This window comes from Trichomycterus rosablanca, chromosome 27 (assembly GCF_030014385.1).
Source record: "Trichomycterus rosablanca isolate fTriRos1 chromosome 27, fTriRos1.hap1, whole genome shotgun sequence".
Classification (NCBI taxonomy): domain Eukaryota; kingdom Metazoa; phylum Chordata; class Actinopteri; order Siluriformes; family Trichomycteridae; genus Trichomycterus; species Trichomycterus rosablanca.
In genome coordinates this window covers 7618080-7690168 of record NC_086014.1, presented here as the reverse complement: position 1 = coordinate 7690168, position 72089 = coordinate 7618080, and the positions used below count along the sequence as shown (strand labels likewise).

General features: G+C 38.7%; 2 protein-coding genes across 7 annotated transcripts in view; both read left to right on the top strand.

Moving 5' to 3' along the window:
* hoga1 (4-hydroxy-2-oxoglutarate aldolase 1) overlaps positions 1–3298 on the top strand; it is a 19888-nt gene extending 16590 nt beyond the window's left edge. The window contains exon 7 of the mRNA XM_062989683.1: positions 3004–3298. Coding sequence (XP_062845753.1) covers positions 3004–3153 — 150 coding nt within the window. The 3' untranslated portion in view covers positions 3154–3298. The remainder of the gene's footprint in view (positions 1–3003) is intronic.
* A 30356-nt stretch (positions 3299–33654) lies between these two features.
* On the top strand, positions 33655–66140 carry lcor (ligand dependent nuclear receptor corepressor). Of its 6 annotated transcripts, none has more exons than XM_062989869.1 (5): positions 33655–33758; positions 47517–47661; positions 58381–58627; positions 62571–62658; positions 64903–66140. In XM_062989869.1, the coding sequence occupies exons 3-5, from the start codon at positions 58429–58431 to the stop codon at positions 66071–66073; spliced, it is 1458 nt and encodes a 485-aa protein (XP_062845939.1). In that variant the 5' UTR covers positions 33655–33758; positions 47517–47661; positions 58381–58428; the 3' UTR covers positions 66074–66140. The 6 variants fall into 6 exon arrangements, with proteins under 6 accessions (XP_062845939.1, XP_062845937.1, XP_062845938.1 ...); XM_062989867.1 differs by having other exon boundaries at positions 58378–58627; XM_062989868.1 differs by having other exon boundaries at positions 33655–33762; positions 58378–58627.
* The last annotated feature ends 5949 nt before the right edge of the window (positions 66141–72089 follow it).

Below are 72089 nucleotides of genomic sequence, written 5' to 3'. Positions count from 1 at the left end.
CTAAGCTACAACTGCCCTACACAACAGGCAAAGATGGACTGTGTCAACATTTACAAAATGTCATGCTGAAAGCTGCTAAGGAAACAGAAAAACTGCAAGAAATGCAAAAACTGGATTCCCAGTGACACCTGTGAGTGGACAAGAAAAAAGCGCTAAGCAAAAAAAGTCCCCCAGTGAATACAGAAAGCCAGTGTCCAAACTTTGAGACAGTGTCCAAACTGAATCAAATATACCATAATCAAATATTGACTGTACCAGTGATGATTTTAAAAAAGTTTTAATGATAAGATCAAAGTCAGAATGTGTCACTTGGCAATATTAAGCATCAATTCACTTTAAGCAGCGTGGGTGATAATAGTGACCTAATCAACAAGGTAATCCAACTAAATTCCTTTAATCCAATCTCCCAAACTGAACCAACTGCGTTGATTAAATCATCAAAGTCATCATCATGTATACTTCACCATGTTCCAGCTTGTTTACTTCCAGCCATTGTAGAGCCCCTGCTTACTTTAATAAATGCATCCCTTAGCCTTGGGTATGTACCCAAAGTGTTTAAAAGTACTGTTATTAAACCCCTGATTAAAAAACCTCATCTCAATCCAGACGTTCTGTCTAATAATAGGCCGATTTCAAACCTTCCTTTTGTCTCCAAGATTCTAGAAAAAGCAGTTTCTAAACAGTTATGTTCTTATTAACATGAAAACAGTATTCATAAAATTTCAGTCAGGATTTAGACCCAACCATAGTACCAAAACTGCATAAATTAGGGTAGTTAATGATTTATTAATGTCCTCTGATAATGGATGCGTCGCTTTTCTTGTTCTATTAGATCTTAGTGCAGCGTTTGATAGTGTAGATCATAACATTTTACTGGATAGGCTAGAAAAAACAGTATGTGTTAAAGGACTCGCACTCTCTTGGTTTGAAATATATTTGACTGACCGCTCTCAATTTGTCTATGTAAAGAAAAAAAACTCGGAAAACTACAAAAGTATGGTGTTCCACAGGGGTCAGAATTGGGACCTCTATTATTTACACTCTAATCTAAACTCTGGATCTTAGGCTGCAAGAGACAAGTTGTCTAACCTGGTGCTAAACCTTAACGCTTTATCCACAAAGTTGAATCAGTTCATCTGGACATAAGTTTGTTGTAGAGATACGTTTCGTCACTCAATCCGAATGACTTCTTCAGTCTGAGCTGGTGTTGAATACCCCAACCTTATATGCAGTTGATTTGCATAACGACTGATCACTACCCATTGCATAACAATGGAACTGGTGATCAGGTCCATATGAAATTCACAATGACCATTAATTACAATGGTCATGTGTGTCTTTCACACATGATTGGGGTAAAGCTCCAATTACGGCGTTGTATGATGGTGAGAGATGTACTCTCAGGCCCCCTCCCCGGTTCAGAGATGGTCGTTCCCTCTTCACGTAAATGGCCTCTTTGACTCCACGTTCAAACCAGCGTTTCTCCTTGTCAAGGATCTGCACATCTTCATCATTAAATGAGTGGCCGCTGGCTTGCAGGTGGGTGTAAACCGCAGAGTCCTGGCCAGAAGAGGTTGATCTTCTATGTTGGGCCATCCGTTTCGGATGGCCCAACATAGAAGATCAACCTCTTCTGGCCAGGACTCTGTGGTATGGTGGCATAAACCTTAACGCCAGTGGCTGTTTAGTTTCCCCGATGTACAGTTCCCGGCAATCCTCCCGGCACCTAACAGCATACACTACGTTACTCTGTTTGTGTGGAGGAACCCGGTCCTTAGGGTGAACTAATTTCTGGCGTAGCGTGTTCTGGGGTTTGAAAGCAATTTACCTTAGCTTAACTTAACGCTTTATCTGTAACTCCTAGCTCGGATACGAAAAACTTGGGTGTTACAATGGATTCAGATCTCTCCTTTGATGCCCATGTTAATAATATTACTAGAGTTGCGTTCTTTCATTTGCGAGATATCTCTAAAATAAGAAATATACTGTTAATGACGCTGATGCATGCGTTTATAACTTCTTGGTTAGATTATTGTAATGCTGTTCTCACTGGATGCTCTGGCAGATCCATCAACAAACTCCAGTTGGTTAAAAATGCAGCAGCTCGAGTGCTAACCAGAACTAGAAAGTTTGGTTATATTAGTCCTATTTTATCATCTCTACACTGGCTGAAAATTAAATTCCACATTAATTACAAAATACTTTTACTAACCTACAAAGCGCTACATGGTCTGGCTCCACAGCATCTGAGTGAACTTATTGAGCACTACAACCCAGCACGTTCACTTCGTTCACAAGGTGCAGGGTTACTTATAGTTACTAGAATCACAGCTGGTGAAAGAGCATTTTCTTAACGAAGCTCCACAACTTTGGAATAATCTCCCTGCCTCTGTTCGGGATTCAGACACAATCTCAATGTTCAATCTAGATTGAAAACATATTTATTTTCTCAGGCTTTTGATTAGTCTTTCCAAACTAGGGGTGTGTGGCTCCGGTCCTGGGGGTCTGAGGTCTGGGCAGTCTAGATATACTGTACATTAGAAATTCACTGAAGCAAAGTGCAATGCTGCCTGGCTTTGTGATGAACTCACTTCATGTGATTTTCACTATTCTCAGATTTTTGGCCCCAACTGTAGTCTTTCACATTGCTGAGATGAAATTCCTGCCCACTCTTTCATGCCATTTTAACCTAGACACATTGGAGAACTTTTGACAGTGAAGGTTTTACAACAGTATCTTTGAAGTTAGGCCAATTCAAAACCTTAATCATCTCTTGTTTGAGCCAATGCTGTGTTCCCTTTCTGCTAGATGTAACAGGACCCAAGTATTCCAAAAAGTTTCATAACTTTTAAAAGAATTAGCAAAGTCTGCATATAATTAAACGTGGGTATTTTTTTAGTATGTGTGAACTGAATGTACCACAGTATGTTATTCTGTTATGTACTAAATATGTTATTTTTAAAGAATCAAATTACATATTTTGCCTGTATTCTTGTTTTGTAGGTGACTAGGAAGTTTGGTGTTCCTGGTCTAAAGAAGGCAATGGAGTGGTTTGGGTATAATGGTGGTGTGTGTCGCTCGCCTTTGCAGCCTCTGTCCGAAGTACAGATAAAACAGCTTCGAGCAGACTTCTCCTCTAATGGTTGGTTGTAAAAATCCAAAAAGTTGGAACAGTATAGAAAATTTAATTAAGCATTTCTTTTATTTCATTGCAGACAGTATGAACCCAAGATATTTTAAGTTAAACTTTATTTTGGGAGCACCTGATCTAATGAAATAAAATGTATTTTAAATTAAATCTGCTTTCACTTTGAACCCTTTTTTGTATCTCTAATAAGACTCAGAAGTGTGAAACAAAATTGTTATTATTGTGCCTGATCAGCATTTTGAGAAAGTATTTTTGGGCAAGTAGGGGAGCATTAAACAGATTAAAGCTCACTCCCAGATGCCCTGCGCATTCATATAGTACTGTAATCTATTTTACTATCCTTAAACTGAGGAACAGGTTTCTATCCTTGGTAAAAAGCATCATGCAACTTTTGTCCTAAACACAACTGTTTGTTTTAAATAGCACAGTGTTGAATGGTAAGTCCACCATTTACACTTTTTATGGCAAACCCTAGTCTGCAACATTTGTTGTAAATTTGTATGTGTATGCCGTCATGATACCTGCAGAATAAATTACATTAAATTTGATTACAGACCAATTTCAAATGCTCTATGTGGACTAACTTAAAGAATGATTTTGCCTGAGCCAGGAGGTAAAATCTCATGCCACCGAAAGGGTTTCACAAGTAAATGTTATTAAATAAAAAAACATGCACATAATTACAGTGCATCCGGAAAGTATTCACAGTATTTCCCCCTCAGAATTCTATACACAATACCCCATGATGACAAAGTGAAATTTTTTTTTTTTTTAATTTAAAATTTTTAAGTAAATGTAAATAAGTATTCACAGCCTTTGCTATGACACTCAAAATTGAGCTAAGGTGCATCCTGTTTCCACTGATCATCCTTCAGATGTTTCTAAAATGTGATTGGAGTCCACCTTTGGTGACCAAGAATCCGATGGTCACTCTGGCAGAGCTCCAGCGTTGCTCTGTGGAGAGAGGAGAACCTTCCAGAAGGACAACCATTTCTGCAGCACTCCACCAATCAGGCCTGTATGGTAGAGTGGCCAGATGGAAGCCACTCCTCAGTAAAATGCACATGACAGCCCACCTGGAGTTTGCCAAAAGGCACCTGAAGGACTCTCAGACAAAATTCTCTGGTCTGATAAAACAAAGATTGAACTTTTTGGCCTGAATGCCAAGCGTCATGTCTGGAGGAAACTAGGCACAGCTCATCACCTGTCCAATACCATTCCTACAGCGCGGCATGGTGGTGGCAGCCTCATGCTGTGAGGATGTTTTTCGGCAGCAGGAACTGGGAGACTAGTCAGGGAAGAGGGAAAGATGACTGCAGCAATGTATCCTTGATGATAACCTGCTCTGGACCTCAGACTGGGGCGAAGGTTGATCTTCCAACAGGACAACGGCCCTTAGCACACAGCCAAGATAACAAAGGAGTGGCTTCATGACAACTCTGTGAATGTCCTTGAGTGGCCCAGCCAGAGCCCAGACTTGAACCTGATTGAACATCTCTGGAGAGATCTGAAAATGGCTGTGCACCAACGCTCCATATCCAACCTGATGGAGCTTGAGAGGTTCTGCAAAGAAGAATGGAAGAAACTGCCCAAAAATCGGTGTGCGAAGCTTGTAGCATCATACTCAAAAATACTTGAGGCTGTAATTGCTGACAACAAAGTATTGAGCGAAGGCTGTGAATACTTATGTACATATTTTTGTGTTTTATTTTTAATAAATATGCAAAAAATTTTAAACTTTTTTCACTTCATCATGGGGTATTGTGTGTAGAATTTTGTCATGTCATCAACATGAACACTTAAATGTTTTTAGTATCGGACATACATTCCATGGAAATCACTATTGTTTTTTAACAAATAGTGCTTGTTTTTGTCACCACATCTATGCAAACATCCGTCAATCTCTTGTACAGGCTAAACAATTAATAAATAAGCATTCAATATTAACAGCATGGATAGTGTTAAAATATAAAACGGAAATAATTAATATGCGAAAAATGCTCACGTTCCGATGCTCACGTACCCCATTGTTGGCGCTTTTGGCGGTGGACAGGGGTCAGCATGGGCACCCATGCTGGTCTGCGGCTATGCAGCCCCCATACGCAACAAACTGCGATGCAATGTGTATTCTGACACAATTCTATCAGAACCAGCATTAACTTCTTCAGCAATTTGAGCTACAGTAGCTCATCTGTTGGATCGGATCACACAGGCGAGCATTCGCTTCCCATGTGAATCAGTGAGCCTTGGTTGCCAATGACCCTGTTGCCGGTTTACCACTGTTCCTTTCTTGGACCACTTTTGATAGATACTAACCACTGCAGACCGGGAACACCCCACAAGAGCTGCAGTTTTGGAGATTCTCTGACCCTTTGTCAAACTCGCTCAAATCCTTACGCTTGCCCATTTTTCCTGCTTCTAACACATCAACTTTTAGGATAAAATGTTAATTTGCTGCCTAATATATCCCACCCACTAACAGGCGCCGTGATGAAGAGATAATTATTGTGTTACAGTGTTATTCACTTCACCTGTCAGTGGTCATAATGATATGCCTAGTCGGTGTAGTTTTAGAGTGGTTTTATCAGTTAATAAAGCCTATGCTAAAGAAATACTGCATAAAGCAAGCAAGAATTGTTGTGGTTTAGTCCCCCTGGATTGTTTTTTGAACACTTTGTGCACTGTCCCTTCAAAATTATGAATGTGTCATGTCAATCTAGTATGTCCATTGTCTATAAAATGTTTTGAATAAGTCAGCTTGTTTTGTGAATATTGGCATCCTATGCAGGCATGGGAAGGGGGGGGGGGGTGCAAACTCCACACAGAAAAGACCTGGCTTGCTTTATCTGGAAGCCGATCCCAGGACCCTCTGGCTGTGAGGTAGCACTGCTACCCACCGAACCAATTTGCTACTTCATTTTGCACAAGTAAGCATTTATTACTGTATGACTCATGCAAACTTTTTTTTGTAAAGTATGAATTAAATCCATTTTCTGGGGATAATATACACAGTTTCTTGCGTTGGGCTAGGCAGGTTAAAGTGGCAATAAAAGTTTTCACAGTGGGAGATAATGGCAACTCCTACCACTAGTGACAATTCTGCCCAATCTTTATGCAAATCAGCATTTCTTTCTATGGGATGGTCTCCCTGCTACAGTTCAGGCTGATAACCATGCATAAAAAAGAGACTAAAGGATGCATTTGGAAACAAACAATAATGAACTGCTTTAGAGCTAACCTCTTGGCCTGACCACATGCACTTGAAATATTAGAGGTATATGCTGCTGAAATTAGCAGGTTGTTGCAAAAGGCTTTTCCTAATTTGCTTTTCATTTCAAATTGGGATCCCAGTTCAAAAGCAAAATGCCATGAGTTAGGTGCAACTGACATGTAGGTGGTGTTGACAATTGCGTGTCGATAAGAAAATGCAAGGGAGGCAATAAAAAATGGATAGGCTGACAGAGGAAATGAGAGACATGAAAACTAAAATAAGAGGAGAACCTGAATTAAGACCAATTAAGACCAAAAAAGGGATTCAGGGAATAAGTGGGTGGCAGGGACTGGTTATATAGATGTTCATGTGGAGGATTTGCATGCCTTTGGCACTTACCACAAGAAGTCACTATCTTCTTTACCCTAGATATTTCATGTTTTGTCTGGTCAACATAATTTCATTATGCATCCATTCCTGCATTTCAGGCTTACAGCACATTCCAAATGAAGTTGGGATGGGACAATTTAGGGCTAGTAAGTAAGTAAAATGGGCAAGGGATTACTTTGGCAAACTTTTGTCAAGCACTACAATACAGAGTTACATTCACAAATATCACATAAAACTTAACCATGTCTAGAAGCAGCGTCAAGTTTTCTGGGCTCAGAGGTATCTGGGATGGACCATCACACAGTAGAAACAAAAAGAACTATCCAGATTGTTATCAGCAAGTCCAAAAGCCATGGTATCCTTATTTATTTAAAGTATCCTCGAGACCACCCAAGAAGGAGTCTGGTTCCTCTCAAGGTTTCTTCCTGTAATTCTCAGGGAGTTTTTCCTTGCCACAGTCGCCCTCGGCTTGCTCAACAGGGTTTTTTTGTATCTGTTGGTCCTGGATTTTGTAAAGTTGCTTTGAGACAATGTTGCTTTGGATTGAAGACTAGGATTATAGGACCAGAAAACCTTCCAAATCGCCCAAACAGGGTTACAAACAATGTTACATGCATCTCATGTCCATATAGAAAGAAGACGCAAAGGATTTTACTCGCACACTGTGGGATACATTCAGAAACAGCGTTAAACATTGACTTGGATTGCAGGGTGAGAGCCAGAGGATAGCACAAACATATAAGGGTGATTCTTCAATTGGGGGAACTTTTACGTCCCTAAGTTATAAATTTGTGTTAAAAATACTTTATTACAAAACAAATATTTTAGGTATTAAAAAGATCATTCATTGCATCACTAAAAAAAATTACATACCAAAATAATTATGATTTTCATTTTTTTATGATGATTTAAACATCAATATTTTGCTACTTTGGCCTTGTCCCCAACCCAGACTTTAAAACTTCTCTGCTCTAATAAAATGCTAAAAAGTGATCAATTCATTTAAAAAAAAAACCCAATATGAGTTTTATAATAACTTAAAAAGAAACAAAATTGTTTTTTTTTTTTCCATATTTGTACAACCTATGCATATTTTTGAGCAATATATTACTGTCCCCAGCATTATCGTCATTACCGCAACAGTGTATGGTTTCTGTAGGGAATCATTTGAAGGTAACACTTGTTTATGTTGTAACCATGGAAACAAAGACTTGCAAGGAAGCACATGCCAGCCATGAGAGAAGATTAACATTTTAATGTCTGGAAATGTGAGTAATTTAATCATGTATTCCTCCTGATCATAGAGTATATTTATTCAGCGTCATTACCATTTACATCAGTATGGCAGTACTTTACCCAAAAAAAAAGAAATTTACACATTATTTATATGTATTTAAAATGCATCTTGTACTAGCTGTTGACTAGCAAAGCCATGGCCTATCTAGTTTTTTTCCTAAAAAAAGTAAAAATTGTCATTACCGCAACACGTCATTACCAACACATAATGACATTTTGCTATGCCACTTTGCAAATAAATATGAAATATTAAAATTCTATATAAGCTCAATTGTAGCCATCATTAAGTCTTTGCTCTAGCATTATCTTGACATAATTAAAACTAAATTATTCCTAATTTTATTTTTCAAAAGTTAAGATTTGAAAAATTGAAGAATCACCCATAAACATTGTATAGAAATCGAATATGAGGATATTCCAGAAGATGCTGGATTTCACCTTACTTACTACAGGCGTTTTATAGACATAAAGCGCTTATATGCTGCCGAGAATCGCATCACACTGGGTCCTGAAGCTCGAGATAGTAATGTGGGAGACGAGTCCTAGTAGTACCTCAACAAGTGATTGCACAACGAAGAAAAAGGAGAAGTACATAACTGTTGCAGGCAAACGACAGAAGGACCATCTGTCACAGGCAGAAACATTTTTAGCAGGTAAGAAAAAAATACACACACGTTTGAACCTAAATATACAGTATATATACAGTGTATCACAAAAGTGAGTACACCCCTCACATTTCTGCAGATATTTAAGTATATCTTTTCATGGGACAACACTGACAAAATGACACTTTGACACAAGGAAAAGTAGTCTGTGTGCAGCTTATATAACAGTGTAAATTTATTCTTCCCTCAAAATAACTCAATATACAGCCATTAATGTCTAAACCACGGGCAACAAAAGTGAGTACACCCCTTAGTGAAAGTTCCTAAAGTGTCAATATTTTGTGTGGCCACCATTATTTCCCAGAACTGCCTTAACTCTCCTGGGCATGGAGTTTACCAGAGCTTCACAGGTTGCCACTGGAATGCTTTTCCACTCCTCCATGACGACATCACGAAGCTGGCGGATATTCGAGACTTTGCGCTCCTCCACCTTCCGCTTGAGGATGCCCCAAAGATGTTCTATTGGGTTTAGGTCTGGAGACATGCTTGGCCAGTCCATCACCTTTACCCTCAGCCTCTTCAATAAAGCAGTGGTCGTCTTAGAGGTGTGTTTGGGGTCATTATCATGCTGGAACACTGCCCTGCGACCCAGTTTCCGGAGGGAGGGGATCATGCTCTGCTTCAGTATTTCACAGTACATATTGGAGTTCATGTGTCCCTCAATGAAATGTAATTCCCAACACCTGCTGCACTCATGCAGCCCCAGACCATGGCATTCCCACCACCATGCTTGACTGTAGGCATGACACACTTATCTTTGTACTCCTCACCTGATTGCTGCCACACATGCTTGAGACCATCTGAACCAAACAAATTAATCTTGGTCTCATCAGACCATAGGACATGGTTCCAGTAATCCATGTCCTTTGTTGCCATGTCTTCAGCAAACTGTTTGCGGGCTTTCTTGTGTAGAGACTTCAGAAGAGGCTTCCTTCTGGGGTGACAGCCATGCAGACCAATTTGATGTAGTGTGCGGCGTATGGTCTGAGCACTGACAGGCTGACCCCCCACCTTTTCAATCTCTGCAGCAATGCTGACAGCACTCCTGCGCCTATCTTTCAAAGACAGCAGTTGGATGTGACGCTGAGCACGTGCACTCAGCTTCTTTGGACGACCAACGCGAGGTCTGTTCTGAGTGGACCCTGCTCTTTTAAAACGCTGGATGATCTTGGCCACTGTGCTGCAGCTCACTTTCAGGGTGTTGGCAATCTTCTTGTAGCCTTGGCCATCTTCATGTAGTGCAACAATTCGTCTTTTAAGATCCTCAGAGAGTTCTTTGCCATGAGGTGCCATGTTGGAACTTTCAGTGACCAGTATGAGAGAGTGTGAGAGCTGTACTACTAAATTGAACACACCTGCTCCCTATGCACACCTGAGACCTAGTAACACTAACAAATCACATGACATTTTGGAGGGAAAATGACAAGCAGTGCTCAATTTGGACATTTAGGGGTGTAGTCTCTTAGGGGTGTACTCACTTTTGTTGCCGGTGGTTTAGACATTAATGGCTGTATATTGAGTTAGTTTGAGGGAAGAATAAATTTACACTGTTATATAAGCTGCACACAGACTACTTTTCATTGTGTCAAAGTGTCATTTTGTCAGTGTTGTCCCATGAAAAGATATACTTAAATATCTGCAGAAATGTGAGGGGTGTACTCACTTTTGTGATACACTGTATATATCAAGTTTCATTATATATATCAAGTTTCATTATATATATATCTAGTTTCATTATATATATATCGAGTTTCATTATATATATATCAAGTTTCATTATACATATATCGAGTTTCATGAAACTGGATCTATATGGAATGAAACCTGATATATATATAATGAAACTTGAATTAAACGGGGCAGGCGCTAGGACCCCCCGATTTCCTCATTGCTCCTCCAAACGCAAAGCAAGCGCTTTGATCATCAGTTTTATACTTCACATTCCAGGTTTCAGTTTTCAATTTGTTTTCAAATAACAGCAAACACACATTGAAAACAAACGGCTCGTATTTTAATTTTCCGAAATCAGCATTTATATCAGTTCAATTGGAAATAAACGCGCACGCGTTTATCAGTGTGTGATTGTTTATTATTTGAAAAGAAAAACTAAAAACTGAAACCTTTTTAATTTTGGGATTTGAAGTGAAGGTACCCTTTGCATTGCGCTTGGGGGGTAGTTTTCGTTAAATATATATATATATATATATATATATAAGAACGTGCGTGATGCGCTCTGCCCACTGCGCTACTCAAACAGTGTATTTATAGTGGCGGTAAATTCGGTTCATTTTATGGACTCGGGTTAATCTGAGTCACTCAGTAATGTGATCCGGTTCACTTGGGTCACTTGAGTCAGTTGAGTCACTTGTACTGACATTCAGATTGCGATTGATTTATTGCATTAAAATGCATCCAAATATCACTTGTCTTCCATGCACTCATCTTCTGTAAATAAATCCTTCTCTCTTAATTCTATTGGCACCTCACACTTCTCCTGTCAGTGACAAGTTGACACTTTTTTTAAGTGAAATCTTGACCATGCGGGAGAGGAGGGTGGACTCACCTACCAATCTGATGGGTATATTAATGGGTCAGGGGTTTAAAATTACCATGGGGGCTGTGATACTTCTTAAGCAGTACAGTACTAAAGTAGCCTGTAAGCATTTGCATTTTAATAATAATATAACTATATTATGTTCTTTTGCTTACAAGAAAATATGCTGCATTACTAATCTATACCACTACTACTGATTAATAATAATAACAACAACAACAATAATAATAATAATAATAATAATAATAATAGCAGAATGTGCATAAAATCAGCCACATAACGAACACCAGTGTGTTTAATCGCTGTTTATTGGAATATTTAACTTATTACTTAGATTCATAGACTGGAGTGAAGTCGGTTCAGCCAAATCATCTGAGTCAGAGGTGTTTCCAGTGAGTCGGCTCACTCGCCTTGTATACTTATGCCTAGTTCACACTACACGATTTTTGCCCTGATTTTCGCTCGGCGACTGGTCGGCGATTGATTTTCCGGGTCGGGAGCAACTCAGCGTTCACTCGGCGATCAAAACTCGGCTCTCAGTCGCTAAGTGTGAACTACCCAACAACTCGACCCGACCGGCTCGCCGACCGCTCGGCGACTGGATTGAGTTTTCTAGCAGGTCAGATATCTGATCTCAGATGTGCGACTGGAAATGAGTGACATGTCGAACAGCCAATGAAAACGCAGGATACAGCGTGAAGGGAAACGCAGGAGAGGATATAGTTTATATCAGGATACACCGGCACACACACGTAGTATTTCTGATTTGATCGTCCTCTACAAAACATAATACCCACGCTGCATTACAAAATTATTAATTAACCTCAAACTTACTACAGAACAAGCCATATACTGTTCGTGTTGCCAAATCCACTCAGATTCATTTATTTTTCATCAGACCACAAACACTTTGATCTCTCGCTACTTGTTGACGTGCATTTTTGGACGTGGTATCGTTAAACTTCTCGTCACTTCTCACGTGTGTTTTTGTAAAGAAAAAAAAAGCGAGACCAGAGAAGCTCGCCAGTGATTCCAGTTGGTGATAGATCGTGTAGTGTGAAACCCCCTATCGCCGATCAGTCGTGTAGTGTGAAATATACACTGACTGAAAGATTCCCGAGTGCAAGAGATTCAGTCGTGTAGTGTGAACTGTACAGCGACCTGACGACTTGGAAAGTCGTGTAGTGTGAACTTGGCATTAGCAGCAGTAACCAGTCAGAGGGCTCGTAGGATCCCGGTTAATTGAGTTTTCGGACTCGTGATTCCTGATTCAGTACAAAGATTCGAATCATTAACCCGGGTGATTCAGGAACCGCCCAGCTTTAGTATTGAACAGTCTAATCTGCAGCATTTCTCTCCCATTGATAAAAATACGGAACAAAGCGCGTCCCGTATCAGTTCAATACGGAACGCGACATTTAGTTTCCAAATACGGAACGATTCCGTATTTTACGGGACGGTTGGCAACCCTAGCTGCACTACTGCCGTTTTAGTGCATGGTTGTGATGAATGAAAATGGATTTGGGTAACCTAACATTAGCTGGTTAGCTTGCTGGTTTTAGACAACTTCTGAGGAAAAACGAGTGAGGACACAGTGAGAGAAGCTGCTCTGAGACAAGTGCTAATTGTATTTTATTTAGTTAGCGTAAATATTAATATAATTAATTAATATAATTTGCACACTTCACCATTTTGTCTTGTCCTGTTGTTTCCTCTTACATTGTCAACATTAAAATCCTTCAATAAATCCCTATATTTAAAACCTAAATTTGTCAGTCTCCCTTTTTGGGTCAAAGACGAGACGTAACTTTTTAGTGTCCCCACTTGATAAATAATATACAGTACAATTAAATTAATATAAGTGGATATACCTTCAATCTACTCCATTTGTACATGTTTAATGAAACTTAAAGTAATTTTTACAGAAAATGTATGATTTTTTAAAAAATAACCCTTGAAACCCCCAAAATGTCATTCAGTGCAACGGTCCTCCTACCTCTTTAAGGAATAAAACATTAAGAAAAAACTAATTAATCTTAAGTAAAACTTAAAATGTACTGCTTTGGCATAATTGTACTAATGTCATGTGTGACATATTAAATAATATTCAATCAGATGTGTTTTTTAATATTAATAATATTCAGGACACTTTCAGTCCCCATTTTCCCAATCTTCAGTTGTCATTCAGTACAACGTTAATAAAGAGCCTTATTTTAATATGCGATCAAGTTACTGCAGTCATGTGACCAATTATAACAACAAAAGAAGACTCCTGGGGACCCTTCAGCACACACACAAGGTCAATGTGTTTTAACATTATTTGATAAAAATGTCTTTTTACTGACATAGTACATTAAAGAACAAACCTGAGTGTCATTCAGTACAACACAGAAAACCTAATATTACGGTTACTCTTGTAAACAAACAAGGTTATTAACATTTAAATGTGAATATGTGTAGAAATGTCTTTGAGCTAAGGTCAATGTTAGCTTTGGCTAACCACTGGGATAACTGTCAAATGTGCTAAAGTAAAATTTCTGTCATTCAGTACAACAACAGTCATTCAGTGCAACAGAATTTCGCTGTTGCACTAAATTGACAATGACATTGTTATACTGACTTTTTAATGTTTTAAAATTATTTTTAAATATTAAAACCACTTTTTTCCATTCTAGGTTTCCTTAATAAGAGCAGTAATTACAATGAATATTAGTAATTATGTTTTTGATGAAGTATGATGAAGCGGTCCCTGATATTTTGTTATTGTCAAGTACGATGACCTGCCATTCGTTGGGCAGGTACTGCTGTCTGTAGGAGATGAGGTGCAAGTTAGCTGCATGCTACAAAATTGAAACAGAAATTCCTTTGTGTGGCCAAATCCACCTGATGAAATTTACTACCTTAAGTCTGATGTCAAAATCATAATCGCAGAACCAAAGCCATGTACAGCAAGAACCTCAAGGTTAACAACAAAAGACTGGAAAACATTTGTTCAGTTCATGAAATAAAATGTGACTTCAAATGGTTTTTACTGCTGAATGAATTTAGATTTACTGCAGCAACTTTTTCACGTGTTATGACAGAAATTCCACACTTCCACACTGTTCTGGTGCCTTACAAGTTGTTATGATGGCTTCATTAGCTATGTTTTAATATTAAAATGCTTTATGAATATATTGAAATGCTTTAACAGCAACCATTTTTTCATGCTATGACTGAGGACTTCAAATGATCTCATGTTACATCACTTTTATGCAAGTTTCTTGTTTTATTTCAGAATAAAGTTTACGTTTTTGATTGCCTTACTTTTTTCATGATGTAGTAATATTATAACACATACTTGCCATTGGTGTGGCATATTTTCATTCTACTACTGCTACTTTAATCAATAAATCAAGAACTTAAAAACAAAATAAGTCATGAATATTCTGATGTAACAGGATAACTTGGAGTATGTCATTCAGTGCAACATAAAATCATCATACAGTGCAACAAAAACATTTGCTTAAAATAACTGTAACAAGTAATTATTATATATTTTTTTCATGTGAATGCAAGAGAATCCAGGCCTGCTTCATAGAAAACGGAGTTTGATTGGGTTTCAAATAGAATAGAATGTGTAGCAAAAACGTCTTGTATACAAATAAACAAAATTCCAAGAAGCATTAGAGTAAAAACAATGCACAGAAAATTCAAAACAGAGTAAGTACAGGTTTTAATCTTTTGTAAGAGATATACTAAACTTATAAATTTGAAATGGCTAAGTTTGTTCCTTGTGTGTGTATTTTTTCATAAATTAGTCGTTGCACTGAATGACATTTTTGTGCCCTTGTTGTGTGTCAACAACACTAAAACTATCAAATAAGCAAAATGCTGAGAAAAAAAATACATATTTACATAGGTGACACATTTGTGCACAATATTAAATGAAAAAACTATACAATTTAACCATTTTATTTTTTTGGTACTTGGAACACCCTATTCGTCTTTCACCCTTTTATGTTGTGATCTCATCAACCAGGCAGAACATTTGTTGATATTGTCATGATACATGCTTTTGTTGTACTGTATGTCAGAATCTTAAAATATCAAGGCTGTGTGGTTGAGCAAGGTTTTTTTTTTCACTGAACAGATTTTACATTAGACCATGTTACATAGAGAAATCCTGCTTTGTGAACACAGAAAATACTGAGAATTAAAAAAAATAGTGTCAGATTAATTAATGCCACTAGAGTCTTTTCACCTAAAATTAGTTGATTAATCAAGAGTCTTGTTACAGAAATGATAATAAAACATTAGAGCCATAATAAATCATGCTACTTTTACTTTCATACTTAAGTACATTTGAAGGTAAATACTTTAGTACTTTTACTCAAGTGGAGGTAAAGAGTAATTTTAGTTTTACTACTACTTTTACTGGAGTAATTTTTTTACCTTGGATATCTCTACTTTAACATAACTACATGGTTTGTGTACCTTGTCCACCACTTACATTAGACAAAATGAACTTGTGCATATTCATAATGAATTCATTAATGCATTACATGTACGAATCAATTATTAATCACTCATGAAATAAGACAAGAATTAATGCTATTTCATGTACCCTTACTATAATGTTTTCGTTACGGTAGTGTGTTTCTGAATCTGTTCATTCAGTGCAGGCAAACTATGAATCCAGCCACATGGCTTAGTGTTTAACCAAAATTATTATTATTATGAATCCTCAGGAAAGTGAAGGGAGATTAGTTCATGCAAAAAAAAAAATTGTATTATGTAATGTAGGCTAATATAATGTACTGTGTGTTAACAAGAACGACCTATCAACAAGTCAGTATAAACACTTCATATACCAAATTGACATTAAAGCAGATGCAGTAAATGTAAAGACAGTTGAAAATACCCAGAAATTGTACACATTTTTATTATTTACTCGTCACAGTCTGGTTATGCCAGTGCCCCCTCAATTTTTCAGTGTCTTCATAAATGCTGATTATTCAAATGCTGATCTTCTATTTATTGGGGAGGTAAAAGCATCAAAAACTTGCCCAAATAATCTTTTTCCTTGTGTATTCTATTCCCAAAAGTTACATTTTGCAGAACTAAATTATCATGTTGGGAGTTATACATTTCTGGACATGAAATAATGAAAGAATAAAGACACTGGCTTGAGGGTGCTAAATACCTTTCTTAATCCTTACAAACCATCACAACCCTTTATATGTTAAACTACTGTACAAATGACACTAGTTATGTGGAGAACGTGTTGTCTTTATGCTTAATCCACAACTTGGAGCATCACACTTAAACATAACATGTTACCCGCTGGTCACCTGATACACATATCAGCTCAGTGATGTACAACACACAGTGGTAAAGTGATACGCAGATCACGTAAATTATATATATCACACGCATGATAATAATAAGCTTTTCTCTCTCTTAATTTTCCCTGACAAGTGAAAAACCAAAATATAGCAACCTTAACATTATGAGGAAGAATTTCAAAGATATTCCTTTGCAATACTTTATCATTTCAAGAATATGATACAGACTGACCAACACTATTAAGCCAAATCAGCATTGAAAATGGACTGTACTTTTAATAGCCTTCTACAATGCTGGTGCTTCTTAAAACTGAATATTTTCTTTTAAACAGAAGTGTTATTTAAATGCTATTAAATTGTTTTCCAACAAAATCCGCCCAATTTGGCGGATAACCGCCCAATCTGGCGGATAACCGCCCAATCTGGCAACACTGGAACGCGTTATTATCATTGCGTTAACTTCGACAGCCCTAATAAAAACGTATTCTGATATCCAGGTAGAATAAGGTGAGAATAAGGTGCAAAAACAATGCAATATTGTGCAAAGATGCAAGTAATATAGTCACTAGTATGAGTTGTCAGAACCCAGGGAACAAGACTGTGTTGATTGTGAATGAGTTTTTGTGTATGTTAGTGTATGTACACCGATCAGCCGTAACATTAAAACCACCTCCTTTAAAAAAAAAAAAATGCCATAAATCGCGATTAACTATATGAAATTCTGAGATTCTAATTTTAGACATTTTAAATAGTATTAAATGTGGGGGTGTCCTAACTTCTTCCTCACAATAAATTTCCATTTTTGTTCATTACATTATACAACTTGTGTTTAAAAGTAATTAAAAAATTTTTTGTTTAGTTATATACAGTGGGGCCAAAAAGTATTTAGTCAGCCACTGATTGTGCAGGTTCTCCTACTTAGAAAGATGAGAGAGGTCTGTAATTTTCATCATAGGTACACTTCAACTATGAGAGACAAAATGAGGGGAAAAAAATCCAGGAAATCACATTGTAGGATTTTTAAAGAATGTATTTGTAAATTATGGTGCAAAATAAGTATTTGGTCAATAACAAAAGTTCAACTCAATACTTTGTAACATAACCTTTGTTGGCAATGACAGAGGTCAAACGTTTCCTGTAAGTCTTCACCAGGTTTGCACACACTGTAGCTGGTATTTTGGCCCATTCCTCCATGCAGATCTCCTCTAGAGCAGTGATGTTTTGGGGCTGTTGCTGGGCAACACGGACTTTCAACTCCCTCCACAAATTTTCTATGGGGTTGAGGTCTGGAGACTGGCTAGGCCACTCCAGGACCTTAAAATGCTTTTTACGGAGCCACTCCTTCGTTGCCCGAGCGGAGTGTTTGGGATCATTGTCATGCTGGAAGACCCAGCCACGTTCCATCTTCCATGCTCTCATTAATGGAAGGAGGTTTTTAGGAGAACTTGCACAATCAGTGGCTGACTAAATACTTTTTGGCCCCACTGTAAGCTCCATCTCTCAGTACTGTTCAAATGAAGCTCCATGTTCAAAAAAGACAAAGGTTTTCATGGGGTGTCCTAACTTTTTCACATTACTGTATGTATATACTGTATATATATACAGTGGGGGAAATAAGTATTTGATTCCCTGCTGATTTTGTAAGTTTACCCCCTTACAAAGACTTCAACAGTCTATAATTTTTATGGAAGGTTTATTTTAACAGAGAGAGACAGAATATCAACAAAAAAATCCAGAAAAAAAACATTAAATAAAAGTTATAAATTAATTTGTATTTAATTAAGGGAAATAAGTATTTGATCCCCTACCAACCAGCAAGAATTCTGACCCCCACAGACCGGTTATGTGCCCATGAGGCACACAAATTAGTCCTGTCCCTGTATAAAAGACTCCTGTCACAGAATCAGTTTCTTCCGTTCAAATCTCTCGACCACCATGGGCAAGACCAAAGAGCTATCAAAGGACGTCAGGGACAAGATTGTAGACCTGCACAAGGCTGGAATGGGCTACAAGACCATCAGCAAGAAGCTTGGTGAGAAAGATACCACTGTTGGTGCGATAATTAGAAAATGGAAGAAATACAAGATCACAGTCAATCACCCTCACTCTGGAGCTCCATGCAAGATCTCACCTGGTGGGGTAAGAATGATTCTGAGAAAGGTGAGGTCAGTCCAGAATTACATGGGAGGAGCTTGTCAATGATCTCAAGGGAGCTCGGAGCTGGGAGCAGAGAAATGCTGGATATGACTCCAAGAACACCATCCCCACCGGGCATTTCTTTGCCTCCAAACACGGCGAGTGGAGTTGATGCCAAAGAGCTAAATTTTGGTCTCATCTGACCATATCACATTCTCCCAAGCTTTCTCTGAATCATTCAGGTGTTCATTGGCAAACTTCAGACGGGCCTGTACATGAGCCTTCTTGAGTAAAGGGACTTTGCGGGCACTGCAGGATCTCAATCCATTACGGCGAAGTGTGTTACTAATGGTTTTCTTGGTGACTGTGCTCCCTGCTCCCTTGAGATCATTGACAAGCTCCTCCCATGTAATTCTGGACTGACCTCACCTTTCTCAGAATCATTCTTACCCCACCAGATGAGATCTTGCATGGAGCTCCAGAGTGAGGTTGATTGACTGTGATCTTGTATTTCTTCCAGTGGTCTCTTTCTCGCCAAGCTTCTTGCTGATGGTCTTGTAGCCCATTCCAGCCTTGTGCAGGTCTACAATCTTGTCCCTGACGTCCTTTGATAGCTCTTTGGTCTTGCCCATGGTGGTCGAGAGATTTGAACGGAAGAAACTGATTCTGTGACAGGAGTCTTTTATACAGGGACAGGACTAATTTGTGTGCCTCATGGGCACATAACCGGTCTGTGGGGGTCAGAATTCTTGCTGGTTGGTAGGGGATCAAATACTTATTTCCCTTAATTAAATACAAATTAATTTATAACTTTTATTTAATGTTTTTTTTCTGGATTTTTTGTTGATATTCTGTCTCTCTCTGTTAAAATAAACCTTCCATAAAATTATAGACTGTTCAAGTCTTTGTAAGGGGTAAACTTACAAAATCAGCAAGGGAACAAATACTTATTTCCCCCACTGTATATATATATATATATATATATATATATATATATATATATATATATATATGTATATATATATAATATATACCGCCTGGCCAAAAAAAAAGGTCACACACTCTAATATTTGGTTGGACCGCCTTTAGCTTTGATTACGGCACGCATTCGCTGTGGCATCGTTTCCACAAGCTTCTGCAATGTTACAACATTTATTTCCCCCCAAGATCTTGTATTGATGATGGGAGATTTGGACCACTGCGCAAAATCTTCTCCAGCACATCCCAAAGATTCTCAATGGGGTTCAGGTCTGGACTCTGTGGTGGCCAATGGTGAAAATGATGTCTCATGCTCCCTGAACCACTCTTTCACAATTTGAGCCCGATGAATCCTGCCATTGTCATCTTGGAATATGCCCGTGCCATCAGGGAAGAAAAAATCCATTGATGGAATAACCTGGTGGTTCAGGTAGTCAGCTGACCTCATTCTTTGGGCACATAACGTTGCTGAACCTAGACCTGACCAACTGCAGCAACCCCAGATCATAGCACTGCCCCCACAGGTTTGTACGGTAGGCACTAGGCATGATGGGTGCATCACTTCAGCCGCCTCTCTTCTTACCCTGATGCGCTCATCACTCTGGAACAAGGTAAATCTGGACTCATCAGATCACATGACCTTCTTCCATTGCTCCAGAGTCCAATCTTTATGATCCCTAGCAAATTGAAGTCGTTTTTGCCGGTTAGCCTCACTGACAAAAGGTTTTCTAAAGGCTACACAGCTGTTTAGTCCCAATCCCTTGAGTTCCCTTCGCATTGTGCATGTGGAAATGCTCTTACTTTCACTATTTAACATCTCCCTCAGTTCTACTGGAGTTTTTCTACCATGCGATTTCACCAAACGTTTAAGTGATCGCCGATCACGATCATTCAAGATTTTTTTCCAACCACATTCCTTCCTCGAAGATGAAGTTTCCCCACTGTCCTTCCACTTTTTAATAATGAGTTGAACAGTTCTTAACCCGATTTTAGTAGTTCCAGCAATGTCCTTAGATGTTTTCTCTGCTTGATGCATGCCAATAATTTGACCCTTCTGAAACAGATTAACATCTTTTCCACAACCACAGGATGTGTCTTTCGACATGGATGTTTAACAAATGAGAAGCTACTCACAGCATTAGTTAGGGTTAAATATATATATACAGTGTATCACAAAAGTGAGTACACCCCTCACATTTCTGCAAATATTTCATTATATCTTTTCATGGGACAACACTATAGAAATAAAACTTGGATATAACTTAGAGTAGTCAGTGTACAACTTGTATAGCAGTGTAGATTTACTGTCTTCTGAAAATAACTCAACACACAGCCATTAATGTCTAAATGGCTGGCAACATAAGTGAGTACACCCCACAGTGAACATGTCCAAATTGTGCCCAAAGTGTCAATATTTTGTGTGACCACCATTATTATCCAGCACTGCCTTAACCCTCCTGGGCATGGAATTCACCAGAGCTGCACAGGTTGCTACTGGAATCCTCTTCCACTCCTCCATGATGACATCACGGAGCTGGTGGATGTTAGACACCTTGAACTCCTCCACCTTCCACTTGAGGGTGCGCCACAGGTGCTCAATTGGGTTTAGTCCATCACCTTTACCTTCAGCTTCCTCAGCAAGGCAGTTGTCATCTTGGAGGTTGTGTTTGGGGTCGTTATCCTGTTGGAAAACTGCCATGAGGCCCAGTTTTCGAAGGGAGGGGATCATGCTCTGTTTCAGAATGTCACAGTACATGTTGGAATTCATGTTTCCCTCAATGAACTGCAGCTCCCCAGTGCCAGCAACACTCATGCAGCCCAAGACCATGATGCTACCACCACCATGCTTGACTGTAGGCAAGATACAGTTGTCTTGGTACTCCTCACCAGGGCGCCGCCACACATGCTGGACACCATCTGAGCCAAACAAGTTTATCTTGGTCTCGTCAGACCACAGGGCATTCCAGTAATCCATGTTCTTGGACTGCTTGTCTTCAGCAAACTGTTTGCTGGCTTTCTTGTGCGTCAGCTTCCTTCTGGGATGACGACCATGCAGACCGAGTTGATGCAGTGTGCGGCGTATGGTCTGAGCACTGACAGGCTGACCTCCCATGTCTTCAACCTCTGCAGCAATGCTGGCAGCACTCATGTGTCTATTTTTTAAAGCCAACCTCTGGATATGACGCCGAACACGTGGACTCAACTTCTTTGGTCGACCCTGGCAAAGCCTGTTCCGAGTGGAACCTGTCCTGGAAAACCGCTGTATGACCTTGGCCACCATGCTGTAGCTCAGTTTCAGGGTATTAGCAATCTTCTTATAGCCCAGGCCATCTTTGTGGAGAGCAACAATTCTATTTCTCACATCCTCAGAGAGTTCTTTGCCATGAGGTGCCATGTTGAATATCCAGTGGCCAGTATGAGAGAATCGTACCCAAAACACCAAATTTAACAGCCCTGCTCCCCATTTACACCTGGGACCTTGACACATGACACCAGGGAGGGACAACGACACATTTGGGCACAATTTGGACACAATTTGGACATGTTCACTGTGGGGTGTACTCACTTATGTTGCCAGCTATTTAGACATTAATGGCTGTGTGTTGAGTTATTTTCAGAAGACAGTAAATCTACACTGCTATACAAGCTGTACACTGACTACTCTAAGTTATATCCAAGTTTCATGTCTATAGTGTTGTCCCATGAAAAGATATAATGAAATATTTGCAGAAATGTGAGGGGTGTACTCACTTTTGTGATATACTGTATATATATATATATATATATATATATATATATATATATATATATATACAGTGTATCACAAAAGTGAGTACACCCCTCACATTTCTGCAGATATTTAAGTATATCTTTTCAAGGGACAACACTGACAAAATGACACTTTGACACAATGAAAAGTAGTCTGTGTGCAGCTTATATAACAGTGTAAATGACGACATCACGCAGCTGGCAGATATTCGAGACTTTGCGCTCCTCCACCTTCCGCTTGAGGATGCCCCAAAGATGTTCTATTGGGTTTAGGTCTGGAGACATGCTTGGCCAGTCCATCACCTTTACCCTCAGCCTCTTCAATAAAGCAGTGGTCGTCTTAGAGGTGTGTTTGGGGTCATTATCATGCTGGAACACTGCCCTGCGACCCAGTTTCCAGAGGGAGGGGATCATGCTCTGCTTCAGTATTTCACAGTACATATTGGAGTTCATGTGTCCCTCAATGAAATGTAACTCCCCAACACCTGCTGCACTCATGCAGCCCCAGACCATGGCATTCCCACCACCATGCTTGACTGTAGGCATGACACACTTATCTTTGTACTCCTCACCTGATTGCCGCCACACATGCTTGAGACCATCTGAACCAAACAAATTAATCTTGGTCTCATCAGACCATAGGACATGGTTCCAGTAATCCATGTCCTTTGTTGACATGTCTTCAGCAAACTGTTTGCGGGCTTTCTTGTGTAGAGACTTCAGAAGAGGCTTCCTTCTGGGGTGACAGCCATGCAGACCAATTTGATGTAGTGTGCGGCGTATGGTCTGAGCACTGACAGGCTGACCCCCCACCTTTTCAATCTCTGCAGCAATGCTGACAGCACTCCTGCGCCTATCTTTCAAAGACAGCAGTTGGATGTGACGCTGAGCACGTGCACTCAGCTTCTTTGGACGACCAACTGTTCTGAGTGGACCCTGCTCTTTTAAAACGCTGGATGATCTTGGCCACTGTGCTGCAGCTCAGTTTCAGGGTGTTGGCAATCTTCTTGTAGCCTTTGCCATCTTCATGTAGCGCAACAATTCGTCTTTTAAGATCCTCAGAGAGTTATTTGCCATGAGGTGCCATGTTGGAACTTTCAGTGACCAGTATGAGAGAGTGTGAGAGCTGTACTACTAAATTGAACACACCTGCTCCCTATGCACACCTGAGACTTAGTAACACTAACGAGTCACATGACATTTTGGAGGAAAAATGACAAGCAGTGCTCAATTTGGACATTTAGGGGTGTAGTCTCTTAGGGGTGTACTCACTTTTGTTGCCGGTGGTTTAGACATTAATGGCTGTATATTGAGTTATTTTGAGGGAAGAATAAATTTACACTGTTATCTAAGCTGCACACAGACTACTTTTCATTGTGTCAAAGTGTCATTTTGTCAGTGTTGTCCCATGAAAAGATATACTTAAATATCTGCAGAAATGTGAGGGGTGTACTCACTTTTGTGATACACTGTATATATACAGTATCACTTAATTATAGACACCCTTATCCTGAATCCACCTTTTTCAGCATTCTTCAGTGCAGCACCATTATAGGCCTGGTTGGCGGAGTATAGGCCATAAGGTGAACTAAGAAAAAGTGCCTAGAAAGTGATTTTCGTTCCCACGTCTGGGCACTACTTTTCAAATGCATTTTTGCATAGACAATGCCGTTACAGACTTTGTGTTAAAAGTTCTTCACAAAATATCCTGCAAGTTTTTTTTACAGCCCATAAATGTATATACATGTAAAATTGAAAAAACAAAAATTATATGCTGCTGGTTTTGCTTCTAACTTTATTTATATTTAGTTTAATAACACAAAATATATTCCAAACTGACATTCATACATGTACCTAAACATCAAAGACAAGTATTCATGCATTAGTATGCTCAAGTGTGGAATCAGACCATAAAATATGGCAAATTTGAACAAAATATCTTGATCTTCAGAAACTGGCACTAAATAAAAGCCTACATACACATGCCAAATTTTGCAAAACACTGATGTTTTACACATCAATATTGTCAGTAATGACTGGGTATTCAGAAGAAGGAAATACAAAAAATACACTTTTGTTCAAGATGGTGGAAATTAGTCAATTCGTCAACTCAACCCCTTTAGTTTTGAATAATGGCAAAAATGGAGAATTCTGCAATATATGCAATACAACTTAAAATCAGTCCATACATAACATTCAAACATGTGGTAATGTCACACCATGACTCATTCTAGCATTTAGTACAATGTAGCTGGAGCTACCAGGTGTTCCAACTCTCAAATCCTATCTCCTTGTAAGTCACCCTCTTAGCCACCCTGTGCCTGACCACATAGATTGCCATGGTGCAGTCCATCTCCTGGGTAACACAGTGCATCTCTTACTCATCACTATAATTCCTCCATGTCACTATCATCAGAGTCATTATCCCATGTAGCTCTTTCTTCCGATTCCTTTGAAACATACCAGTCCCCAAAAAAACGAACATTTCTGGACTGAATGATTACAGACCTGTAGCCCTGACATCCGTAGTCATGAAGGTCTTCGAACACTTGATCCTAGCCTACCTGAAGACCATCACAAATTCTTTACTGGATCCCCTGCAGTTTGCATACAGAGCAAATAGATCTGTCGATGATGCAGTCAACGTGGCCCTGCACTTCATGCTACAGCATCTCGACAGTCCTGGAACCTACGTTCGAGTTCTGTTTGTGGACCTCAGCTCGGCTTTTAACACCATAGTGCCAGAGCTGCTGCAGGTCAAACTGTCCCAGCTGTCAGTGCCGGATGCCATCTGCCGGTGGATCATGGACTTTCTGACAAATAGGACACAGCAGGTACGGCTAGGAAAACACACTTCAGACCAGCGGAACCTAAGTACTGGTGTACCACAAGGCTGTGTGCTTTCACCCCTTCTCTTCAGTCTTTATACCAATGACTGTGTTTCTAAGGAACCAGCTGTAAAGATCCTTAAGTTTGCTGATGACACCGCTGTGGTGGGCCTCATAACCGATGGTGACGAGTCTGCCTACAGAAAGGAAGTCGAGCAGTTGGTCTCCTGGTGCAGCGACAACCACCTGCTGATCAACACACAAAAGACTGTAGAGATGGTGGTGGATTTCAGGCGCAACACTCCCTCCTTACCCCCCCTCACAATTAATGGCTCTATGGCCTTAGTGGTGGAGTCACTTAAGTTCCTGGGCACCACCTTATCCAGGGACCTAAAGTGGGAAAAGAACACACTCTCCATCGCCAAGAGGGCTCAGCAGAGAATGTTCTTCCTGAGACAGCTGAAGAAATTCAACCTGCCACAGAGTCTGCTGATCCAGTTCTACACAGCAATAATAGAGTCCATCCTTACATCGTCCATCACCATCTGGTTTGGTTCCTCAACATCACATGAACGAGCCAAACTCCAGCGTATAATCAGGACAGCGGAGAGCAGCCCCGGTTCTGGACTGCTTTGCTTGGGGGGGCAAAGACACAATTTGGGGGGGCAATGCCCCCCTCAGCCCCCCCTAGCCCCGGTTCTGGACTGCTTTGCTTGGGGGGGCAAAGACACAATTTGGGGGGGCAATGCCCCCCTCAGCCCCCCCCTAGCGCCGGCCCTGGCGGAGAGGATCATTGGATGTAGTCTGCCAACGCTTCAGGACATTTACAACAGCAGAGTGCTGAAGCGTGCCGGCAAAATTACAGCAGACCCCTCTCATCCTGGACATCACCTTTTTCAAACTCTTCCATCTGGCAGAAGACTCAGGACAATAAAAACAAACACATCCAGACACGCTAACAGCTTTTTCCCCAGAGCTGTAACACTTTTTAACCAAAGTTGTTCTGTTTGGCAAATGTTGGTAAATACTGGTTAACAGTCAGTGTGCTGTCGGGTCTGTTAAATATGTTCTATGTTACATGTCATACATGTGTAATTGTCTGTACTATTATGTGTATTGTGTGTACTACTGTGTGGACTATTGTGTGTATCATTGAGTGTATCACCAAAGCAAATTCCTCGTATGTGTAACATACCTGGCGAAATAAAGTGATTCTGATTCTGATTCTGATTTTTGGCATCGACATAAATCGGTACAACATAGTCTTGCAGACATACAGGAACATCTTCCTGTCTCACATTTGCCTTGCTTACAACTGCAGTGGACTTCCCGAACACACTTTCAGGGGCAGGATTTTTAGTCATCCAGGTCACTGTTAGCTCTCCATCCTCAAGGTGCCATCCATTGCCGACGGGCGAAGGGGCACACATTAGGGCTGGGCGATATATCGAGATTTTGTAAAATATCGATATATTTTCATACGCGATATAAGATAAGACAATATCGCATATATCGATATAGATGTTGCGTTCCAGTTAGATCCGACAGTTCGTCTTTCTCTTCTCCCAGTTTGTCTCTGCACATGTTCACCTGCCCCCCGCCTCTCTCCCTCACTGAACACAACTCGCCCCTCCCCACCGCCAATCCTTTCTGCCCTCAGAACACATTTCTGTAAGTAAAACTCCCATGATAGCATGGTGGAGGAGCTGGTTAGTAAAAAGAATAATAATGGCTCAATTATTTGGAGATGGTTCGGATCCAAAGTGTCAGATGAGCAGCAGAATAATGTATTCTGTAGAGAATGCCAAAAACAAGTCCAGACAAAAGGTTCCAGCTCCGTGTACCTTTGGTCATTCGTTTTTCACTTCAAATTCCAAAGTTGAAAAACAAGAAAACGAGTCGTTATTCGTTTTAAAAACCAATATTGGAAAACGGAAATAAACAAACACAAGCGCATGCACGCGCTGACATGCATGTATTTACTTTATATATAAACAGTGTATGCACGTGTTGAGAAAGTAATAATAACGTAACGGTGTGTCTCCTGTTGTTCTGCCTTGTGTGTTTGTACTGTATATACTACAGGGCACTACAAGGGTGTTTGGGAAAAGGAACAGATTGCAAGAGTCAGACATTTCCCTGGACTATTACTGACCTCTCTAACTTCAATGAGAAAACAACATTTTTTTGTTATCATGGATTACTTAGTCATGCTGTCTAGTCCCCTTGTCCGAATTGCCAAAAGCTGAAGATCTCTAAGATCTGAAGTTCTCTAAAGTATTTTCTCTTATGTATTTCGGCGTTCAAATCTAGGCTCTGATATGCAGCCACTGTTGGGTCCTTGAGCAAGACCCTTAACCCTGTCTGCTTCAGGGGCACCATAAGGTGGCTGACCCTGCACTCTGACCCAAGGTTCCAAACAAGCTGGGATATGCGAAGAAAGAATTTCATTGTACTATACATCTGTATATGTACAGTGTATCACAAAAGTGAGTACACCCCTCACATTTCTGCAAATATTTCATTATATCTTTTCATGGGACAACACTATAGACATGAAACTTGGATATAATTTAGAGTAGTCAGTGTACAGCTTGTATAGCAGTGTAGATTTACTGTCTTCTGAAAATAACTCAACACACAGCCATTAATGTCTAAATAGCTGGCAACATAAGTGAGTACACCCCACAGTGAACATGTCCAAATTGTGCCCAAATGTGTCGTTGTCCCTCCCTGGTGTCATGTGTCAAGGTCCCAGGTGTAAATGGGGAGCAGGGCTGTTAAATTTGGTGTTTTGGGTACAATTCTCTCATACTGGCCACTGGATATTCAACATGGCACCTCATGGCAAAGAACTCTCTGAGGATGTGAGAAATAGAATTGTTGCTCTCCACAAAGATGGCCTAGGCTATAAGAAGATTGCTAACACCCTGAAACTGAGCTACAGCATGGTGGCCAAGGTCATACAGTGGTTTTCCAGGACAGGTTCCACTCGGAACAGGCTTCGCCAGGGTCGACCAAAGAAGTTGAGTCCACGTGTTCGGCGTCATATTCAGAGGTTGGCTTTAAAAAATAGACACATGAGTGCTGCCAGCATTGCTGCAGAGGTTGAAGACGTGGGAGGTCAGCCTGTCAGTGCTCAGACCATACGCCGCACACTGCATCAACTCGGTCTGCATGGTCGTCATCCCAGAAGGAAGCTGACGCACAAGAAAGCCCGCAAACAGTTTGCTGAAGACAAGCAGTCCAAGAACATGGATTACTGGAATGCCCTGTGGTCTGACGAGACCAAGATAAACTTGTTTGGCTCAGATGGTGTCCAGCATGTGTGGCGGCGCCCTGATGAGAAGTACCAAGACAACTGTATCTTGCCTACAGTCAAGCATGGTGGTGGTAGCATCATGGTCTTGGGCTGCATGAGTGTTGCTGGCACTGGGGAGCTGCAGTTCATTGAGGGAAACATGAATTCCAACATGTACTGTGACATTCTGAAACAGAGCATGATCCCCTCCCTTCGAAAACTGGGCCTCATGGCAGTTTTCCAACAGGATAACGACCCCAAACACAACCTCCAAGATGACAACTGCCTTGCTGAGGAAGCTGAAGGTAAAGGTGATGGACTAAACCCAATTGAGCACCTGTGGCGCATCCTCAAGTGGAAGGTGGAGGAGTTCAAGGTGTCTAACATCCACCAGCTCCGTGATGTCATCATGGAGGAGTGGAAGAGGATTCCAGTAGCAACCTGTGCAGCTCTGGTGAATTCCATGCCCAGGAGGGTTAAGGCAGTGCTGGATAATAATGGTGGTCACACAAAATATTAACACTTTGGGCACAATTTGGACATGTTCACTGTGGGGTGTACTCACTTATGTTGCCAGCTATTTAGACATTAATGGCTGTGTGTTGAGTTCTTTTCAGAAGACAGTAAATCTACACTGCTATACAAGTTGTACACTGACTACTCTAAGTTATATCCAAGTTTTATTTCTATAGTGTTGTCCCATGAAAAGATATAATGAAATATTTGCAGAAATGTGAGGGGTGTACTCACTTTTGTGATACACTGTATGTATGACAAATCAAGTATATCTTCATCTTCTTCTATTATGAATTCTGCAACCAACTCAACATTTTTTGTATAGCGCTTTTTTACAAAAGACACTGTCTTAAAGCAACAAGAATTTAGGACAAAAAACCAGAAAACCTCTTTTAAGCAAGCTAACTTCAAGAGTGGCAAGGAAAAAGTCTCTTAAAATTACAAGGAAGAAACTTTAAAGTTTCTTGTATGCCAACATAAATGCTGTATATGTCAATGTTAATGTCATGTCTGACTCTTTAAGTGTTCATAATTGCCTAGGTGAACTTTAAGGCAAATAGACTGCTGTTAGATTTTCTTACTCCTAAGAATTTACAGGGGTGCATACAGTTTTTTAAAAATATATATTTATTTTATGATAAGAATGTAAATATGTTTTTTAAATTTAGCAGCACTGTGGCACACCAGATAGTGTGGGTGCACAGTGCTTAACACCTGGGTGTGATCCTTGACAAGATGAGACTGGACACAAATGTAATCATTCAGTGAAGATTCTTTTACGGTATATCCATTAGCATAATAATAATCTATAGCACAGGTCAAAGGCAACGAGCATAATGAGCATTCATCATCAGAATATGAAAAAACAGGCATGGGTTAGACACAACAAGAAATTCAGATAAACTACTAGAAATACAGAATGACTGCTCAAGGAAACACTTAACAAAAACAATTATACTTTACTAAGTACACAGAAAGGGTAAAGAATGGAATCAGTAATCTAATCAAGGCAACATTGACAACAGGTAAAGTTATTAGGGAATTAACCAATTAACAGAATGTAGTGGAGTAATGATAGCAAAACGGACAGACACATGAGGAACTGCAAGGCCAAGGGAAGAGAGATACAACCCCAACCCCCCCAACACTTTTTTTTAATATGTGACTTTCGAAACACGCTGAAAGGAATACTGTTTGTAAATGTCTCTTAATGCTGTCAAGAACAACTAGCCACAAACACGGTCACTTGATTTTTTTAGGCAGGAATTGATAGGCTTGACAGGCAATTGGTTTCTGGTCACATGACTGGAGGGCCAGCTGAGACCACTGACATGATTGGAGAGCTGGGACTGGTGATGGAACAAAGGCACCAGTTGGGAACTGCAGCTGGACTTACTGGTTGACTGGGACCAGGCACAGGACTTGGGACAGATCTAGAGGGCTGGCTCAGACTGGAGATGGGACCATCAACAGGACTGGCTGAGAGCAGTGGCTACTTGGAACCAAACTGCCCATCTGCATGGGATTTGAGGGCTGGTTGTCTCCTTAAAAAGTTGTTTGAATGTCTCATAATAGATCTTCTAGGAGGAAGTCTTCTATAGTAGGATTCCTGGGGCACCTGTAGCACAATAATTAACACAGAAGAACAATGAAGCATAAGTAACATCTATACTCAGAATCCGAATTGACGGCTGAACAAATAAAATGCTAACAAAATGACAAATACACAATGAGGGTTTAAACCCAGAAACTAATAAAGGAAACATTAACAGCAGATTAACACTTTAGGAAATTAACCAACAGAACGAACAGATTGGATTGAAGAAATTAAAGCAAAACAAAACAATCATGACTAAGTCAAGTCAAACCAATTTTATTTGTATAGCACTTTTTTACAAAATACATTGTCTTAAAGCAACTTTACAGATTCCATGAACAAAAAATTCCTTGTTGAGCAAGCCAAGGGCAACAGTGGCAACGAAAAACTTACCAAATATTACAAGGAAGAAACCTTGAGAGGAACCAACAGGAACCCAAACTTCTTGTGTGACCTAGAGGATAATATGAATGAATTGGAAGTAAATTAAATTACTCTGTCCCAAATACCATACTACAGACTACATTGTTTGTTAAATTAGATCTCTATCAATGGCTAGGTTGCTATTTATACTGTCCATTGTATTGTATTGTGTGTGGATTAAGTCACAGCTAATTTTTCTTGTTTGTTCCAAAATAGTATTATTTGAACTGTAGACTAGCCAATCAAGGGTGTTTGCCCTTAAAATTCTTAGGAGTTTGACAAAATGCTCTTAACAGAGGTTCAGAGTGTGACTAAAACCATGATGTTGACATACATAATCCAAAATATTCCACCACTGGCTGGTAAAAAAAGGCAGTGCAAGCATGTGTGTCCTCATGCAGATGAGGTTGTTAAAAGGAAAGAATTATCCCTTTGCCTTTAACAATGGCAAAAAAACAAATTTTCACATATTAGAATCAGCTTGATTGTATAAGAAGAAAAAAAATCACAGTAAAAAGTGCAATTTAATATTTATCCTCCCTCACAAATATGGTACTCCTGGAAAATATGAAGAAATGGCTGTAAAACATACATTATTGCTTACTTTTTGATATATGATTCAAAACAACAGTTTATTGGAAGTACAATGCTTAAAAAAAACTATTTAGGAAAAGTTTTTGCCAGCAGAGGAGGAATAAGGAGGTGCATATAAGAGCGTCATATGTCTCTCTAAAATCCCAAAGTACACCTACACATCAATGGCACCTTCACACATGACAGATATTGGCTTTTTTTACTTTTCTACTAACAGTCTGAACGGTCCTTTCTCTGTCCTTTCAGCACAGAGAACATAACATCCTTTTTTCCTGAAAACAAGCTGAAACATGGTTTCACTTGACAAAGTCACACATTTCTAATATTCACATTCACATACTAATAAAAATTACAGATAAATGTTAACCATACAAAGTCAAAAGAAATTAAGTATATAATAAAAGTATAAAATATTGTGGTTTACTTATGTATATTATATGACTACGGTAATGCTGATGATATTACCAACTTTAGAACTAATAATATAAGACCCCCCCCCCAAAAAAACCCCAAAACAAAACAAAAAAAAAACAGTAGGTGGAATAGCAACTTTGAATTGGCCCTTGTTGTGACATGCATATGAGTACAAAAATAAGTGAACTCATGTAATTTCCTTAAATGGATTAATACTTTGGTCAGTTCGGGGTGTGTTCGACTTGTGCCCATTGATTTTAGAATGTCTTAAGACCTACCATGACCCTGATCAAGATTAAGTGTTTAATAAAGATAAACCAGTGTCGAGGAGGGTGGCTCGGTGGGTAGCACTGTCCCCTTACAGTGAGAAGGTCCAGGATTTGATTTCCAGGTGGATTGGTCTGGGTCCTTTCTGCTTAGAGTTTGCATGTTCTCCCTGTGTGTGTGTGTGGCATTTCTTCAGGTGCTCTGGTTTCCTCCCACAGTCCAAAGACATGCAGTCAAGTTAACTGAAAATACAAAATTGCCCTATGTATGAGTCTGTGTATGAGTGTGTTTGCTCTGTGATGGACTGGCGACCAATAGGTGTTTCCTACCTTTCACCCAGTGACATGGACCCATCTACACCCTGACAAACTTTTTGACAAACCTCATAACATTAAAAACATGAATACAAAAGTTGTCTATATTCAAAATATTTCTAAGTTTGTAAAATTACGGACCATGAGTGCAAGCTAAATTCCATGATGAACTTTGCTGTTTCTTTTTAATTACACAGAATAGATATCCATACAGAGTGCACTATTGCCAATTTTCTTATTGCCAGCTAGCCCTTACTGGACCCTAATAGGCTTTGTGTGTGTTAGTCCATTATCCCACTTATCCCAATCTTTATTACTCAAACAACCAGTTTTTATTTTTAATAAGGCTAATGACCTCCTTTACAACTTCCACCACCCATTTATTTACAATATTCACATTCAAAATCATTTTGGTTAGAAAAAGAGAGGGGTGACTAACTTAATAGAAAACTATTGATCAGCGTCACCTTTTAAAAATGACAGATTTGAAAAATCAGTGTCAATGTTTTTAAACACCATAGGCCATAGATATTATCTGTTGATATAGCAGTGCAAATGCATGACCTTGAGTTGTTTACTTGACAGTGAAATGGTACCACCAGAAATTAAATTACCAGTTCAAGGGGTTCATATCAGGCAGCTTATTGGTGTAGGCTTTCAGTCCAAAACAGCAACTTCAATATGGAATTGTACAGGTGTAAATAAATGAAAGCCTAATGATCAGATACAGTTTGATCATTTAGTTTAAACAAAATGTATTGCAGAATTTGTTAAACTATTCAGGAGCCACATGTGCCCCTTGGTTTGAGTGAACATCACCAGTGTTAAGACAATTTAACCTCCACCCAACCAATTTCCGATTCCAAAATACTGATGACGTAATATTATGGAGGTACCCAACAGAACGTGTGTTGTCCGTGGGAGGGGCCGATGGAAAATGGCGAGTCTGTGTAAACGGCAGGAATGTACGACTGAAAGGGACGGCTTTCGACAGGAACTTAATTCGTGGCGGCAAAAACCCATTTACTAAGTAGGTAAGATTGCCACATACGTTTTTCAGCAAGTGTTCATGGGATGTGCTCTTTAATAAATACGTACAGCGTTGCTATTTGTGATTAGCGCAGCAGATTGCTGTTTTTATATTCAGCCGGTCGCCTCATTCGGTTTCTTATCTAACTATTTAGAAAACCAATTCGTATTTGCCCCTTTTTATTTAATAAATCTTTTTATTTTATTTATTATTTAACTATCATGTTGTGTAATTTAGATCTCGCGTTTAATATTTGAAATTGCTTATTGAAAACGGGCGTGTCACTTGTAGAAATAGGCCTGCATTTAATCCAGTGAAAGCCTGGTTCCATTCGTTTTGGTGGTAGTAGATTTCTGCTCCGTTAGGATAGGTTGTGCAAGGTGCACGGTTGAGTGAATACTAAAGATAAATGTATGAAAGTTAATTGCACATTTATTCACAGCATTAAGCTCTTGTTTACAGCGAATTATATAATAATAAATTATTGTAATTTTAAGATTTGTTTGTAATTTTAATGAATGAAAGTTTAAGTAAAACCAATGTGTTTAGGTAAAACCAATAGTAATTTGGAAAATAAAATGGTAGTAAATAATAATTTTTAGTTGAGGAATAATAAAATGTCCACACACTTAATCACCAGTCTTGTTTAAAAGTAATGTTTATTTTTATTAACTTATCTATCCATGATAGGACCGCTGTTAGGTCCTACCTGGAATCACAGTAATACACCATTGACAGGCCGCCAATCAATCGCTCTAATATCAAGGGGCAATTCAAAATAACCGCTCCACCTACTAGTAAATTTTGGGATATGGTAGGAAATTATGGGAGGTCCTGCCATTGTAAAACATTACTGCTTGGGATGGATCTAAACATTAAGCAAGGCTAGTGAGCAGAATATGTTTATTTCTAATTTCGCAGCAGTAAATTGGGGAGGCATTTTGAGCTTATCTGAATATTTGGAAGACGGCCTTGGAGGAAACCCACACAAACATGAGAACAACAAACCAAACACCTCACAGATCTTGAGTGTAGTTAGTATTTAAACCCATGACCCCCTCTTAAGTTGTAAGTTCATTGTAATTTTTCCTTGTTTGGCTGTATACCGTTTAAAAATGCTTTTAAGTATGAACAAAAATGTGCAGTCACCTGTACACCACTTATCAAACATCTCATAAAAACTCAATGAAGTTTGCTGCTGTAACACCCTTCACTCTTTTAGAAAGGTTGTTTACTAGATTGTGTGCAGAGATTCTCTTACATTCACTTAAAACCCACATTATTATTGGTGAGGAGAAGCATTGACATTCGGCTTCAGAGGGATGTGCAGGCCACTTGTTATCATCCACACAACTCAGCAAATCTTTTGTTAAAGACACTACTTTGTGCACAGTTTTAATGAGAACGTAGCATTGGGGTGATATGGCAGTGTTTGGGCTGGTTTAAAAACAAGGCAGGCAGCTGCATTTTTAATCAATTGCAGGAATTTAATAGTGGTCATGGGAGCACGTGCCAGAAGTGAGTTGCAGTAGTCCAGCCTTGAGATGATGAGTGATTTGTACAAGAATCTGAATGACTTCCATAGACAGAATTTGTCAATTTTTTTTATAAAAGACAACTGACTATCCAGGACAACACCAAGGTATTATACATTATCAGATGGTCTGATCTGAGAGTTATCTGGAGAAATAAGTAGGTCCTGAAATGGAGACTGATCTCCAGGAATATATATCAGCTCAGTCTTGCTGAGGTAAAGTTTTAGGTTGATAAGCTGAAATCAATAATGAGATATCTGCCAGACATGCTGATAAGTGGGCTGTGACACTGTCTGAATGAGGGAATGACAGAATGAGCTATGAGGAGAATATGATCAAGAGCGTGTGTGTATATGCAAAACATAAGAAAACCAAGTACGGAGCCCTGTGAGACCAAAGTTATGTTTATAGATGATGAAATAAAGCCTATGAAGAAAAGTGCACCCTACCTACTGTGAAACATGGTGCAGGATTTACAATGTTGTGGGCTGCTTTGCTGTCTCTGGGACTGGAGGCCCAGACTGAGTTCCTTCGATCATGGACTGCCTTCGGGCTGTTTCCTGATATGTGACAGATGTAGATTAGGGCTGCACAATATTGGAAAAAGCTGACACTGCGATATATATTGCGATATTAAAAAAATTCAGGAATTTTCACCACATTATTAATAATATTAATAATGCATGTATCTTACTCTAAATAAGGGGCTCATCTGTGAAAAGGGGTGGTGCCTACAAGGGATACAAAAGATTATGACAAGCTACATCTTTGTACTTGGTTGAAACTGAGCATTAAACTAAGAAACCTTCAATATCTCTTCTCTCACAGAAAAATAAACATGGCTGACGGAGCGGACAAAGTTATTTTCAAACGTAAATAAATAATTATTGATTTTTAATTTTTTTATTAGCAAGTTTGGGCTTGTCAGCAAATGTAACCGTTTTCTGTACACGAATCGAGATGTTATGTTGACATGTTAGCGCTGCTAGGGTTGCCAACCGTCCAGTAAAATACGGAATCGTTCCATATTTAAAAACTAAATGTCGCGTTCCGTATTGAACTGATACGGGACGCGCTTTGTTCCGTATTTTTATCAATGGGAGAGAAATGCTGCAGATTAGACTGTTCAATACTAGAGCTAGGCGGTTCCTGAATCAACCGGGTTAATGATTCGAATCTTTGTACTGAATCAGGAATCACGAGTCAGAAATCTCAATGAACCCGGATCCTATGAGTCCTCTGACTGGCTGCTGCTCAGTACACAAGGCGAGTGAGCCGTCATGGAAAATAAGAACGGTGTGAATTTTCGTTTTGTGTCAAGCAGCAAAAAAGTTGTAGCATGACGTATTTGATATAATTTGCATTAAGTAACATCGCGCGTCCTGCGATGTGACTATCGCGCATGCACACATCGCGATGACGATGCTGAAACGAAATATCGTGCAGCCCAATGTACAGTAGATGTAGCAAATGTATGATGTAACTGACATGTTGAGTACTCCAAAGGGTGAAAACAACTGAGGTGATGAAATAGGTTCCACAGCCATGCCTTTGTAATGTGTGCAGCATGTGGTTTTGCATTGTCTTGTTGAAAAATGCATGGACGTCCCTGGAAAAGCTGATGTCTTGAAGGCAGTATATGTTGCTCTAAAATCTCAGTGTACTTTTCTGCATTAATGCTGCCATCACAGAAGTGTAAATGACCTTTGCCCAGGGCACTGACACAGCCCCATACTATGATGGACCCTGGCTTTTGGTCCATTTTGTCTTTGGTCCGAAGCACACAGCATCCATTTTTTCCCAAAAAAGACCTGGAATGCTGATTCATCTGACCACAATACACGTTTCCACTAGGGCTGCAACGATTAGTCGACATAATCGATAACGTCGACTATGAAAATTTGTCGACGTGCACACTAAAGGGACTGCAGGGGGCGCAGCATCGCTTCCATGGTGCAGCGGGGAGTTTATGAAGACAGAGAGGCAAAGCTAGAGAGACCAAAACTTTCAGGAGCATTTCAGCCAAAATAACCCAAAGAAACGAGCTGAACGCAGACACTACAAAGCAGAGTTGTGGTTTCACGCCAGCAGTGATGGCATAGTTACCTTGAAAAAGTAATCTGATTTCTGATACTGATTACTCCTTTAAAAAGTAACTTAGTTACTTTATTAATTACTTGATTTTAAAAGTAACTAAGTTAGATTACAAGTTACTTTATTAGTTACATTCAGCAGCTGCCGACAACACCCCCTGCCGCCTCAACATAAAAATGACAACCAGTTTTGCCAATACTCACTTTATTGGAAGTGCATTTTTAACAGTAACAATGTATCTCCTGACATTTAAAGTTGAACTGAAAAACTATTTCCTGAAAAAAATACGTGTTTTTATAAAAATAAAATACAGTTTCTCTTGAATTAACTTAACATAAATAATTGTTTTTATAAAAAATAAAAGTCTTTCTTGACTTCACTTAACATAAATACTTGTTTTTATAAAAAAATAAAAGTCTTTCTTGACTTCACTTAACATAAATACTTGTTTTTATAAAATATAAAATAAAGACAGTCTTTCTTGACCTGACATATTTAACTGTTAACACTGTAATGGCAAAACTGAACATTGAACCTGTTGTTCACAGCATTAGAGCAGCAAGGAGTGGTTTTACAAAACATATGTGTATACGGTGGTTTATAACACCACGTTTGTTACTTTGGCCTAATCTTATGTTGTAATCGCATGTTATGAGTGAAACAGTGGAGTGGGGCGAGTAAACCAGTGGTTGTACCTCATTAACAGAAGCTTCTCAAACCTCTTGTCAGAAAGTCTATTTCTTCTAGGCGTGAGCACCAAACCTCCCAGACTGAGAAGCCGCTCCACAGGAGCACTTGATGGGGTTGGAAATGTTCTTTATGTTTGAAAATTTATGCAGAATCTGAAGGTCATAGGCTGACCTCAGGTAGTCCATGACTTCCTTTTCTGCAGAGTAGGTCTCCTCTGGCTCTGCCTCAAAAGTGAAAAAGTCCATCTCACCTTGGCTGGCAGCTGTGGTGGGCACACTGGCAGGGCTCTGTGCTGCAGGAGCAGTTGTGCGACACTCTGCTGTCAGAAGCTCTTTTACTCGCTCCCTCCTACCTGTGTCTCTCAGCCATCGGAGTTTGAATTTTGGACAACTGACAGCTGCGAGAAGGGCATCTTTGTCGTCCAGCACACTGGCAAAACGAGTCTGGATAGCCTGAAAAATATAATTGATATGTTTATGCCTACAAGGCCTACTATTTATTATGTCATTGAATTACTTGCAAACAATGCCTAATGTTATGGATTTAATTTTGTTTTAGGTTACTTACTGACGTTTGTATTTGTTTTAATCTTCTTTTGCAATGATAAGGAATATTCTGCTCCATGTTCATGAATAGTGTGATGCAAGAAATTTTAACTAGCTTAAAGATGGAACATACCTGCACTATGGCATCTGGAAGGCCTGTAGTCATCCTGGAGAGTGCATCTTTTACAGCCAGGGTCTTCTGCATCAGAACTTCAAGTGTGGGTAGTAAAGTCCCATAAGGACAGTCACCTTGTAAAATGTCCAGTGCTGCAGTCAGAGGCTTCATGACGGTGCAGTACTCATGCAGGAACTGGTACTCTCTGTCTTTGAAGCACTTAACTCCCAGCTTGGTGCACAGAGTATTCAGCTCACTCATGGGGATTTCTGCAATTCTCCTTACAGCATCAAAAAAGGAATTCCACCTTGTGGATGCTGGTACCAGGAGCTTTCTTTTGCTGACTTCCTCCACTGCTTCTGATGCAAGGGTAAATTTACTTGTTTTGGTCCAAAGAGCTGTGCATTTTGCTGTGCTGCTCTTATACACATCCTTGCTCTCTGCATGGGAAGTTAAATATTTCTCCACATCACTTGTGGAAATGATGTTGATGGTGTGTGAAGCACACCTGTGGTGCTAGGGAAGAGACAGATGGCCATCACTTTCATTCTCAGCTGAGAGGATTTCTGACAGATCTAAAAAAGTGACATCATCTGTGGGGATGGACTCTTCCACCTCCGTCTCATCATCGGACTCTGTGACAGGCTGATAAACTTTAAACGCCTTCACAAAGTTGGATCCATTATCAGTCACTGTTGCAACTACTTTGTTGAGTAGTCCATATGAAGTGAATGTTTTCGATTTCTGCACCAATAACATACGTGTGTGTATACCGCGAATTCTCCTACATGCCAATGCAGCCTTGTTGAGCGTTACTCCCATATAGCTTCTGTTGTTAGCAGTCCAAATATCCGCGGTAGTTGACACAAAGTTGACCTCATTCAGCGCGGCCTTCAGATTTCTCTCCATCTCTTCATACTCCTTCTCCAGGTAAGAAGAAAAAGCTGCTCTGTGAGGCAGCTCAGCATTGATAGTAGTAGGGATCTTGTTTATTATGGCACGAAACGAGGGCGAGTCAACCGTGTTTAAGGGCAGCATTTCCTCTACTACATACTGCCTGACCAACTTCTTCAACTCTCCCCGACTTACTGGTTTTACACCAAAGTCCAGCTTTTGTTGTTTGGGTGGTGGGGGACCTCCTGCATTAGTCGCAGCTCTCTGCTTCACACCACCTGGTGGGACTTGCTCTGTAAGTTTGACTGTGCCGTGCTGCGACTCCAAATGTTTCTTCAAATTTAACGTAGTGTTTTTAAAGCTAGATAGCACTTTGTCGCCAGCACAGAGTGTACAACGAACCTTGATATTGTCATCTTTAGCTGACACAAACTCAAAATAGTGCCTGTATTTCCAGCTAGAAAACGCGCTTCTCTCTCCTCCCTCCATTGTTTACGTTTGTGTCGCTGCGTTGTATTACACGTGAGTTGTCCTCATGCTGAAAACGTGACTTAATTGTCGCATAGGCCAGACGTCACTCCCCGAGATGCAAGAAGAAAGCAAAAATATATCTTTTTACTAAGGAAAATGACAAAAATAGTAACGCACAGTAACTTGGATAAGTAACTTTAATCTGATTACTGGATTGGAAATAGTAACTCGTTAGATTACTTGTTACTGAAAAAATGTGGTCAGATCAGTGCACGCCAGCACTACGGTGAAACGCCAGCACCCTGCAGCTGTGATGACCAGCGTTATTCCGGACATGTACGTTTTTACAACGCTTTGTGCTTTAACCAACGTAGTTAATGTTTGTTAATGCTAGAATACTTGTCGGAAAACTTCCTAAGAGTTCGCTATTTTTCAGGTTTGTTAGCTAGCTAATGCATTATGGAAGTAAATCTGTCTCATCAGATTTTGAATTTAAAAGCCTTTGAATTTTTATTACTGAACTTTAAGCCTTTGAATTTTGATTACTGAACTTTTTTGCCTCAGAATTCAACCCACACATTTTACAATAACTCATTTTCACTTTCATTTTTTGATGTTAACAAATTCAAAATCAAAAATTCAAGTTTATAAAATTCAAATAATATATATTCAGGTTGCTCAAATTCGATAGGTCAAATTCAGATCACAAAATTCAGATTAAAAAATTCAGACTAAACATCCGGGACACGCAGGATGAGCAATCGATTCCAGAGCCGTAGATAGAACAGAGTAGCGACACTCCCATAGAGAACCGCTGTGACGGGGGCGGGACGTTTCTCTGCACAGCTCCGGGTGGAGCTCTGTTCATTTCCACTACTGAGCAGCATTTTCAGCTGTATGTTGCTTTGTTTTAAAGAAATAATGAATTTGGTGTCATTAATATACTTAATACTGTTATTGTTTAGCATTTGCTCAGCACTAAATGTTACATGTTTGTCTTATTTAATAGGTATAACTGAATTTAGCTCAGTCAGTTAAGCTTAATTAATGCCACTAGAGTCTTTTCACCTAAAATGAGGTGATTAATCAAGAGTCTTGTTACAGAAATGATAATAAAACATTAGAACCATAATAAATCATGCTACTTTTACTTTCACACTTAAGTACATTTGAAGGTAAATACTTTAGTACTTTTACTCAGTGAAGTGGAGGTAAAGAGTATTTTTACTTTTACTACTACTTTTACTGGAGTAATATTTTACCTTGGATATCTCTACTTCAACTCAACTACATGGTTTGTGTACCTTGTCCACCACTTACATTAGACAAAATGAACTTGTGCATATTATTATGAATTAATTCATGTATTACATGTAGGAATCAATTATTAATCACTCATGAAATAAGAGATGAATGAAGCTATTTCATGTACCTGCACAATAATGTTAAAGGTATGGTAGTGTGTTTATCAATCTGTTCATTCAGTGCAGGTAAACCTTATGAATCCAGCCACATGGCTCAGTGTTTAACCAAAATGATGATTATTATTATTATTATGAATCCTCAGGAAAGTGAAGGGAGATTATAGTTTATGCAAAAAAAAAGAAAGAAAAAAAGCTCTTTAATCTCTGTACTGTATATTGTTTATACTACTTAATGATATCACATTATGTAATGTATGCTAATATAATGTACTGTGTGTTAACAAGAACGATCTATTCATTATAAGTCATTATAAACATCAATCTTTCACTTCATATACCAAATGCAGTAAATGTAAAGGCAGTTGAAAATACCCAGAAATTGTACAAATGTTTATTATTTAGTGTTTAATACTTCATTCACTGCTGCTTGTCCCATCCCAGCTAGCCTTGTAATTGTGGCCCACTTCCGGCGCAGCTGGGCCGGAATAGCCCCCAAAACACTGCGATACCATTTATTTCCCATTTTCTTCTCCTTTCACATCCTCATAGATAAAATAATACATTTATTCTACAGATTAACTACAGATTAACTACAGATTAACTACAGATTAACTACAGATTGTGCAGCAGAAAGTATTTTATTAAGATAATTGCAGCAAGTATAATAATAATAATAATAATAATCAGAATATTAAAAATAAGACAAATTATAAAAGTGAAACAAAATGACAACTATATTAATATTATATATAGAAAATAACATATAATTGCATATAAGAATGATAATTATCAAAGTGAACAATATTGTAAATATACATACTATACTACGCATACACAATACTACTAAACATACTACTACTACAACTACATCTACTAATACAGCCTACATACATACCATAAATATTTTACACACACACACACACACACACACACACATATATATATATATATATATATACAGTGGTGGAAATAAGTATTTTATATTATTAATTATTATTATTAAGTATTTAATACACTATTGAATGAGCTTTAATTATTTTGCAGCTGTTGGCTAATGCAAGAAACTGTTTACCTTTTAGCTAACGTTACCTGAAGTGTATTAGTTCAGACTACCAGTTAACCTGAAACTCAATAGATAACATTACCTAACAGTTTCCATTTCCAAATTGCTCTCTATCTTAATCCAAAACTCATTAATAGACTTTCTGCTTACATTTTGCTAAGTAAAATGTTAAGATTCAACGTTAATTTACCAAACACGAACAAATAATTAGTCCTCTTTTTTAACGGCTCGCATCGCACTGTTGCTATGGTGACGTTGTTCCGCGTTTCTACGAGCACCAGCCAAACCCAGCTGTGGTAACAACTGGGCCGGATCTGGCTACACTGATTCTGGCCGATTCTGACACTCGGCCGACTGTGCCGATAGAAAAGAGGGAGCTGGACCAGATGATTGTGCTAGCTGGGATATGAGAACATGACAGCGCGGGGTTTTTTGAAACTATTGGATGGATACATAAACCACGTGACCGTGTGGCGGCGAGAACAAGGAGTGTCGCAACTCTCTCTATCTACGGCTCTGATCGATTCTGTCTCAAATCGAACCGACACCCAGCCAATCAAGTTACACTCCAGCGATCAAGTGACAACGAAGCGGCTTCGTTTACAGCAGAGCCGTAGAGAGAGAGAGTTGCGACACTTCTTGTTCTCGCGGTCACGTGGTTTATGTACCCCTCCAGTAGTTCCAAACAAACCCGGCGCTGTCATGGGACAAGCAGCAGTGAGTGAAATATTAAACGGCAAATAATAAAATATTGTACAATTTCTGGGTATTTTCACCTGCCTTTACATTTACTGCATCTGCTTTAATGTCAGTTTGGTATATGAAGTGGAAGATTTTTATAATGACTTAATAGGTTGTTCTTGTTAACACACAGTACATTATATTAGCATACATTACATAATGTGATATCATTAAGTAGTATAAACAATATACAGTACAGAGATTAAAGAGCTTTTTTTCTTTTTTTTTTTTTGCATAAACTATAATCTCCCTTCACTTTCCTGAGGATTCATAATAATAATAATAATAATAATAATAATCATTTTGGTTAAACACTGAGCCATGTGGCTGGATTCATAATGTTTACCTGCACTGAATGAACAGATTCATAAACACACTCCCGTACCTTTAACATTATTGTGCAGGTACATGAAATAGCTTCATTCATCTCTTATTTCATGAGTGATTAATAATTCATTCCTACATGTAATACATGAATTAATTCATAATAATATGCACAAGTTCATTTTGTCTAATGTAAGTGGTGGACAAGGTACACAAACCATGTAGTTGATTAGAAGTAGGTAAAATATTACTCCAGTAAAAGTAGTAGTAAAAGTAAAACACTCTTTACCTCCACTTCACTGAGTATAAGTACTAAACTATTTACCTTCCAATGTACTTAAGTGTGAAAGTAAAAGTAGCATGATTTATTATGGCTCTAATGTTTTATTATCATTTCTGTAACAAGACTCTTGATTAATCACCTCATTTTAGGTGAAAAGACTCTAGTGGCATTAATTAAGCTTAACTGACTGAGCTAAATTCAGTTATACCTATTAAATAAGATAAACATGTAACATTTAGTGCTGAGCAAATGCTAAACAATAACAGTATTAAGTATATTAATGACATCAAATTCATTATTTCTTTAAAACAAAGCAACATACAGCTGAAAATGCTGCTCAGTAGTGGAAATGAACAGAGCTCCACCCGGAGCTGTGCAGAGAAACGTCCCGCCCCCGTCACAGCGGTTCTCTATGGGAGTGTCGCTACTCTGTTCTCTCTACGGCTCTGGAATCGATTGCTCATCCTGCGTGTCCCGGATGTTTAGTCTGAATTTTTTAATCTGAATTTTGTGATCTGAATTTGACCTATCGAATTTGAGCAACCTGAATATATATTATTTGAATTTTATAAACTTGAATTTTTGATTTTGAATTTGTTAACATCAAAAAATGAAAGTGAAAATGAGTTATTGTAAAATGTGTGGGTTGAATTCTGAGCCAAAAAAGTTCAGTAATCAAAATTCAAAGGCTTAAAGTTCAGTAATCAAAATTCAAAGGCTTTTAAATTTCAAAATCTGATGAGACAGATTTACTTCCATAATGCATTAAATGCAATAGTTAATCAGTAATTTATATGAGTAACGTTATATAACTTCACATCATAGCCTAACGTTACCCTGTCTCGTCTTCCATATTTTTTGCTCTCGTTAATGAGAGCATTCATTCTAAATAATAAGCCTCCTCTACTTAATGATAGCTAGTTAGCTCAGCAGATAATTCAGTTAAGATATTTAACCTGTTATGGTTTAGTTGGCATAGCCAGTACACTATTTGTAATAAACTATGATACATAGCCTTCAGTTTGTGATAATTAATACAGCTTTCTCTTTTGCTCTTTCTATTAATAGCACTAAGCAATGGAGTGTGGATGAGAAGAGAAGAGGTTCATGCACCCCTCAAATGGCTGAGCTCTTCACAGACAGCATTCACATGTTTCTCAACGACATGTTATAAATGTTTTTGACTTCGAGTGATAACTTCTGAAACATAACAGTTTCTAATGCTGTCCAAAGCTTTCTTATTTAATTGAATTTTTTTTATTGTGATTGTGAATTAATGTTTCAAATATATTTAATTAAACTATCAAGCTTAAGTTTCATATTCATGTTTCATGGGTCATTATTTTAATTTGATATTGGAACTTAACATAACAGAGATGGAGGGTATGTCATAAATAATCATTGACTAGTCGACTAATTGAAAAAATAATCGTCAGATTAGTCGACCACTAAAATAATCGTTAGTTGCAGCCCTAGTTTCCAGTGTGTGATTGTCCATCCTAGATGCCTCAGAACCCAGAGAAGTCGACGCCGCTTCTGGACATGGTTAACATAAGGCAACTTTTTTGCACAGTAAAGTTTCAAGTGGCATTTGTGCAGTAACTCTGTATTGTAGTGCTTGATAAAGGTTTGCCAAAGTAATCCCTTGCCCATGTGGTTATATCAGCTATTGTTGAGTGGTGGTTCTTGATGCAGTGCCATCGAAGATCATAGGTGTTCGGCTTGCGCCCTTGGCTATTAAGCACTGAAATTCTTCCTTATTCCTTAAATCGCTTAATGATATTATGCACTGTGGAGGGAGAAATATGCAAATCTCTTCCAATCTTTCTTTGAGATACATTGTTTTTAAACATTTCAATAATTTTCTCACACATCAGTCACCTGTTGACATCACCTGTTTGAAATCACATCATTATTTAATTTTTTCATGTTACTACTAGCCCTAAATTGCCCCCGTCCCAACTTTTTTCAAAAGTGGTGCAGGCCTGAACTGCAGGAATGGAGATATATTAACAAATAAAATAAAGTTGAGCAGACAAAACTGTCTGCAATCAAATAAAAGTAAATGTAAGGAACACTCTGTTTTTATTTTATTTGCATTTTCCATACTTTTTCTGATTTGTGGTTGTATTATGTTTAAGTGAAACAATAATTCTTATTTTTATTGATTATTGCAATATATGTCATTAGCGTTTTTTCGGCCAGGCCTTTGTTTTAAACTGGCCAGCAATGAGTGCTGGTCTCAGTCCAATAGAAAATATTTGAAATCTGCTACTGAAAACCTTCAAGAGAGAGAAATATGCAAATCCCTTCCAATCTTTCTTTGAGGTTCATTATTTGTAGACATTTCAATAATTTTCTAACGCATTTGTTGATAAACTGGCCACCCCTGGCCATCTTTGCTCATCAAAGACTCAGCCTTTCCTGGATGCTGCTTTTGTACCAAACCATGATTACAATCACCTGTTGACATCACCTGGTTAAAATCATTATTTAGTTTTTTCACCTCATTACTAGCCCTAAATTGCCCCGTCCTAACTTTTTTTGGAATGTGTTGCAGGCCTGAAATGCAGGAATGAAGGTTTATTAATAAATGAAATGAAGTTGAGCAGATAAAACATGAAATATCTTAGGTTCATCATATCTGCAATCAAATAAAAGTCAAAGTAAATGTTAGAAACTCTGCATTTTTATTTTATTTGCATTTTCCATACTGTCCCAACTTTTTCTGATTTGGTTGTAATTATGTTACTGTTTTTCCTTTTGCTTCTAGGCTTTCCAGCTACTCTTTTACTGTTAGTACTAGTTTAGCTAACATAGAGAGTGTTTGCTATGACTACAAACCAATGTCTTTTATAACAAAATTATGTTTTATTATAGTGTTTTTCATTTTTTGTTTGATATATTTTACACTAAATGTCCACCCCTGGCATAACTTGGGGCTAGCCCAATAGTCTGCTTGTCCATCCATTGCAGAATAATCTTATGACTTAATGTGTACAGGTTTAGGGAGAAATTCAGTACCAGGATTATGACTCAAATTATGCAGTTTTTTTTGTGGGGATTGCAATAAAAGCAAAGCCATGGCAACTTATTGTTGTGATAGTTATGGTCGAGATCAGTATATGATCAACTAGACTTGGTGATTGGAGATTCAGGGCTTAAATCTTCAAATACCAAGTCTAGTTGATTGTCTCAGGCTGAACTAAGTCTCAAGTTTATATAAAAATGACACTTAAGTTAATAATTGGTAGTTTTAAATAGACGTCCCAGTTTTTAGCTTTTTTGTAAGAGGCTTAGATTTGTACGTGTTGTGAGAGTTACGGATGTTCTGGAGAAGAAATGTCCTAAAAGTCTGTATTAGAGTATTGCATTATTCCCCTTATTACAACTTTCTGTAGCAAGTGCAATTTTACACCTTCTTTAGGACCAATCATAATAATGCATACTGCATGGTTTGCTAGAAAGTAGGAATATGATACAAATGACATGTGAGATTGGACCCAATTAATGTCTTGTAACGTTGTGTAAAATGACTGTTGTTTGAAAGTCATCCCGTTTATCATTTCTGTTTTTTAGTTTACAGTGATTCAGATGCTTGGCACTTTCTCCTAGGAACAAGATCTTTTTGGCTGCATATGTCCTAATGTCTGAGCTGGTTTTTGGTGGTTGTAAGTGTTGCCACACTCCCAGGGGATCTAGGAGTAACAAAACATCAGTTCAGGTAAGGCACCAATGTTTAGTGAGTTTGTGCTTGTGGTGACACAAGTCTTCTAGCATTTTTTGCAAACTGACCCTTTTAAATCTGCAAGTAAGGAGTTGGGTGTATCTGTTAATACTGGTATGTCCTTCCCATTTTGTGAACGCCTTGAAAGTATATGGACCCCCTGACATTTTGCACACTTCATTGTGTTATGGATTCAATTTAAAAATATAAAAAAAACATGTTTGTAAAATGTATTAAAATTAGATTGCTGTGGCACTTCAAATTGTGATTAGAGCATCCTGTTTGCTTTAAATACCTTTTAGATGTGTTTAGAACTTATTTGCATTTTAAATTAGCCCACAATTTACAGTGCAACATCAGAAAAAAAAGCCATGAAGTCCACGGAACTGTCTCTGGATTTCTGTGATTCAATTGTAGAAATACATAGATCAGGGCAAGGATATAAAGTCTTAATGAAAAAGCCTTAATGAAAACCTACTTTTCCAGATGGCACACAAACTTAGACTTTAAACTTAGTTTGCCTTTAAATATGACAAAACCTAAAGAATAAAGGCTTCTGATCATGCTTGAGAGGATCTGCCATTAAAACTACCAAATTCGCCTGTGGAAAGCTTGTTAAGACATATCCACGATAACCTGCAGCTGTAATTGCTGCTAAATAGGCTGCCAAAGTATTAGTAAAAGGTTCTAAATATGTATGTGCAGCTTGATTTATAGGGTGTCTGTAATGTATGGGCGGTATGACGGTACATTCGGTATACCGTCTTTGATTCCTCATACCGTATGGATTTTCTATATACCGCCACATTCTAAAAACAAAAGCTTGTTCCTAATTGGCTTTAAAACCAAGTGGAGTGGTCTAGTCAAAGTCCTGACTTAAACCATTTTGAGATTCTGTGACAGGATCTTAAATAGGCAGATCATTATTGAAAGCCCTGTAGTATAGCGACACTGAAACTGCTTTGCAAAGACAAGTGGGCCAACATGAACGAACGTTGTTTGTTTATTTTTTACATGGGTGTTAATAAGGTGTGTTTTAACCAGTTTTTTTTTTCCAAAGCAATAAATTACCATATAAAATGTTTTAAAACGTCCAGGCCCCAAATATGTACCACTATTATTGTTCAGCCTTTATTACATATGACCAATACATTCCAAAAATCTTCCTGTAAAGTAAGTTTGACACTGGACGTCTGATATTCACTGTTTGTGTTGCAAATTACAGACTGTTTCGAAAGGGATCACATGGGGCTGGCACCTCAGCATTTGGCCTAAATCATGTGTGCGGTTGAAAATACTTTTGTGCATGTTCAACGTGACTTCAATAATGAACTATGGGGCACAGTTCATCACAGTTCTGTTAGCCATCCACTACTAATAGCAAGGCAATATAAGGAATTAGGTAGACAATTTAATAAAAGTTACATTTTTAATTAAGCCACTAATTAATTTGTCCATGGATTGGTGGATCTTGACAGAAAAGTAATCAATAAGTTTGCCCAGATGAGAGATAATCGTGCGTCTTCTTTTCAAGCAGTGAATTGGTGACTCTGTTTTGCATTATTACAAGACATTTTATTATTTTGGCTGTAGGTTAAGGCACAGGAAGCATTGTGTTTCCCTTCTCTGAAATACTGCTTTGGATGAGTCATTACAGTTGCAGCCTACTTTATCTTGATGTGTGCATTTGTGACTTCATTGATGAGGTGCGCTTGAGTGCTTAATTAATTTGCTATACCATTTTTAATTTTATCTGTAAAACACATCTGAAGCTATTTAACACTAGAAGTCCCAGAGAGGGGTCATTTAACATTTCTACCTTTGGAACCCAGAGACGGGTCGAATGACCTGAAGGATTTTAGCTAACATCCTATAATCACCATCTTTTGTTCTGCAAATAAGGCCATTACTGTCGCACCACAGGAGGTTGTTGTTTTCCATTGAGTTTAGCCATTTAGTTTCTAGTTAGTTCTATTCAGTTTATTGTATTTGATAATATAAAGACTATACATATTGTATTTAGTTTAGTTTTATTTGAGCAAAAAAGCACTGAAACAATGAATCATTTTTTATATATTTTAAATAGAGAATTAGAAATTTTAGAGCAAGGTACAGCTGTGAGTAATGACCAGAAGCATTTGTGTCTAAGTCAAGAGGACTGAAATTTCAGTGTGAAAAATATACAAAAGAACAACTGTTATTTGTTTCCATGCTTTTTATTTTTGTTATAAAAATAATAAAAAAAATACAAGGAATAAAACAATTCCACACATATTTACAATAGGCTGCAGTGGGGGGCTGCGTGTGTGTGTGTGAGTGGCATGTCCTTCTTGTGTGACTAGCATTTCAGCACTCACTCAGCAGTCTGTCTGCACTGTCGGAACATACCTGGCACTGCCTGGGTATGTCCCTGGTACATTTGCCACACGTGTATTTGTAGCAGTCAACACATCTCTCAGTTGCACAATTGTTCGTGCATCGATGGTTGACCTGACACTTCGCCCTTTTGCCAGGGCTGGGTGTGGAAGGTTGTTGCCGAAGGAGTTTCTCCTTGCGTGCCTTCTTTTCACTCACATGAGTCACCTAACTATTTTGCAAGCTCAACCAGGAAGTCCACCCGTCTCTCCTGCACCCCAGTGCATGCCTGATAAAGAACATGCGCATTCAGTGCTGCCATGTCAATCATGTTGTAGAACACGGCGACTGGCCATCTCCGTGTTCCTGCACGCACGCTGTACTCCCGCACCATTTGGTCCATTACATCCACACCGCACTTTGTGTGGTTGTATTGTGTGACCATGTTTGGCTTCCTTTTGTTGGTATCCTCAGTCTCAACCACGCTGTGCATGCTGCTGAGAATGTAGACGGCCTTCTTTCGTTTGGGTGCATACACTGTCAGTGTGGCACCAGTGGTTGAAAACACCTGAGTGGTGAATTCAGTGCGGTCCATCTGTCTAGCGGATTGAGGAATTTCCCGGCGACTCTTGTTGACTGTGCCCAGGATAGTGGTTTTCCGGCTAAGCAGTCGTTGTGCAAGTGACAATGATGTAAAGAAATTGTCCGTGGTTACAGTTCTGCCCTTGTCCATGAATGGTTCCATCAGCCTCATCACTACATATCTTGGCAAGGACCCCAGTCTCTCCCCGCTGGGACGACTGGGGTCCTTGCCAAGATATGGGAGGACATTACAGATGTACTTTGATTTCAAGTCGCAAGCCACCCAAAACTTGATGCCAAACTTGTCTGGTTTTGTTGCAATGTATTGCAGAAAACAGCAGCGAGTCTTTGACGGGAAAAGCTGTTCATCAATAGTGATGTGTCGACCAGGGTTGTAGGATGCGATGCAGTTGGTGACAAACGATCTCCACACATCGGAGATTGCAGCAAACTTATCGGTCTCCGCTCGCTCACTGCGTGTGAACATGTCATCAAAGCGTAGGTGTTGCATGATGTCTTGGAAGCGGTTTCGGGCCATAGTTGCAATGATCCTTGGGTTTGCCAGGTTTGCTGACCAGCTGTCACGTAGTGATGGAACCTTGGTCACCCCCCGCAAGATAGTGACTGAAATAAATGCCAATAGTTCCGGGAGATCCATGAACCAATCCACCTGCTCCGTGTGACGTGCATGTTGAGTAGTCCATTCTTGAATGCTACGAAGCATGTCAAGAGTGATAAAACAGAGGAAGCTCTGAAGGCGACTCCGGACACTTCGTCTGGCCTTAGCCCTTGGCTCTCCATCTGTAGGGTACGGTTCTATTGGGGTGAAATGGAGACGTTTCCCCACTTGTACTTCACGCCACACTGTGCCATCTTTTGCGGTCTCTGTCGGCTCACTCGCCAACCGAGCTCTCTTTTTTGGTAGAGGAGGAGTCTCCTCATCTGCAAGATAAATAATTTCAAATTAACATTTTGTTTTGGTTCTAAATAAAAAAGATAGTCAGGAAATAAAAATAGGTAATTTGGTTAGAAAAATCTAACCTGAAGACAGCTCAGTCCGAATCCGGTTGAAGGACTATGTCTTCTCCATCTGAGTCACAAGGGTTGGTGTTGCTCAGGATCAGTTCCAATGCCTGTTGAGTGGTGAGCCTTCTCTGCATTTTGTTTCTTTTGAACAAAATAGGTGAAGCAGTCACCTATTTATCCCCCACAGCACAAAAGGCTGCATGCAAATTTGCTAAGGTGTTAGCAACCTTATGCATATCCCCTGCACAACAATGCAGCTGGGGGGTGGGCAGACACACTCAGGAGCAGCTTACATTCTTTTGCTTACACTCTTTTACAAGACCTTTGTTGAGGTGGATCAACACAATTAATTTGTTTTTGTCTGTCATTTTGAACCCACTTCTTTCACATCTTTTTTTAAAAGAAAAACATAAATAAATTATTTTAGAAAAACTTGAAAACTTGAAACAGATTGTATGTTTTGCAAACTATATGTACATTTGGCAAAATGACCTGGATAATGCAGCACAACATCACGGATCAGCAGCAAAAGGTCACATCTCTCCCAAAACACTTCATGTGTGCTTCAAAACAAAATGTGTGTTTTATACAAATTGTCAGTTCCCTCAAAATGCAAAGTCTCTTGACCTGTGTTTCACATGGTGTTTTGAGGATGTCATCTCGGTTAGAAATTGATTTTTTAGGTAAAATTTATTGATTTATATGGTAAAACTTTTTGACTTATAACTGTACTTAAAAAGCTGACTTTTGGATGGAAAAAGCCATTACATAATGTCTGGCTAATTCTCTGTACAGAACATTTAGGAACAGGGAACTGAAACTGATCTTTGTGAAGACCCAGGACTCTTGCCAAAATGTACAGGGGTACAGAAAAAGATTTTGTATGCTTCAGCATTTTGTGCAAAAGACAGCGCACACACATAAGCATTTTTGACGTGATCAGGAATTAATGAAGGTATAAAACTAAAGAGTGACCAGAGGTGGGGGCTCTTTTTGCTTTTTTCCTCTCTGGCGCTTCGCTTCTTGCTTTGAACTTTTCTCTCCTGAGAAGCTTCAGAAGACTCGTCTGGATCCGAAGGAAGACTTAGACGTAAACTTACTTATATTCATATTAATAAATCATCATTATTATTTGACTTAATCTTGAATTTTGGTATTTTTTGTCATTGACACCCAAAAAAGTAAAAGATCTGTCTTTAAGGCCATTGGCTCAGAAAGGCCAGGTTTTTAGTCCTTTTCAAGTATTAGACAGACGTTAGTGTGAATTCAGCTCTACATTGGTTACATTTATGACAAGACAGGTAGTTAGTTTACACATGATTCATCTGTTCAAGTTCAATGTCAAACACCATCACAGACAATTTTGCATCTCAATGGAGATCCCAGTGAAAACCCACATTCTAGTTGTTTTCTGCAAGTACAACTAATTTATGAATAGGGCGTTCAAGGATGGTGGGGTTTTTGACCACACTTTTTTTTGGTAGAATTACTGGATGTTTCAAGTCAAGAGGTAGGGAAGCTTCTTTCTTTTTCTTTTCTTTTATCCTCCCACCCTAACAACACAGTCTTTCAGCAATGGGTCAATCTGGGACAACTGATGGCTATGACTCAGTATTTGCATTTCATTTTCAGAGGCATCATTTTGTGCCAATTTTACCAGCACAAGACTGGCCCTCCTTCTGTCCTCGATACTTATGGGTTCTGCCACTTTGGATCTTTTGGCTAGTCGCTGGATCCTAGCAACAACATTCAATACTGTATGCCATTTTGAGAACCGTTTAAATCTCTTCAAAAAATTGTTCTCCTTTACTACTTTAGTCTGTAGCACTTGTATTGTTTTGACTTCAGGATCACCAACCAAAAGTTCTGAAACTGGATTTGATGTTACAATCTCTCTTTCCCACAGGAACTTGGGTCCAGTAAGCCAATTTGATTTAATCAATTCTGCTACTTTAAAGCCTCTGCAAGCGTGATCTGCTGGATTCTGACCAGTGTCAATATAGTACCACTGTGCTGGGTCGGTTGTTTCTCTAATTCTTTGGACTCGATTTGCCACTAAAACATGAAACCTTCGAGCTTCATTATTGATATAGCCCAAGCCTACTTGTGAATCTGTCCAAAAATACTCCTGGTCAATTTTGAGTTCCAGCTCTTCCTCTAGTATATTGCTGACTGCTGAGGAGACCATTGCAGCTGTTAACTCCAGCCTTGGTATGGACACAACTTTTGTGGGTTCAACCCTTGCTTTACCAGTGACTAAGGAGCAATGTACTTCTTCTTTACTCACCCATTCGGATGTATGAGCACTGACTATACCCCTGAGTGCTCGCATCAGAAAAATTATGCAGTTCAATTCTCTGAGGTTTTCAGGAGCAAAGTACCTTGGAATCTGGAGTTTTTGCAGATTTGTCAGATCACTTAGCCAGCTCTCCCATCGTGGTTTTAATTCCTTGGGCAGTGGTTCATCCCACCCAATGCCTCTTTGGCACATTTCTTGCAGTACTTTCTTTCCCAATATAAGGAAGGTAGCCAGGAAGCCTAGTGGATCGAATACAGAAGCTACAGTAGAGATAATTCCTCGGTGTGTTGCCGGTTTCTCATTCAGACCCACCTTAAAGGAAATGTGTCATTGTTTATGCTCATTGTTTATGTATCATAATTCAAATTCACATCCTGAATTCCACTAGCTTGTTCACTGGCAGGACTTTTCTGTTGTTGGAGATGAACTTGTGAAGGCGTAATCTCCCCTTTGTACACACATTTTGCACGCTTCTCACCAGCTTGATGGCTGCGTCCACAGATTCTAAACTGATGAGGTCATCATCAACATAGAATTTCCTCCTGATGAAGTTGGCTGCTGCAGGATACTCCTTTTCACTTTTGCTTGCAAGATACTTCATTCCATAATTTGCACATCCAGGAGAGGATGCTGCTCCGAATAGATGGACTTTCATTCAATAATCCGTTGGCTCTGAATTTGTGTCAGCATTTTCCCACCACAGGAATCGTAAGTAGTCTCTGTCCTCTGGGCTTACATGGAACCTGTGAAACATCTTTTCTAAATCACAGATGATAGCGATTGGGTGCTTGCGGAACCTGCAGAGCACTCCCGTCAGGCCATTTGTGAGATCAGGTCCAGTCAGCAAGTAATCATTCAGAGACATGCCCTCATACTTGGCAGAGCAGTCAAACACAACCCTAATTTTTTCTGGCTTTCTAGGGTGATAGACCCCTTGGTGAGGACTATACCACACACTTCCTGTTTTGGGTTGGTGTTCAGCTCTCTCTACTTCACCATCCCTGAATACACCTTCCATAAACTTAAAATAGTCATTTTGAATTTGGGATCTTTGGGGTCGTACCAGAGCCAGCTGCTTATTTTCTGGCAGCTGGGGGCGTGTTTTAAAGGGAAGGGGCAGTAAAGTTGTAGCGATAGTACAGTTAAACCTGAAGCCGTCTGCAGAGCTTCTCTCTTTTGCCTGAAGACTGCAAGGAAATGAAGCAACCACTGCACGCTGGAGCCTGTAGAAAACATCACTGTAGAGCTGTAGCCCAGGCTTGTAAAACGCTGCCCTCTCCTGGTAAAGTTATGGCACTCTTGTAATGTCAGGAGATGAAACTCCCGTTGTTCTCCTAATGTTCTCCCATGAACTGAAAGCCTCTTTTCCTCTCTTGTCTTCCCGTCCACACGCTGTCTCCGCACTCGTGCTTCTTCCCGGACACACAACGCCTCTTAATTTGGACTCTCGGCTGTGCTGGCGGAACGTTTTCACTGAAGCTGCACCGGTCTAATGAAAAAATGGCCACGCTTTGTACAGATGTTTTTTGAAGATTTATCTCTCTCTCTCTCTCTCTCTCTCTCTCTCTCTCTCTCTCTCTCTCTCTCTCTCTCGCGTCAGCAAACACCGTGAAAACTACAAGAAATAAAACACTTAAAAGTCCACATGCATTTGAGTCCTTTAAAGTCTCTTAAATTAGAGCCCATTGATAAGCTCAAACACGTTAGCATAACCAAATGTGAGAATATTAAATAAAGTTGCTTACAAAGTACATAATTGTCCATGTAAATACACAATTACAACATTAAGTACAAATACAACAATAAATAAAGTACAATTACCGTGTGCGCCTCTTAGACCATAACCAAAATAGGGTTAGTTTGGAGCCATGAGTCTTTCTTCTGCACCCTTGTTGGTTCTGACCCACAATGCCACGGTTATGAACTCAGTATTCATGAAACAAAAACACTAAACATTTAACTGGAACATGTCTTTGAGACAGTTACAGTGTCTGCAAAAACATATTTCCATTACTAATGTAAAGGCTTATTTTTCCTTTGGATAAATCTTAAAATTGAAGTCTTTTTTATCAGAAGAGTGTTAATACTTTTGGAGTTATTTTTAATCTATTGTAAATATGGCCATACCAAATACTAATAAATTCTGAAATTCATGCAAGTTTTTACATTGTTCCATTGTTACATGTAGAAATTCTTTTCAGTGCTTGTTCAACATTTGTTGGGAGTTTAGAATTATTATTTATATTACATTTATTATATTATATATTATTTTTATATTTATTATTATTATTATTATTATACCGTAACATAAGTTACACAGCAATACAACAGCTGTAGGCTTCAGTAGGCAGCAAATCATATAATATTCCTCTATAGACAGCTTTTAGAGTAATAATTAAAACAGTGAATTCCAGGTATGTTTTACTGGCCATAAATATTTCAGGTCAGTTGCTAAACCAATGTTATAAGCGAACTGGAAGCATAGATATATAAAATTGTCTACTTTTCTACAACAGACCAGTGGTCAAGTTGTACAGTGGAGTTTACAAACCTTGTTTTATTTGATAAAGGGAGAGCTAAGGGTAATTGTACAATACTTAAATATTAAATAAACAATAAAAAATTAATTTATTGCAACCGTTTCCCATCATATATTGTCATTTTTGGGGGCCAAGCAAAGTGTATAGTACTCAAAACCTTCATTATATACAACCCCAAATCAGAAAAAGACACAAATAAAATTAAAATGCAGTGTTTCTTACATTTACTTTGACTTTTATTTAATTACAGACAGTTTGAACCAAGATATTTCATGTTTTATCTGGTCAACTTCATTTTATTTGTTAATATACCTCCATTCCTGCATTTCAGGTCTGCAACACATTCCACAAAAAATTGGGACGGGGCAATTTAGGGCTAGTAATGAGGTGAAAAAACTAAATAATTATGTGATTTCAATCAGGTAATGTGAACAAGTGATTGTATTCATGGTTTGGTACAAAAGCAGCATCCAGGAAAGGCTGAGTCTTTTATGAGCAAAGATGGCCAGAGGATCTCCAGTTTGTCAACAAATGCATGACAAAATTATTGAAATGTTTAAAAACAATGTACCTCAAAGAAAGATTGAAAGGGATTTGCATATTGGGCTTAAGCTGAACGCCTGTGATCTTTGATCCCTCAGACAGCACTGCCAGACAGCACTGCATCAAGAACCACCACTCAACAATAGCTGATATAACCACATGGGCGAGGGATTACTTTGGCAAGCCTTTGTCAAGCACTACAATATGAAGTTACATGCACAAATGTCAGGCGGCACGGTGGCTAAGTGTGTAGCACTGTCGCCTCACAGCAAGAAGGTCCTGGGTTCGATCCCCAGGTGGGGCAGTCCGGGTCCTTTCTCTGTGGAGTTTGCATGTTTTCCCCGTGTCTGCATGGGCTTACTCCGGGTGCTCCGGTTTCCTCCCACAATCCAAAGACATGCAAGTGAGGTGAATACTAAATTACTAAATTGTCCATTACTGTGTTTGATATAACCTTGTGAACTGATGAATCTTGTGTAATGAGTAACTACCGTTTCTGTCATAAATGTAACCAAAGTGTGTAAAACATGACGTTAAAATCCTAATAAACAAACAAACAAACATGCACAAATGTCACTTAAAACTTGACTGTGCAAAAAAAGAAGCCTTGTGTTGACCATCTCCAGAAGTGGCGTCAACTTCTCTTGGCTCGGAGGCATCTTGGATGGACCATCACACTGGTCTTTTTAATTTTTAATTTTTTTTATTTTTATTTTTTTAGAAAAAATGGACGCCGTGTGCTCCAAACCAAAGACGAAAAGGACCATCCAGACAAGTCCAAAAACAAGTCCAAAAGCCAGGGTCTGTCATGGTATGGGGCCGTGTCAGTACTCTTGGCAAAGGTCATTTACACTTGTTCCATGCTGTCCCAACTTTTTCTGATTTGGGGTTGTACATGGTGAAATTAAAACTATTTATATTATATGTAATTATGACTTTAGAATAAGCCATATATATATAAGACGTATAAAAAGTCCCAGTCATACAAAATAAAAAAACATACTGTGATATACAGTGAAACCGTCAGAATCTTAAAAAAAAAATACAGTGATACAAATGTTTGGTCATATTTAAAAAATCGTGATACAATTTTTTGCCCTCTTGCACACACACACTGCAGTGTGACCAAGTGTTTCTGATGGATGACTTTTAGAAGGCACTTTAAGGTACTTCACTGTAAGGTTTAGAGGCAATACTTAGTCCATAAAACTGATTTGCATTCACAAATGTTATTTAAATAATATACTGAAAAATTGCTTGAAACATATGTTTAAAATGTAATAATGACATGTTCTAATTTGGTAAGGTATCATATTCCAAATGTAATTGTTTAATGTGTTTTTCTCTCTCTCTCTGTGTTTTTTACAGCAGACCTCACAAGCGTCCTAGTTCAGTACATTCCTCCAGTGACACAAGATTATGCAGCGAATTATTCAACAGTTTGCCTTAGAATATACCTCAAAAGACAGTTTAACTCAGGACACACCTCTGGACCCAGCTGGAAACAGCCCTGCTTTCTCAGAACAAAACCCTGTTCTTAGCAAACTTTTAATGGCTGATCAGGATTCTCCATTGGACCTCACTGTTAGGAAGCCAGATGTGGAGTCCAGCCAGCAAGGTGTCTTTACAAATACAGAAGTCACATGACATAGTTACATGTTTAGATACACCATACTACACTACTATACACCATCACTACTATATTTTAAGAATGTCAGACTAATACAACAAACTATTTATTCTGTACACTATTTCTTTCAGTTTTCATTTTCTTTATCACACTCCCAGAGGCTCAGAAGTTTACATACATGTGGTTAGTATTTGGTAGCATTGCCTTTAAATTGATGATTCTTGGGTCAAACCTTTTAGAAGCTTTTGACAATAAGACAATTTTCACAAGCTTTTCACAATAAGTCAGGTTTATTGGCCTTGCTGCTTGTACATGCTTTTCCGTTGCCCATACATTTTCGGAGGAATTGAGGTCAGGATTTTGTGATGGTCACTCTATTATCATCACTGTGCATCCTTAAGCAATTTAATGAGAAAACTTTGCCACAAGCTTTAACTTCCTGGCTGATGTTTTGAGATGTTGCTTCAGTATCTCCACATAATTTTTCTTTTCTTATAAATGCCTCTATTTTGTCAATTATGGCTTTTCTGCAGTAAAGCACTCCCACAACATTATGCTGCAACCCTCATGATTTGTGGTGGTGTTCTTTGGCTTGCAGGCTTATCCCTTTTGCCTCCATACATAATGATGGTCATTATGGCAATTTGTGATTAATCAAATCAGAAGACATTCCTTCAAAAAGCAAGGTCTCCATTTTTATGTGCAGTTGCAAACTTGGCTTTTTTTGGAGCAGAGGCTTCTTCCTTGCTGAATGGTATTTTGTGTCGTGATTTTCTCAAATCTTCTATCACCCAAGTGAAAAATTACTGGCCCCCCTGAACCCAATAACTGTTTGTACCACCTTTAGCGGTAACTGCAATCAAACATTTGCTTTAACTTGTAATAAGTCTTTTACATCACTGTGGAGGAATTTTGGCCTCTCTACTTTGTAAAATTGTTTTTATTCAGCTACATTGAATTTAAGGTATTTGTCACTTTGATTGTAACTCGACCTCTCTAAAACCTTTGGACCATTGTCTTTCTGCATTACACTTCTGCGCTTAAGTCTCAAATTGACGGGCTGACATTTTCCTTAAGGATTTTTAATAGAGAACAGAATTCAATGTTCCACCAATTATAACAAGTCATCCAGGTGTTTATTTAGATATTTTTTGGCAAACATGAGACAACCTTTTGTATTCTTTTTGGTAAGCAGTGGATTTGGGCAAGTGAGGCCTGCAGTTCTTTAAATGTTTGTCTGGGTTCTTTTGCGATGGCCTGAATGAGTCGTTGATGTGTTCACTGTTCCGATTTATTTTTGTTTGTGGGTAATAGCTCTCATTGTGGTTTGCTGGCGTCCCAGGGCTTTTCCGCTTAACAGACTGGTAGATTTAGTTGACTTTGTTTTTATCCGTACTCTGTATTGAAATCTTTGTTGAATGTGACATCATGTGTTGCATTTAAAAACTTGTTCCACACAGATTTAACAGGTCTGGCAGTTATTATGCCTGGGTGTGGCTGGTGAAATTGGTTCCACTTGTTAACCGAATTTGGTTAACTGGTTAATTTAGTAGCTATTGGGGCAATTATTTTTTTACACAGGGCTAGGTAGGGCTGCACAGCATTTTTCCTTCAACAAAAACAATAAACATTAAAAAAGCATTTTTGTATGCAGAAATAAACCTTCGAGTCACATTATAATGACCACTTCCTACTTTTGATGACGGCAGCGTGTAGTTAATGAAGGAAGTCATGTTTCGTGAGCGATAAGCTGTCTGCACGCCGTGGACACTGCGGAGCACCATGTGCCATTAATGTGAGAGGTGAACAACAGCTACGATGGTGAGCAATTGTGGACTGACACGCTACAGTGGAGCAGCTCACCACCAAAATGAATGAGGGGCTACCAGATGTGAGTCTTAAACAACAGTTCAACGAAACCTACTGATTATGAGGCTCCGAAGGAGATGAATGGTCACTGCACCTCTGTTAAAGAAGTTGCATCGGCAGAAAAGGCTTGTAATTGGGATTGGACCTCAGGCGAGAAACAATAGAATAGAACTTTATTGTCACTTGTAATTGCGTACAGTTACAGTGAAATTAGCCATCAACCCGTCCAGAACATTCAATATGACAAGGGGGGAGACAGAACGGGAAGACAGGATAAGAATCAAGAAATGATAACACATTGGGAGAGTAGGAGATTAAAAAAAAACCCCAGCAACCAGATTGTGCTCCCTGAGGAGCGCACTATGGTAACACGAAAAAAAGCCCCTTACAGCACACAAGCACATGTAAATATAAGAACATAACATAGTCACACAACCAGCCACGGGTTAGGGATCTGGGGATAGGAAAAGTAACTAACTACGACAAGCAGCCACCCGGCGATTCGCAGCCATATACCAGCGCGCGCTGCAGACCCGTCCTGCCGTATTGGTGGGATTAAGCTGAGTGGAGACGTTGGGTTGGGGGTTGGGAAAAGTTCTGTCCTGTAAGCAAAAAGTCTGTACAAAGTTTGCGATAAGATGGCGTTTTACAGCAGTTGCTACCCAGAAACAGTCAGAGAGCAGGGGAGGTTAGGTACGAGATGACCCGTAGCAACAGGTCCTCTGGAGGAATTCCTTATCAGCAAGGCCGAAGCTGATAACGGGAAGCCAAAGAGCAGAAATGACTTGTTAATTAATCTGTGCATGAGTACAATTTCTTTAACACATGCTCACAGATTGAGTCAGTCTCTGGTTCACACCGTTTTGCAAAGCCGTTAGTTTCTCCAAGATGGAATCCATATTGCGATTTATAGTCACAGTCTGAGTTCCAACGGCTCTGCCCATCATATCAATCAAATTGGGCAGTTTCTGGGGACCTTTGACAACTGACCCAACTCTTTTAATTTCCCGATATAGCAGGGTAAAGCCTAATCCAATCAGCAAAAACCCCATAATTAAAGTTCCGAATAGGTAAACATCCTCTATGTCCTCTAACGAAAGAGGTGCCAGGCACACGACCCTCCATTTCTCCCACGAGTCCATCGCGACCGCCATCTGCGTTCTGCCGGGGCATGTGGGTTCCCCCGAACCCGAACTTCTCGATGAGAAGATGGTGTCAATAGCATTCAGAGACCATTTAACCAATTCCATAATTTGTTCTTTGAAGAGCAGTGCTAAGAGAATCCCCGTAGAGTAGAGTAGTCGAGACAAGACGATACAGGAGAAGCCAAGCAGGAAAGATAAGGGAGGAGAGAAAAGTGCAACCGCCTTCCACGAGAGCAAGAGCAAGAGCTCAGTGAAGAGAATAAACACCCTGGAACCACTGCTGTAAGAACACAAGTTGGTGGTGGCAACATTATGGGGATTGTTTTCGTGGCATTCTCTGGAATGCATCCATGTGGCAGGCACTCTCAGCCAATATGGGTATGAATCCATCCTTGCTGATCATCTTCCCTGGGGTGGATGGGATCTTCCAACAAGACAATGCAACATGTAACATGGCTAGAAATGTCCGACATTGGTTGGAACAACATGACCAAGGCTTCCAAGTACCACCCTGGCCCCCTAATTCCCCAGACTTAAACCCAATTGAGCATCTGTGTGACCACCCCGATCAGCTATTCGCTCTATCCTCCCCCACACACCCTCTAGCAGCTGCAGTCAGCATGGCTCCAGATACCTGTGACCTTATTGAGTCACTCCCAGCCCGTCTAGCTGCTGTCCATGCTGCATACGGCGGTTACTATGGATATTGGCTGGTGGTCATAATAATGTGACTCGAAAGTGTAGAAGTAATTGGTGAAAGGGCAAATACTTTTTTCACAACACTGTATATGTTGCTTTTTTAAGGGATGTCTTGGGTTTCTTTATTAAACAATTGTACTTTTTTATTAAAATGTTACAGTGAAAATGTATAATGCTTTTTGCTTCATTAATATTTATCATGTTTATTCTATTTCCAGATGGAGTTCTTGATCTTTCAACTAAGAAAAAACGGAACCATAGCAGCATCTCCCTCAAAACAGCTCAAGATATATCTTTAGTCAGACAGTAAGCCTATATATTTGTTTTAATTCTTGCTTATTTGAAAAACATGAAATTGTAAAACAGTGTGTGTCTATTTCTGTATTCTTTATCTTATGGAACCTGAAGATGTTGGGTTTAATTACAGCTGGGTGACTACAAAAAAACAACTTACTATATAAAACTGTGGTACAATATTGACCATTGATCAAAAACAGGAGTTGCACTGGCAGGCAAGTGGAAAAAAATAATAATGCTAATTAATATATAGCGACATGTTGGCTTGGTGGGTAGCACTGTGGGTCCACCTAGGACCTTCTTACAGCAAGAAGGTCCTAGGTGGAGCGGTCTCTTTCTGTTTAGAGCATGTTCTTCCCGTGTCTGCATGGGTTTCCTCCGGGAGCTCTGGTTTCCGCCCACAGTCCAAAGACATGCAGTCAAGTTGATTGAAGCTCCTAAAATTGCCCTAGGTGTGAATGTGTGGGTAGAATAGATAGAATAGAATGCCTTTATTTGTCATATATACATTTACAGTACAGTGAAATTTTTTTTTTCCTTATCCCAACTTGTTTGGAAGTTTGGGTCAGAGCAAAGAATTAGCCATTGTATGGCACAGCTGGAGCAGATGCTCAAGGGCCCAACAGTGGTTGCATGGCATAATCAGGATTTGATCCCACAATTTTCCTATTGATAGCCCAAACCCACTAGGCTACCACTGTGTGAGTGTGTTTGTGTGCCTGTGTGTGTTGTGCCCTGTGATCGACTGGGCCTGTCCAGGGTGTTTTCTTCCTTTTGCTGGGTAAATTGTACCCATTGCAACTCCTCTGAAAAGGATTAAGCAGTGGTAAAACAGACAATGAATTAATTAATTTCTAGGACTAAATTAATATTTGCTATCAATACACGATAAGTACTTTTTATAATGCTTCAAACCTTCTAACAACCATAGTAGTAGGATTGTTCATGTATCTTTATTTCCTTCGTGATCAATAAAGTATCTATCTACAGGGGTTGGACAAAATAACTGAAACACCTGTCATTTTAGTGTGGGAGGTTTCATGGCTAAATTGGACCAGTCTGGTGGCCAATCTTCATTAATTGCACATTGCACCAGTAAGAGCAGAGTGTGAAGGTTCAATTAGCAGGGTAAGAGCACAGTTTTGCTAAAAAAATTGCAATTCACACAACATTATGGGTGACATACCAGAGTTCAAAAGAGGACAAATTGTTGGTGCACGTCTTGCTGGCGCATCTGTGACCAAGACAGCAAGTCTTTGTGATGTATCAAGAGCCACGGTATCCAGGGTAATGTCAGCATACCACCAAGAAGGACAAACCACATCCAACAGGATTAACTGTGGACGCAAGAGGAAGCTGTCTGAAAGGGATGTTCGGGTGCTAACCCGGATTGTATCCAAAAAACATAAAACCACGGCTGCCCAAATCACGGCAGAATTAAATGTGCACCTCAACTCTCCTGTTTCCACCAGAACTGTCCGTCGGGAGCTCCACAGGGTCAATATACACGGCCGGGCTGCTATAGCCAAACCTTTGGTCACTCGTGCCAATGCCAAACGTCAGTTTCAATGGTGCAAGGAGCGCAAATCTTGGGCTGTGGACAATGTGAAACATGTATTGTTCTCTGATGAGTCCACCTTTACTGTTTTCCCCACATCCGGGAGAGTTACGGTGTGGAGAAGCCCCAAAGAAGCGTACCACCCAGACTGTTGCATGCCCAGAGTGAAGCATGGGGGTGGATCAGTGATGGTTTGGGCTGCCATATCATGGCATTCCCTTGGCCCAATACTTGTGCTAGATGGGCGCGTCACTGCCAAGGACTACCGAACCATTCTGGAGGACCATGTGCATCCAATGGCGGTGCCGTGTATCAGGATGACAATGCACCAATACACACAGCAAGACTGGTGAAAGATTGGTTTGATGAACATGAAAGTGAAGTTGAACATCTCCCATGGCCTGCACAGTCACCAGATCTAAATATTATTGAGCCACTTTGGGGTGTTTTGCAGAAGCGAGTCAGGAAACGTTTTCCTCCACCAGCATCACGTAGTGACCTGGCCACTATCCTGCAAGAAGAATGGCTTAAAATCCCTCTGACCACTGTGCAGGACTTGTATATGTCATTTCCAAGACGAATTGACGCTGTATTGGCCGCAAAAGGAGGCCCTACACCATACTAATAAATTATTGTGGTCTAAAACCAGGTGTTTCAGTTATTTTGTCCAACCCCTGTATCTCTGTCTATCTTAGGAATTCCATTATAACCAACCAGCCCGAAGACGAGGACGAGGACGAGGACGACGAGGACGACGACGACGATGACGACGACGATGATGATGATGATGATGATGATGTTGATGTTAATGATGATGACGATGATGACGGCCTCCCATTACATGGTTTGCAAGATGGAATTCAAGAGAACTATACTGGCACTTCCCCTGTCAAACTACCACTTGCCAGCTCACTTCTTATAAAGGAAGAACTTGTAAGTCAAAAGCACCACCTTCTTGCCCAACCTTTTTCCTTTAGCCTAGATAAAGTAAGACTTCTTAAACCCCATAAATATGACTCTTTTCTGTCTCGTAATGCCTCACGGGAAAAACCCCATCTAGATAATTTAATAACAAGTAAACAGGTGAGCAGTTATCTTGGTAATCTGAAGAAGCTTCCAATTCTCCTGGAGAATCAAATGTTCACCAAGGATACAAATGCCTCCTATAACCAGTCCCTTAATATCTCAGTAAAGAAGGAAGCGGGTAACTCTCCACCAGTGGACTTAAAGATTCCTCAAGTAAAGGGGATGGATCTCTCCTGGAACTCTATTAACAACACCTCTGATCTTTATAGTTATAGCTCTCTGAATGTGGGCAGTGTGCACTCAGAAAATTTGCTAAGCAGGAGGCTTAGAGCAATCTTGCCCAAACAGACTCGAAGGGCTGGCTTAGCAAGCCTTCATGGTAAAAGTGTCATGGGGGAGTATTGGGGCTTGGATGTTGATCAGTCAAAATCTGTGCCTCAGTATCACACTTCAGATCCAGAAGCAGATCCGGCAGTCTCCAAGCAGCCACGTAAAAAGAGGGGTCGGTACCGCCAGTATAACAGTGAGATCCTAGAAGAGGCTATTGCTGTGGTGATGAGTGGGAAGATGAGTGTCTCAAAGGCACAGAATATATATGGTATTCCTCATAGTACTCTCGAGTACAAGGTAAAAGAAAGGCTGGGCACACTGAAGAACCCACCAAAGAAAAAGATTAAACTGATGATGAGGATGGAAGAACAAAAATCTGAGATGATGAAAGAAACAGAATCTACATCAACACCAGCTGCCGCATCGAGCACAGTGCAAGTAGATATTTCGCAAGAGTTGGGGGACATTAAAGAATCCCACATAAACCCAGCACAATGTATAACTAAATGAACAAAACTAAAGTATTTTGGAAAGGGACAGGGCTTTAGGTGTGCCAGTTTACTTTATATTATCTGGGTGAGCGAAACAATAGTGATCTAAGACAGGGTTTTTCAAAAATTTGTGAGCCAAAAAAATGGTTTGCAGAGAAACAAAATAATAATTAAATAAATGTGTACGCAAACGCCACTTTGTGGAGGCTTTATGTTGCATCTTGTATAGAGAGAGTAAAATGCATCATGTTGCCTGGGTCGTGTAAAAAATCATGGACAAAATGTGGGTCACTTAAAAAAAAAGTTTGAAAAACCCTGATCTAAGACATCAAAATGTTGGCTTATCTTAAATTTTAAGTATCTTATTAATCTTTGTCTTATTAACTAAAATATATTAAAGCCATAAATGAGTGAAAACTATACAATCTACTTTAAAAAGAAAAGCATGCTTCCTTAACATACAGTTTTTTTTCTTAAAATACATATTTGGGATAAAAATAGGTTAGAAATGAGCCCCTTAGAAACCAATGTCAATCATTTCCTAATAATCATGACCCCCTCTCTCACGTCACAGAGTTTTAAATATAATTTGGTAAAAAAAAGTTTTACCAATTTTAACAGTGGACATCATACTAACTGTTATCCATATATTTGGCTGGCTACACTGCAGAAAACATACTGTACTGTCAGATAATTCTGTTTTTTTAAAGTTTATTTTTGAAAAAAATATCTGGCAGTAAAATTTGAATACTTTTAATTAGTTAAAATGTAAAAATTAACATTTTCTTATTACAGGTGGAATTACCTTAAACTATTTTGTATTAATAATACAATTTTGTATAACTCATCATGAGAAATAGTAATAGATTTGGCTGTGTTTAAGTCTTTTTTACATGCTTTATTTTTGCAGTGTATTGATTTGGTCTGTCTTTCTATATATCTATATCTATCTTTATGTTCATTCAGAATAATAAATAATAATTCAGGGATTAATTATTTTAGGGACTAAAAAGGTAATTTTTACATTTTTATTTATTTATTTTTTAAATAACTTTTTTGCACTATTTTTTTAGTCTGGTGCTTTCCAGACCCTAACTATAGTAAATTAAACTTATTACCTCAGTCGTTTTTGCATTACACACTTAATAGTTCAGCACATATTGTTTTCAATAAGATTATCTTGTTTTAAGTTGTGGAGAGCTTGGATACATACATACACACACAGTCTAAGACCACTATTGAATTTTTCTTAATATTGTTCACTTCAAAATTTGAGTCAAAAACTAATTAAAAAAGTACATGTATTTCAGACTTTTTCTGTATTTGGTATGGCCAATACTAGTACTACTGCTGCTGCCACTACTGCTACTAATAATGATTAATAGTAATTATAAATGTAATAATAATTTAGGGTAGATGGAATGCCTTTATTTGTCATATAAATATATACAAATGTACAGTTCAATGAAATGCTTTCACATTTCCCAGCTTCTTTGGAAGCAGAACACTGGGTCAGTCATTGTACAGCACTGTTAAAATGTACAGTGTTACAAATGTATCAAACCTTAACAAGCTTAGTGTAATTAGGTCAAAAACACATGCTTATTTGTCTGAACATGTGTTCATTGGAAAGGATAAGATTTAAGAAAATAAGACCTTTTGTGCATAAGAATTGATATGGTTACACAAATGTGCTTCTTGCTGTTTACTCTTACCAAATACTAAGAAATTCTGAAATGTATATGTTTTCAAAGATTTATTTCATTCATTGCTATGCATGTTATATGATTTGCAATGAAAAACACTGTATTAAGTTTGTTTAATAGTGGTGTCAGACTGTGGGCCCCAACTACTTATACAGTATATAAGCTGGAAGGTAATGTGCACTATATGAACAAAAGTATTGGGACACCATTTTTAATTGTTTTGAATTAAAATAAAGGAGATGAATTATATACATGAATTATATAAAGGAGAATATATGCTTCCAACTTTGCAGCAACAGTTCAAGGGAGATCCTTTCCTTTTCAGCATTACTGTGCCACTGTGCACAAAGTAAGCTCTATAAATAAACTTAAAAAAAACTATAAACTTTAAAGAAACTGAAAACTGGTATGCAAAGGACTCTGACCTCAGCCTCACTTAAACAGCTTTGGGATAAACTGGACCATCAATTGAGGCTTTTTGGCCAGCATCAGTGCACAGCTCTCCAAATGCCATTTCGACTAAATGGGCACAAATTCCCACAGACATACTTTAGAGAAGTCTTCTCAGAAAAGTAGCTGTTTTAGTTGAAAAGATCACATACATGTCACTGTATTTGAATATTATTTTTAATTTATTTAATTGGATAAATTGGAAGTCCAACAAGCTCATGGTCAGGTGTCCAGATACTTCTGGTCATGTATTGTATTTAAGATGTTTGATCTTGGTTATAGTTGATGTTTAGCTGAGCCATTAATTATATGAATGCCAGATGTATAGATAATAAAACACTGAAACCTCAGATTACTTAAAGGTTTTGACTGAGAATAACCACTGAGAATAGCACTTTGATGTTAAAACAGTTTAAAACCAACCTAAAAAAAGTTTGTGTCTATTACCAGCAACATATTGCAGCTTATTTACATTCTTAAAAATAAGATGAATTTAAACATTAAAATTTTATTCTTTAGTTACCATCCATTTACTTTTTGTACTTTTATTCTGGATTTAATTAAATTAACTATATGTTAAATGCAGGATGTGTAAAAAAAAAATAAAGGCTGATAAATCAACATACTTAGTAGGTACAGTGCCAATAGAAAATATTTATATCCCTTTTAAATTTTTGTTTTGCATGGCAATTCACATTACATTTAGGTCAGGTCCATTCACCTTCCTATCTTTAAGCCATTGCTTTTTTGTGGTGGTGTGTTTAGCTGTCAAGCAGAGGGCCACATGTTTTTTCAAGAATTTGGATGCACTTGTCAGCATCCATTTCCTTTCAGTCCTGACCCAATTGCCCAGTGTCTGCTGAAGAGATACATTCCCATAACCTAATGTTGCCACCACCTGGCAGTTTTTACCAAACATACCACTTTCAGTTTCTTCTTTTGCCACATTTTGCCACATAGCATTACACTATTTCAATTGGCAAATCACAAATGGGAGTCAGCATAGCACCTTTTCAGGAATGGCTTCTTTCTTGCTTTACAGGCCATTGGCCATTTGTTAGTTTCCCTGTAGCTTTTGGCACCAGTTATTTGGTAGCTTTTTGTTACTCTGAGGGATAGTTCAAGCCTCTGAATGTTTTATTCCCAACCACAGTGAATTTGTGTAGCCATGCACTACTAGTAGTGGAATCCTAAAGAAACATCTTTATTCTGAAGTAATCAAAACCACTACAATTGATGTCAGGTGAGGGCAGTCGTTCTTATCCAAACATAAGTGGTTACTAATCCAATCTAGTGGTGTTTCACTATTTAAATTGCTGTCATTTATCATAGTGTGTATTAACTTTGATGATGAGGGCTATAAGGTGTAAATACAACTTGAAAAAATAGACTTAATTTAGTTTTATTTTCATGGTATGTTGTGGCAAAAGGCGAGGATTTCGATAGGGTATAATAATTCTCTGTAGGCACTGTATATAGGAAAACCAAACCAATTCAATTGGTGTACAGCTCAACATTCATGAATAAATTGTCAAAACTGATTTATATTGTAAATGGCCTCTTGGAAATAAGATGTTCATGAGTGGAAATTGTGTTAAATATTTCAAATAAACCGAAAGCTTACTATTAATAGGCACAGGTTAAATTTTATTATATGGTGAATTCAAATTTTACTAGCCATATAGGTATGTGGTGAATGTCATTTGTATTTTATTTGTGGATTTTTACTTTTTATTTATTTGTTTATTTTATTGTTTTTACTATGTTAACTATATTACTATGTTAAATACTCCTGTCCAAGATATCCACCTCTGATAAAGGTTCAGAGTTTTCCATCTTTACTTGCACATGAATGTAGTGGATTAAACTCCACATAATTAGCCATGAAATTGTTTGTTATGTCAGTGTATGTGGAATTTTTTGTATTTTTTTTTTTTTTTTTTTTTTTTTGTTATTGCCTAGCCCTTTATAATTTTATAAATGATGTATTTAAAGATTTGTTGAACCCAATGAGCAGCAGTATTTGATGACACAGGCTTAGCTACTTGTATTAGGAGAGTATGCCTGGATAAATTGCTGTCTTTAAGCATTTGCTATACTTCAGATTCAGAATTTATATTCCCAGGCATATTTTTAATGTTCTTTTATTACAGTGCCTATAGACGAAATTCAATTACAAATTATATAACTGTCTCATTTTTAAAGCAAAGACACACAAGAGTTTTTTCTTTCTTTACTGGTACAAACTTGAACGATACTATTTTTGCCTGAGTTACAGGACAAGATTTACAAACAAGTCAAACATTAACAGTTGAAGTGCTGTAACTCTTAACTACTAAATGTCAGGATATGTAAATAGTAATGCATATACATATTGCAAATAACAAATCATTCAGTCCAATTTCAGTAAAAATTTTCTATGGTGTTTCACTCTGCATTGCATATCAAGTTACCTCAGGTTAGACTTTTCCAGTGCTGCTAATTGTACAAATCAGGACTTTTACTGTACCTCATTTTAGGGACTTACACAGTTTTATGTCAATGTATTATTAATTATTTATTCACTTTATTAATAATTGAGCTTTTAATTATCACAATTAGCACAACCAATTTCAGAAGATTGATGTGCGTGTACAGGTGTACTTTGTACTTGGGTCTTTAAGCAACTACTGTAAAAGAAATCCTAATATTTGATGATTTAGCTAATTTTAGATGAAGTAAAAGAAGCTCAGATCCTAGTTGCAGTAGTTTTAAACTGGGTGACATGCTTGATCTATGCACTTTGGTTAATGTTTTAGTTTCAGTTTTTTTTTAACGAAGTATGTCTCATTTCAATTATATGCACCTCTGGAATACATTACAAACGAGTTAATAAGAACCAAGCCTTTTTTGCTTATTAGCTGTTTTTATAAACCATAAAAGCTATACATGAAAGAAATCACTCAAAACCATGATTTACAAAGTATTTATCTACTGAAATGAATTAAGATAAAACAAAGTAATTATTGGCTGGACAAGAGTGTTCTGTCATTTATTATGTTTAATTAAACTAATTTATTCAGTTGTTTATTTGCTTGCTTGCTTGGATATTTTGAAAGTACTTTTTGCACTTACAGTGGATTTAGAAAGTGTTCAGGCAACTTGACTTTTTACACTCTTTTTTTGAGTTTTGAATTTGAATTTAAATATAATGAACATTTTAGCCATCAGTCTATTCTCAATCACTTGCAGTGTAGTAAATACATGTTTTCACCTTTTTAAATATTGACTAAAAATAAAACATGTATAACTTTCTATTTCACTATTTCACAAACCACTTTATTTAGTTTCAGATCCCCTCAAATTTGTCAGATATTCTATCATGTTTCACCACAAATGTTAAAATGTGGTTTATAAGTCTAAGCTTTGCCTGGGCTACTCAACGACATTCAAGTCTTGCCTCGAAGCCACGTCTATATTTGCTTGCACCTCAGAGGTTCAAGGACATTCATGTATATTGCTGCATTCATTCCCCTTTATTTTGAACAGTCTTCCAGTCCTTTCCACTGAGAAGCTCCCCCATAACATTAAGCTACCACTACCATGTTTCACGCAGCCATGTGTGAGGCGTTGCCACTTACTTGCCGCTGCGTTACCTTGAGCACCCTGCACATTTACCACTTTGACGATTGGTTCTTACCACTTTCTGATTGAACTCTGACCCTGTTAGCTGCCGAAGTGCTGCCAATTTGACAAATTATTTACTTGATGTAGACAGACACAAAGTAGAGACATTGCAGGAAGAAATGAGCAGGATTCTCACTGTTTTACAAAACCCTTGAACTGTTTAATTCAATAGTAAATCTACTATGACAAAAAATATAGCATAGTGACTAGTAA

Coding starts and splice junctions, on each gene's coding strand:
- lcor (XM_062989871.1), top strand. CDS start 58,429: ATGCAGCGAATTATTCAACAGTTTGCCTTAGAATATACCTCAAAAGAC. Junction 58,628..62,570: donor TGTGGAGTCCAGCCAGCAAG/GTGTCTTTACAA, acceptor TTCTATTTCCAG/ATGGAGTTCTTGATCTTTCA. Junction 62,659..64,902: donor GATATATCTTTAGTCAGACA/GTAAGCCTATAT, acceptor TGTCTATCTTAG/GAATTCCATTATAACCAACC.